Here is a 59,209-nt window from a genome sequence, read left to right as displayed (position 1 = left end):
CTTCTTGTTCTTCACTCGAACAAAGTAAATTGCATTCACTATCAATAAAAAATAGCTCAAGAACTATCGACAAAAAACTGAGAGAATGTAAAAAGTTTTTTAAGAAAGCTGAGTAACAAAATTTGCCACCTTTTTGGGATTAAAAGTTCAGTACTTGATATAGTGAGAGATAAGGTACTACTGAATATGTGTTGAAAACAGCGCATTCAAAACTAAGTGGGATTATTAAGACCTCGAATTGAAAATAATAATAGATATGAGATACACAAAGTACAACTTTCAATTACTTTCTTTATTTGCACTTGAATATTTCGAGATCACGTTTCAGGTTTCATGTTCAAGTGTATGATGAGAGCATGTCCTAATGCCCGGATGCACCTATAAGATTTAACCGCCTTAGAATGACGTCATCGCTTTGTCGATTTCATTGGAAATCTTGGCATTGCTTTAGTTAGATGACTTCGATGCTAGGAGCTTTGAGGCCAACACTTTTTGGGACCAACAACTTCGTAGGTACAATCAGGTCCAACCTGACCAGGTGGTTGGCGTTGATCACATACAATTAGAAATTCAGTTGCGGGCCTATTCACCTATTTATTATTCAATAAATTTGTTTAGATTTTGAATTTAAATGATTATTTCTATAGATGTCTGTAATAAAAATATATTGTTCATCAGTACTCAGAACTATTCTAAAAATGAATCTATGGATGTTTTTCATGCAGAGACATAAGAAGCATGTGAACATGCCGAAAGGACCGACTATTTTTTGCGACTATCACCTAGCAAGTAGAGAGCTCGGACTTGGTGGCAAAATAACTATTTTCCCCAGTTGGTGGCAAAATAAATGGTCCCAAAGTTCCGGTCACCGATGACGTCATGTTGCGGGTTTCAGTTTTAAAGATGTAGCAATTAATGGATGTAGACTGCATGTAACCGGAAGTGGTCAAGATTGTTCTGTTTATTTTTCAAGACAAAATTGTTAGTACCTAATTTCTCAAGTTGATTTGTTATTTAACATCCTTATATGGGCCTAACTGTAAATATCTCCTGGGTGTACCCAACTCAATGAAATTTGTGATTTTGTAGCATAATTAGAATTGAATTGAGATTGTCTTACATGCTTTCAGAAAATTAGACATGTAAAAGTTTTTCATAGAATACAACAAACAATAAATTATATAATAGCTACTCCATACTTATCGAGCTAGAATTGAAGCAATTTAAAGTATTTGGCCCTTGCTGTAGAATTATGTTTTAGGTTAAGTAAAAATATTATTTTTCCCAAAGTATTTATTTTTATTTTTCTCCTTAAGTTCAAAGGTATTGAGAGGCCTTATGAATCCGCAATCTACCTTTTTATCCATATCATTGAATAGATCGTATAACTATCACTAATTAATTCACCTTCCAAGTTAATACCATAAATACGAAGTAATTAATTATGTAATGATCACTCAACAACCACCTTTCAATTTCGACAAGTTTTAACAATGTTTTCCTCAAAACAAGAAGATTACCGGTTTTTAGAAAATGACGTTTTTATTTTAATTCCACTAGGAAGCAGATAACGTGATAGCTGCTTTATCGTTGTTGTTTATATACTCTGTGAGGTGCAGATAAGTTATTGTGAGAGTAAAACAACAGCAGACAGTTGTCCTCTTCAATTGGATTAAATTGCTCAACAACACTCTTATCTTTCAATTCAAGAAACTGGCACCAGTAATCGTTATGAATTGCCAATACACACAGTACACCTTGATTTGGAATTATCAGTGAGGATTGTGTTTCTTTCTTGACTATTTTAATTTAGTGATCTTCTATGAACAATGATGTCTAATATAGAGGTGATGTTTATATTAACTGTGTGCACCACTATTGTAACAAGCACGTCGAACGTAACTCAAGTGAATAATGATTCTCCAGCGGAAACATTTTTTCTTGATTATTTATTCAACAAGTATGGAAATAATGGAAAAATATCGTACGAGGTGAGTAGGTTTTGGATCAATATTATTTTTAGAACGTGAGTTGTGTACATTATCTCGAAAAATCAACCTACATTATCTCGACCTACATATTTATATCTTTCACTTAAATTTAAATAACTCAATATGGGTTAAAATGGAGAAATCCTGCGCTTTCGTTCATTGTGGTTATTTTCTCTATTTTGACATTGAATTTCATTTCTTCAAACACTCATTCGCAATGAAAATACAGTAGAACCTCGATAATAATTATTAATCATCTATAATTCGTTGTAAAAGTTAGGTCCCTGTCCCTTCCCTTGAAAAAATCAAATCAAATTAAGTTTTATTCACAAATTCATTATACAGTAAATATATAAAAGAATATTCAACACTTGTGAATTTTCCCCACATAGGAAAGTCTGTGTGTGGGGAAAGAGTTCTAATGAAACCTTGCTTGGTACAAAAAAGGAAATAATAAATACTTGCAATATAACATATAAATAGCTAAATAAATTCAGTGAATAGAAGATCAGTAAGAATTGAAGTAAGACAATATAAATATTACGATATACAGCTTTTACATGGCACAAGATAAAATTTAAGATTTCAACAATGATGCATTATTAGCAATATCTTAGATGGAGAATACAAAAAATATATTCATATCATTAGAATCGGTAAGCGTACTGGATGAGCTGATCAGCGGCATCCCTGCCAGTTTCAAATAACCATATTATATTTAATTATCGCTTGTTAAGGCTAAGGGGTTCTTTTTGCTTTATGTAGGCGGGTATATTTCTATAAATTAATAATGTGGCATATGTAGTGACTATTAAATTTGTTGCAATTGCTAACTAATCTGGGTTGTGAAATTCCAAATATATTCCTGATGTTAATAATATTGATCCATACAACCCACGTAGCTTACAAATATTCTATCATACCTTATCTTTTCAAAATTGTAATACTTCACAAAGAAAATTTATACTATAGACTCCTTGCTCCCCCCTCACCCTACAATTTAAGATCTCCGTCAATATATGTAGTACCCAGATTCAATAATATATATGGTAAAAGATCCCTACATTATGTAATCCCCTACTTATTTAACAAACTTCCTCCAAATATTCGTGACTACTCTAAGAAGGATGTAATGCTGTACCTCAATAATAACAGCACATTCAATTTATAAAACGGAACTGATAATATTACAAACGTACACATAATTTAAGAAACGTCAAGTTGAAAAAATGACAGCATATGCTTACATTATTAGAATTTTTCAATTTTTGCTGGCTGAAGTTTTAAAATTTAACTTTTATTGTCACTGCCGCCTGCCTCAACGATAAAAATGTACTATTACTTGTGTAAAACAATTTTTCCCTTTTCCTTTTTATTTCATTCCTTTCTAATAAATTTTTGTTTTTCCCTTTTTTTATTAACTCTGTATCAAAATCTTATGTATATTTCTTATTTTATTTTTGCATTTTGTATTTGTTTTCTTTCATTTTTTACTTAAAATCTTTGAAGTGTAATATTTATTTTGTCTAAGTTTATTTATCTTTTGTAACTCGTTTTTTTCTGTAACTGGGCACCCACCGAAAAACCTTTGGGTTTGGCAGGACCCTCAATTGTTTGTATTGAGAATAAAAATTTTAATTGTTTGATTGGATTTCTTTGATAAATTCATGTTTTGTCTTTGATAAGGATGGTTAAGAGGGTTAAATATTGCATTTTTACTACCTCGGATGAAAATTGAGTGATTTTATGTATTGTTGTCACACATCAAGAACCTGAAATTCTTGATAGACCAGTTCTGTCGGGTAGCGACTATCCTGGTTCGAGCAAGTCTTTATGATTGCTCGCTGTGCAATTCCGACAGCTCTTAAAGTGATCGAGGATGCTCCACCCCAGGCCTGAATTCCATAATTGATTAAACATAAGCAAAGTATGTCCTTCCCAATTTATAGATTGAAATAACCTTCCTCAACTGCCGAAAGGTATACATTAATCTACGAATGCGGCATTTGAGGTATTTCATATGAGGAGTCAAACAAAGTCTGCAATCTATAAAAACACCAAGATTTTTGTATTTTTCCACCTGTTCAAGCGTATACATGAGTGAAGCTTAAGGCACTCTTGAACTGGCATACTATTTTTCATAAAATATATTGGCAAATACTTGGTTTTTATAACATTGAGTGTGAATTTATTTTGATCGAGCCACTTCTTTACATGAAAAATGTCTTTTGATGCCAAAACTGAAAGCGTCCTGCCAAGTTCGTCCACAGAAAACCAATGCAGTATCGTCAATAGGAACAGTTTCCATTCAACTGCAATTAACTGATTTTATTTATATAAATTAGGAAGAGTATAGGACCGGGTGTGCTTCCTTGTATAACTCCATAATCAACCTGCATAGTGTCACTACCAATTCCATTTATATAAACTGTTTCCTGCTCTGGAAGTAACTATCAAACCAACAAAAAACTCTCAAATGAACAGTCTCTGATTCCATAGTGTTCCATTTTTCTTAAAAGCTTCAGTCTATCAACAGAGTCAAATGTTTTTGCAAGATCTGGAAACGTGATTAAAACGTGATCGTTTCCGATCTTCCACCCTCAGCACGATTTGATTTGTTATATGAAATCGAGCTTGTGTTGTATTTCATCCATTTTAAAACCATACTGATTATTTGCTATAATGTTATCTGTTTCCAAATAATTTTTAAATTGATTCTTCACTGCTTTTTCAAGGATTTCTGCAAATATGCTTAGCATAGATATAGGTCTGTAATTACTTATAAGATGTTTAGTACCAGATTTATAAATAGGAATGACTTGCGATTTTAAAAGCATTTGGAAATTGGCCTGTTTGGACACTGACATTAATAATGTGAAGAAGCGGCTCAAGTTCAGTTTGTCAAGTTTTAAAATAGACCCTTGCGGAGCACGGGTTTCTGCTAGTTAATAAAATAAAGATAACGAGCGAAGATCGGTGCCCCGATATAATTAGTTATACTAAACATCACCCACATGGAGAATCATGACCCAATTTTCACACACACACACACACACACACACACACACACACACACACACACACACACACACACAGACCAATACCCAAAAACTTTTCTGGACTCAGGGGACATTGAAACGTATAGAAATCTAGAAATTGGAGTACCTTAATTTTTTTCGGAAAGCAATACTTTCCTTACCTATGGTAGTAGGGCAAGGAAAGTAAAAATATCAACACCTTAATTCAAAGACATATTACCTGCTTGCGTATTCATATTTCTGATAATTTGTATCAGGAAAACGAAGTTTCAAAACTATGTTTTTTCTAATAATAATATCTTTCTTGATAATCTCTTTGAAGCAGCTGTTTCACATTCACCATATTCTTATAATTATTTCCATTAATATAATATGAGGAGTTTTAAGTAGGTTTAATCAAAACACAGGGAGAAACAAACCAATTCATTTCATTTCAATACAAAGTCCAATTTATTGAGTGTAAGAAGGTCATAAGAAAACTTGACAATGCAAGTTTATGAATTTAGCAAGGTGATAATAACTTTTTTATAGTAATAAGACAACTTGATAATACACGAATTCACAAAAAGTTACCAAGCTAAAAGAGAATACTTATTTTTAGTGAGAAGATTGCATTTCTTTTCCACTTGAAATGCCCGCCCATTTTTAGGATCAAACTTTGTGGTTCCGAACATTAAATTTTTTTCAAATGTTCATCTGACAAGGAATATATGTATGTTGATTTACCAAACTTCATTTATGAAAATTTCTGCTCACACTTGTAGGTAGATCCAAAAAGAGAAAACATAGCTTGAGCATGGTTTTTATGTTTTTAGAGTCTTTTTCTGGGAGAGACATGTACAGTCCGTGCAGACCATTTGCTAATATCACACAATGGTTGATCGCTGCTTGTTTAGTTACAGCTAATTTTACTCGTATTGAAATGGAGTGGCTAGTAAGAGAAGAGTACTGAACTCACAGTTGTTGTAAAAAATGTGTATAAATATACAAAGTGTCCCACCAAGGTTGTAACAGCCGTTGACCATTCTACTCGACATTTCTGACAAAAAATGTTTAGTAAAATTTTTTCCTATCGACCTTATTTTTCGAGATATATCGATTGTTCGATATTTTCAGAATATGCCTACTTACGGTCATTAAATATTCAATAACTGGAAAACTACTGGTCAAATTTCAATTTCAAGGGTATTGTTGGAAAGAGAAAAACATTTCTAACAAGATTAATGTAATTTTATTTGTTGTTGGAAATTTTGTAGTTTTTTATTAGTGCTTAAACTTGAAAAAATGCTATTCTTCAAATTTCAAAACGTTTTTCATCGATCTTTCTACGGGTACGGTGATTATAGTGGTTTCAATATTTTAAAAACTTCTCCATTTCATAAGCTTTCGAATGAGTATGAATTCGAAAAGGTAAGTCCATGATAAAGTGTTCACAGCTACTAATATTTGGGATGAATACCTTCAAAATGTGGAAATTCACAAACAGCATACATTAAGTGACGATCCTAAAGGGTGAAGTCACCTGATTATTGCATTATTTTCGGTAGCATATAGTCTAAATCCTATAATTATTATAAAATATTAATCATGCACTTTCACAACATCCAACAAAATTGATTCATAGAATAATAATTCAAAGTAGATGAATGAAAGAATTAAAAAACTGATGGCAATCATTCAGATTCAGTTATCAAGTTAAATAGCATGCTCAATGCTGACAGGAATTCAAAATAGCCTTCATTTCTGTTTATGCAACTCCTGCTGCCGTTTATCAAGCTTCGAGTTGCCCGTCACACTTCATCGGGCCGTGTCTTCATCACTTTAAACGTCAATCGAATTCTGAGAATCATTTCCTCTCTGGTCTCTACAGGTTCTCTGTAAACTTCTCTTTTTACAACCCTACAAAAGTAGAAGTCCATTGGAGTAAGATCAGGTGAGCGTGGTGGCCAACTTACTGGTCCACCTCGGCCAATCCACCGCCCAGCATAATACAATTATTGTTCGCTGCCCCAGTTCAACAGTGCTAAAACTCAAAAATTATCATTTTTGAAATTTCTACATCATTTTACTCAGCTTTCCTTCCTCTTTCCAGAGCTACACTCAATTAAGTCTAAGAATATTATACTTCTACATGGGAGAAATCAACATTCCATATGCAATGCACAATTCATAGTAATAAATTGAAACATAAAATTGCCATTTTCTCAAAACTTGGATTTTTGAGTTGTAGTAGAGTTGAACTAGGCCAGCGTGTTATCAAGCCACACACGGATGTCTCTAGCATTATGAGGGAGGCAGCCATCCAACTGGAGCCACATATTCTGCCTCAAATTGAGAGGCACGTCTTCCATCAATTCGTGAAGCTCATTGACCAGAAAACCATAAAAACTTCACCATTTATTCTTGCATGGAAAATGAAAGGTCCATGTATGTGTATTGTGAAAATTTACAGCACCAGTTCTTGTGAATGTACTTTTATCTGTGATCTGTCCATAAAATGTTTGAAATACAATCTTGTGCTAAGATCCAACGGCAAAACTGCATCCTTGAAACAGTATCAGGTTCATTGAACTCTTGAACTGGGGTATCATGAAATGGTCGAAAGTTATTGTTCTTCAATATTCTTTGAACTATCATTCTTAAAATATCCAACGTCCCAGCTGCCCGCCGGATACTGGATCGAGGATTCTGCTCGAAATACTTTAGAATAAGATTCTCAAAAGCTCAGAAATTAAGACGAGCCTCTTGTATCTTGAAACTGATCCTAGACCCTCACCATCTTGACATCTGTCAATCTTAAAGACGTGTTATGAGATGGGTGTTTTTGGTCAGGAAAACGTCTCCTGTATACTCTCTCTGCCTCTCTCGAATTGCATCCACACTCTCCATACACCAATAACATGTTCAAGTACTCAAACAAGGTAAATTTCTTGATAATGAACGCGAACGCTTCTCTACTAGCCAAAGTTAATACATATCATGTCAATTAACTGGAAAGCACACTGAAAACTATACTAAAAATAGGCTGAAGCATACACTTCTTGTTATTTTATTCAGGATTTTTATGGTACAGGGAATAATGCAAGTTATTGAAAAAGTCATATTATTGTAGAATGTTGAAATGTTGATTAAAACTTGAGAATATTGTCAGAGAGAAATCAGGTGATTTCACCCTTAGGATCACCACTTGATGCATGCTGTTAGTGAATTTCCTTATTTTGAAGGTGTTCATTCCAGATATTAGCAGTTTTGAACACTTTATCATGGAACTTACCTTTTCAAATTTATACTCATTCGAAAGCTCATGAAATGGAGAAGTTTTTAAAATATTGAAACCACTATAATCACCGTACCCGTAGAAAGATCGATGAAAAACGTTTTGAAATTTGAAGAATAGCATTTTTTCAAGTTTAAGCACTAATAAAAAACTACAAAATTTCCAACAACAAATAAAATTACATTAATCTTGTTAGAAATGTTTTTCTCTTTCCAACAATACCCTTGAAATTGAAATTTGACCAGTAGTTTTCCAGTTATTGAGTATTTAATGACCGTAAGTAGGCATATTCTGAAAATATCGAAAAATCTATATATCTCGAAAACTAAAGTCGATAGGAAAAAAGTTTACAGAACATTTTTTGTCAAAAATTTCGAGTAGAATCTATGGGTTAACGGCTGTTACAACCTTGGTGGGACACCCTGTATATATTTTTAAAAATCGGTAGCAATAACTCTCGGCGGGCCGGACAAAATCTATCCGCGGGCCGGATGTGGCCCGTGGGCCGTAGGTTGGAGAGCCCTGCTCTATTAAATGGATTTTTATATTATTCATTACTAGATTTGGATTATTCATTATAGATTTTATATTATTCATCCATAATACCGGGTGACCCAGAATATCAGGAACTTTTAAAAATGCCATAAAACAAGAGTTGGAAGGGCAAAAATGATTTTATTTAAACTAATGTAAAGTTCAGGATTTTCCATTTGAGAATTATTAATAACATCTATCACTTTTTGACAATTACTTCATTGAGATCGCTTCCTCCTGCATGCTGAATACACTAAATCTATGTGTTGAGATTCCTGAACGTTTTCTGCAACATTTCAACTGGAATATTATTAATCAACAATATGTTATAATTCAACAACAGTCATTGGTCAAGTTGTGAAAACGTTTGATTTGAGATAGCTCCACGAACAGAAAATCGCAGGTAAATCCATGGGACCAGGTAACGCAACCTAATCATGATATTACACGGTTACCAAACAATACTCACTCGCACAGTTGCCATTGAATGCTGTGCAGTGTGGATTTCACTCACAATTTGATCAATTATTTTTAATTAATCAATTAAAACAAATCCAAAATAAAATCCGCAATATCCCAGATGAGATATTGCAGCGATCAATGAGGAATCGTCAACACAGATTTGAACAATGTATTCGTTCAGGAAAAAGCCATTTAATTGTCAAAAAGTAAAAGATGTTATTAATAATCGACCGAAGCGAAGCTGAGGTCTTAGTTTCGACTTGATCGGCTTTTGTCTGTTTGTTTGTACCGCAGTTACAGTCGCATTTATTGTCCGATTTGGATGGAATTTGGTATGCAAGTTCTTTGAAACAAGGCGCAGCAACGTATGTGTAACGATTTTTAGTAAGACCTCCGGTTTTTATGTAATATTTAAAAAACCGTAGACTAACCTCAAAAGTTACTTTTTCGTATCTTTGAAGATACAGCAATTCATGTTCCTACTTTTTCGCATCTATTGTTACCAGTCCATGGTGTGCGAGTCGGTTAGAGCATTGTTTCTCACACTGTGGAACCAAGGTTCAAATCTCGTCCTGACCTGATTTTTTTGCAGATAATACTAATTATTGTTTTATCCCATTCTAATAATATATCATTATGAATAATATTTATGTAAAATTTTTATCATCATAAAAATTAATCAACTTTTAAATCAACAACTATTTTAGTTGTAGACAATATTTAACATCATAAACATTTCTTTAATCTCCAACTTCTTTTATTCATAACTATCAGTTATTATTTTAGTTATTTTTCAACTGAATTTTTAGTTTATCAGGTACAATAATTATTGTATTGTATGCATTTTTGTGTCGCTCTACAGTGTCAAGTCTTTTGTTCTCCTTTTGGTATGAGATCGGAAACCAATTTGTGAGCATTAACATTCTGCATAGGCATAATAAGCCATAACATTGAATCCACTTTTCATGAAAAACATCATTAGCAACCTCCTGTCATTGTCACCAACAAACCCATCTTATTTAGAATCATTTTCCGTCTCACCATCGTCTAAATTGCCTACTGCATATTCCATTTTTTCGTCAGTTGACCGATTTCTTATAATTAATTATTAGAAAAGCTGTAATATATGTTTATATTGTAAATATGGAGACGATATAAAGGTACCTCCTTGATAAGTCCGGTGTCCCTGGAAACAGTGTCTCTAGCATTTTCAATGGAGAAAATAATAGATGACATGGCTAAATCTTCACAATATACTGTACTTATTACTGTACTGGCCCTTCTCATTGGATTGGAAGTTGTATTCATGAGCGAGGTCTACTGTTCGCATAACTACTAGTTCTGAAATAGCAAGTCTTGAACTTTACATTAGTTTGAATAAAATCATTTTTGCTTTCCCACTTTTGTTTCATGGCATTTTTAAAGTTCCCGTTATTCTGGGTCACCCGGTATAAGTGATTGCTAATAAAATATTTAGCATTCTATAATTAGATTGATTTCTCTATCACCTTCATAATTAACCTCCTCCTTCTCCTCATTGCCCTACATCTCTATAATTCGTACCCTCCATAATTCGTAGTAAATTATTTGCGGGAGCTTGGTCCCGTCAACTACGAAGTAAAGAAGTTCTACTGTAGTTCATTTTTCTATTTTCAATCGGAGAACGAGAAAGAGAAACACGATTTTTTTTTCAATTTTTGGAAAAAATTCAATGCTTTTGAATCAGATTAAAATGAATATATATATTCTATTCATTCATCAGTACCTAAAAGCACTTGATTGGGAAGTCAATAAAAATATAAGTATTGATTTGGAAAAGTCTAATCGTTACAGTCAATGTAGCCAAGAAACTAACTAATGAAACTTTCAAAAGCCTTTCATGATTGCAAAATTTTACACTATTTTTTATCAATTAATTATTACATAATGAGTACAATCACTTGCGGAAAGGATCAACAGGCTCTAGCTCAAAACTGTTCATATTCCAATCTGAACAACTCACAGTCCAAAATTTATTGCAACTTTTCCTTCTATTCTTCAAAAATGTTTTTGGAACATGGACCTATTTCAAGATTTTTTTATATTCATAAATCAAGAAAACTTGCACTTAGGCTGAGCTTTTTAACTTCAATCATTAATCTTCCTTAAACTACGTGATATGAAAATCTGAGCAAAATATGAAAATAGAGATTAATTTCCTGCTTTTAAGATTTAGGAAATTTTATATTATTGTTTGCTCTAGCTTACGGTGAATTCTTCTTTCCTATTCTTTACTGAAAACCAAATTTACATATTAAAAAATATAGGTGCTACACAGAATTACATCCATAATATAATAATTATTTCAAGGTAATGTTTCAACAAACATAAAAAAAATATTCAACTTGAAATGGTCTTCTACCTATTTTGTATGGAGTTTTTTAAACTTGAAAATAATACAGTATAATCCTTTCAGTCAATTTCTATAGCAACTGAATTTCTTATAACGAGTAAAATTAATTTCAAATTTAGGGATTTGAGCACCTACTGGACAGCTTGGGATTGGGTCAGTTAAAATTCAGTCACGAGCTAGACAAGCACAGAATAAATAATGGATCTTTCGAAGAAGTGCACGATAAACTCAATCTTCACACACACAACCACCTGGACAGGAGACGGCGGTCACCACACAATGGTAAATCAGACATGTCATTAATACTTTCAAAATGACGAATCTTCAACTTGAGTTTTAATTTATTTCTAGATAAAATATTCACCTTGTTGCAGGAAGAAGCTTGCTTGATAACAATTGAATTAATATCATTTTCAACAATAATATCATTCATGCAATCTAATTATCTAATTGCATCTAATTTATTCATTTCTAGATTATATAATTCAAATTGATACATTATAAGAGCATATTGCTTAAATCGATAATTTAATTTTACGATAATTTATAAGCAGAACCTATGACTATTAATCGTATAAGCTGTGAATTGGAGATTTTCCACTTTACGCAATAATAGGTGCAGGTAGATTTTCTATTATCGTTACGGTACTTGGATGGGAAATTGGATGAACAATTATTTCAGTGAGTTCGATGTGCAAGTGTCAATTTTATAGGATATATTTTCTTGAATGGTAAAGCAATAACTTACAATATGAAAATCAAAATACTCAAGGAATAGAGCACTTGAGGCTTAAAGTAGCAAGTAGGGGTCAAGTGGTTGGGAAACAATTGATAAGTTGAGAAATTTCTAGAATACCGTATTATATTGTTTTCAATTATACTTGACGAAGCAACAGCCAAGCCGAAATATTCTATTTTAGGAATGCATTTCAGAATCTATATTGTGGTTTATTTGGTTGCTAAAAAATGGGTGATTTGATCAAAATTAATTAAATGCCTTAGCAACTTAAATGCCTTATAATATTCTAATTGAAATTTGCTAAAATATGGAATGAATAGCTTTGAATACAGCTAATATAGGTACTGTTGAGTAATAGGAATTGAGCTTAATACAATATTCATTGATATTCATTTCGATTTCTTAATTGGACAAGTGTGAAGCTTGAACTGGAAGTATTAACAACTCAAGGAAATAATCTATAATTACCGTATGGTAATTATTTAATCGGTTCTTGACAAGCACCTCTGTACTCACAGGGGTTTTAAACTAGGTTAGTAACAGCTGAAATAAACAGCTGGGAAAAATCAATAATAAGGCATGAACATGAAAAAATATAGGATTGGATAGTTGTTTAAATAGGTTAATACTTTGTACACAAAATAAAGTACTAATTTCAATTTTTAAGAATGATATCAAAATTATATGGAAAAATTGCATTTTATTTACTCATAGATAGTCAGGAATTTTAATGTAAGTGTTCAAGCTTAGATTACTTAGGTATTAGACAATTTAGTTCATCTTATATTACACAATGCTACTGTAAAGCTGCGTTTACACCAAAGTTATTAACAGTTTTTAAATAGGCTATTGATGCACCTGGAAGAAATTAATTTCATATGTGATGAACAGCATGGGTTCCAGAAAGGGAAATCTACTAAGACTGCAATAGTATCTCTTGTTGAAAGACTAATAGATATAATAGATTCAGGTGAGAAGGCAGCCGCAATATTTCTTGATTTATCCAAAGCTTTTGATTGTGTGAACCATAGAATATTATTGGAAATACTAAAAACTGTAGGTGTGAATGGTATAGAACTAAAATGGTTTGAATCATATCTCATAGGTAGAAACCAGTGTGTTGAGCTTACCAAGGTGGATGGGAATGAAATAGTAAAAATTAAATCTCAAAAACTGGAGGTCCAGGCTGGAGTACCTCAAGGCTCAATTCTGGGTCCCTTACTGTTTCTGTTGTATGTGAACCAATTACCAAAAGAGTTAAAAGATCACAGAGCTCTGTTGTTTGCTGATGACACATCGCTTATCTTTAACAATTATTTATTAGATAGTCTAGAAATAAATGCTTTTACTGGAGTACAGTCAATTGTCCAATTCTTGAAGCAAAGGCAATTAACAATAAATAGTAAGAAATGTCAATTCCTACAATTCAAAAGTAAATATAATTCAGTAGAGGATAGAGAAATAAATGTGTTTGTAGAGGAAAATGAATTAGACCAAGAAGAGAAAGTAGCATTCTTGGGAATTTTATTGGACAGGAAATTAACATGGCATCCTTACATTGAGAGGATATGTAATAAGATATCATCTGGGGTATTTGTCCTGCGGCAGCTTGCTAGGCTGAATGATAAAAAACTACTGTTAACTGCTTACCATGGACTTATACTATCTCATATTAGGTATGCTATTTTAGTATGGGGTAATTCATCTCAACAAAATATGGACAGGGTGTTTAAGATTCAAAAGAAGGCACTCAGATGTATAGAGGAAGTGAATAGGTTAGACTCTTGTAGGCCTTTATTTAAAAAGCTTGGTCTATTAACTGTGCCATCTTTGTATGTATATGAAGTTGTAATGCATGTGAAAACGAGTGGTGTGATCCAGAATTCAGATGTTCATGAGTATAATACGCGAAACAGAGCAGATTATCATATAATGGGTCACAATAGTAGGTTATTTGAACAAAAACCAGATTATATTGGTAGGAAATTTTATAACAAGCTACCTCAAATCTTGAAAAGTGATGATGATTTGAAGATTTTCAAAAAACAAATTAAAAAATATTTAGTTGATAGAGCTTTTTATAGTGTACAAGAATTCCTTTCAAACCTAAACTAGGTTGAACTACTTAGTGTTAGAATTATTATGTAATAACATGACTTGTCTTATACTCCATGACTGGAGTCTTTAGGACGTAATCTTAAAAAAAAAGAAAAAAAAACAAAATGTTAATAACTTAATCCTTAAAAGCTATTAGATTGAACATAACTTATCATACACATAATAAACATATGTGTTTGTCAAGTTCCGTTCAATCTAATAGAATCTATAAGGATTAACATTTTGTTAATAACTTTGGTGTAAACGCAGCTTTGAAGCGAAAAGAGTAAAGAGTGACAAGGGGTTATGTACATCTTGTATTCACTATAAATTATCAATGCGACCATTCAAAACCGATAAAATGGCGAATTGAAAGTTTTAAAAGTGTGTTCACTAGCACGCCTTCAATCTTTAGAAGTAGAGATCTGAAGTTAACTACTTGAGTTAAAATGTCATGCTGCTATGTTTTTCACTGACGGAAGAAGTGCAAAAAATGAATGCGTATGAGATGTGGCTATATTGCTGTAGGCCTATGAGATGTGGCTGTATTGCTGGTGGCCTATAAGATGTGGCTGTATTGCTGTAGGCTATAGAAAAATTGAATCATAGAATAGGATGTAAAATTGAATCAGAATTTATGTATATATTTTTTTGCTCATATAATATTGTCATTAACGTTCCAGTTGAGAAGTCAAAAGCATACAGCAATGGAGTAGGAAACAATCTGTACAAGAAAGACTTTAATCACTGCTACACACCAGAAGAGATGCTCATGATCTACAAACTTGAACCGAATCATCAGCTTGGTTTATCGCGCAGTAATTTCTTGCACATCTGTCCGGTTCTTGTATTCCAACTTGACAAGAAAAGTTGTGTACCCGGCCGAGTTGAAGAGCATCCTAATTCTGTGCTAACTGATACGTATATAGGTGAGTCAAGCTGTTATTTTCTCACTATTTATTCAATAGGGTATTTTCCTATTTTCCAGCCCTCAATTTATTTGGAAAAATGAAATAGCAAGTTATGAAAAAAGCAGATGATTCCTTCCGTATTCCAAATTTGAAAGAATTCATTTTGATTTAATTTTTTAGATAAGCTATGATCAATTCAACTAGTTCAGCTCCTCCTCCAAAATACAGAGTGGCTCGATATTTATTACCCATGAGGTTGTTAAACCTAATCGTTACAGTATGATAAGAAGTGACTTTTAAACAACTCTATACAGTGTTTTTCACAGATAAATACACATAATTATCTTTTTCAACAAAGTTTCGTCTAATTAGTACCATAATAAAATGTGAAAGAACATTGAGGACTGGATAAATTACTATAGTCCGTGCAAACCTTAGTTTGTAGCATGGGGCTTCATGACCAACGTTATTTCAAAATAACAATAGGAGCACACTGTTTCCGTTTTCTATCAAAATCGTCTACATTCCCTTTTTCGTTTTTCTCTCACGTAATTAACTCACAGGCTAATATATATTATTGGTGCTACCATAGAATAAAACAATCTTAGAATACGTTTTTTCTGGTGCTACGTACACAGTACCTACTGCTTCTAGAAGTGTACGGAGTATATTTTATCAAATTATAAAGACCTAGATAGGCACGTTTGGGCAAAGTGTGACGTTTTTGAAGCCAACCAATGTCACTAGTTTTGACGCGTAGTAGTGTCTCAATATCAAAATATCTAAAGTCTTGATCGTTAGCCACGTGTTCCCGGATAGATCAAAAATAAAAAAAGAGCTTTAAACTTGAGAATCAATGGCGTGGCATCACAGTCCCTCAAAGCTATCCCCAAGGAAATCACTGATACTGTAGTAGCTTCTTTCAATAAGCCACCTTGACAGCCTCTTCTTGAAAACACCAATCCCTCACCGAGCCCGGCAGCAGGTTGAACATTTCAAGAGCCAACACTGGGAAAGAGTCATTCACTCCTGACATCCTACAGCATGGAATCTCCAACGGTAGCCTTCCGCGAGTACCGTTTGAATGCACCTGACACCTACTCATCATGTTAGCCCTGTTTATCTTCACTGCAGTAAGTGAGGCCAGTATGTACAGCCCGAAGACGGTGTGCACTTTCAGGCGTCTGAAGATGGGTCTACAATGGGCAGCGAAGTCACTGTAGGTAAGGACACACAGTGCCTTCTTTTGAAGAAGCAGGATGTCATTGGCATGCGGAGAATGGCCCCAGACAAGAACTCCATACTGCACATGACTGCCAAACACTGCATGATACATCATTAGAAGTCTCTTGAGACTCAGGAGACATCTTTGCTTTCTGAATAGGTAGATTAATCTAAACAGTCTCCTGCATACCTGGTCAATATGCGGCTCCCAACTTAATTTGGCTTCGATTCCAAAGCCAAGCAAAGTGACTGCTTTGTCCCTTGGAGCGTGGGTGCCAAGAGTACAAAGCATCTCCTGTGTTTTGGCCTCGTTCAACTTGAGTTTGTTTGCAGCAAACCACTCTTTAGCCTCGGAAAACAGCTCCTGTGCACAGCGTTTAACTTCCAGGGGTCCACTGCCCTTACCAACTATGGTAGTATCATCAGCAAACAGCAGACTAGAATTCTGAAGGTGGAGATCGTTGAAGAGTATGAGAAATAACAGTGGTCCAAGCACAGATCCTTGAGGAACTCCATGTTTTACTCTCCTTTCCTCTTAAGTGGCACCCATCACCGACACAACCTGCCACCTGTCGCTTAGATAGTCTGCCACCATGCTCCATGCACTGTCCCCGATGCCATACCTATTCAGCTTGTCCAGCAGGATGTTGTGTGACACGCAGTCGAAGGCTTTGGTCAGGTCACACAACTCAAGGTCAACCAATTTGCGCTCCTCGAAAGCCACATGAATTCTTTCAAACAATGAACGCACTGCAGAGGTGGTAGATCTGCCTTTCCTAAAACCATACTGCATATCCTTCATAAGGTTGCTCCTTTCCAGATACACAGTCAGCTGCCTTAACATGGCGTTTCAATGATTTTACCCAACACCGGTACAATTGATATTGGTCTGAAGCTGCCTACATCAGTGGGATCACCCTTCTTGAAGATCAGGACTGTTTTTGCAATCTTGAGGCAGTTGGGAAAAACACCTTCCATGAGGCAGCTGTTGACCAGCGACAGCAGAGGTTCCATCAATACCCATATCAACTTTTTCAACAGGGACACTGATAGGCCATAGACGTCCTGGCTGTGACTTATCCTGAAACCCTGAACAATGTTCATCAGGTCCTCCCCACTAATGGGTTCAAAACAGGTAAACCTATGATGAGACAAGGGACAGACAATGATGGATCTGCCATAGATGCTGGTAGACCTTCAACAATCTCAGAGACAGCATCAATGAAAGCATTCTTGACCTCATCTGGACTCTTTTTGCATCGAACCACTGGCTTGGTTTTATATGAGTCGCTGATAATGCTCCAAGCCGCCTTAACAGGATTGTGAGATTCATCAATCACTCTAGCATTGTAATCTTTTTTAGCTCGATCCACCTCCTGTCTATACATATTTTTGGCTCTGATATAATGCCTGTGTTTCTCAACAGATAGCATACCATTTGACTCAGCCTTGTAAGCATTGTACAACATTTCAACAAGCACTCTCAAGCTTTGCAAGTCAGATGTGTACCAACCACTTGTGGAGCTGTGCTTGTTTGACCTTGGTTTATTTGTTCTATTTTGCGAGTTCGGCTTGAAGGACACTGCCGGGCAAAATGAGTTGAGGGCCGATACCAATACAAGGTGGAAAAAGTCAAATCTGTCCTTTTTTGAAACAATATATCGATACATGCAAAATCTATAAATAGGTTCTATGTCACTGTATAGGTTCACCATGTGGGTAGAGTATGAGTCAGATCACAACAGCAAAACGGTGACTGCTGGGCTTATGAGGGCAATATCCAGCCTTGTCATTATGGGTGAATATTTGTGTAGTGAGCATGCGCACAAAGAACTCGCAACTTCGTGGATATTTAGTTAGAAGGAGAGGGTACTGAGTGCGCATGTGTATTAGCATTATTTAATGATTCTGCTTATACTACAGTTATTATTTGAACACATTGTATAGAGTATAGATACATACACATCTGTGCACATTATTGTAGTTAATTTGAATATATTGCTCAAATCCATGCAAGGGTTTGGAGAGGATTTATGACAACAGGTTTGTATATAGGTCTATTAGAAACAATGAATTTATAGTTGACTTTGATATACAATCAGTTATTAGTTGAATAATAATAGTTGGAAAAAGACAAATCATTTCTCCTGATATGAATTACATGTGCTTTTGCCATTTTGCCATTAATGTGAAATTTAAAAATTCAGACTTGTATAGCCTACAAGCCAACAATCTAGATTTGGAAATTCAACCTTAGTTCTTATACAAATATGTCATATCTTTGTTTCCTCATGATAAATCAAATAAAACACTTTATTCTATTCTTACATTCAGCTATACGCTAAACGCTACTCAGAAAGAATAACTTACGCCTACGTATTTCGGCGATATTGTAACAGACAAGACGATATGAAATAAATGTGTAAAAAAATTAATGAATAAACTTAGCTTTGTTGACTCCTACTAACTAGAAGATGTAAAAGAAAATTCACTTTTATATAAATTCAAGCTTTAAAAATTTGCTTCAATTTTATGACAAATCATTGAATATACTCTTACAACTTGGATGAGTATATAGCTAAACTTGTCAAGTGTTTTACGATTTTTGTTATTTACGTTTTCAGTGTGGACGCTGGCTCTGCTTAGTGTGTTTGTAATAAGCTTGGCAGGACTGATTGGAATATCACTTGTGCCATTCCTTCAAAGATTCTTCTTTGAAGAAATACTTGGTTTTCTTATGGCGCTAGCTGTGGGTACACTCTGTGGCGATGCACTTCTCCATCTTTTGCCTCACGTCAGTTCAACATTCAAATCTATTATTCTAATATTATTTTATTCTTATAATATATTTTCATGATAATTCCATAAATTAACTATTTCACATCCTTAGTTACAAATTCAAAATAGATTGTTTTTGTCTGCTAGATTGTTTCACATGATAAGTACCGTACATGAATTGAGAAAGCTAGAGTCCTAATAAGAATGTACTTTCTTCACAGGCGTTTCAAATGCATGAAGATGAAGATCCCAACAATGTTACCTATCGAGCTGCTATTGTTTTCCTATCCATTCTGATATTTTTCGTAATCGGAAACTTTATGCATAGCCATGGTCACACACATGAGGTGAGTCATAAGTCAAGTTAGAATGGAACATTTCATATTGAGTTACATCATACCCATATTCGCTGTGAGTTTTATGTTACAAGCAATATTGTATTTTGAATTAATTATTCTAATAGATAGGATGATAGAGACTCAAATTTTCTTAATATATTCTGTGAGGGATGAGATAAGCATTAAATACTAAAAATTTCTCAGGCCGCTATATACGACCTACATCTACTATAGAATAATACTCAATATTAGAGTATTTCACTATCTAGCTGATAGATCTTGTATATTTATTTGAATAATACTATAAGATCATTGCCACCATACAACGTTATAGCTTCATTGATTGTTACACAATGAAAGCAATTATTTTTATGTTTATTTTTCAATATAAGACAAATCAGTGAAACATATAAATGATGTTTGTTTTGAGTATCTAAGTTTAAACAGACAGTTTCATATATTAACAGACTCCATTCACAATGCATGATATGTCAATAGATTCTAGTCACTTTTATTGGTTGAATGGGAAACCAAGTCCAAACCAATGAACCTTAGTATTTACCATTTACACCTTCTTACGACTGCAGTGATTTACTTTATAACTATTTATAGTTTAATCCTTTGACCTTTGCCCCCTGTGGGTTGGGGGGGGGGGCTTTGAGTCGAACATCGTACTCAAGAATCTGTTGAAAACCAGAATCTGTTGAAAACCAGAATTCACCCACAGTATCCCTGCTTGTCGTAGAGGGCGATTAAAAGGGACCTCAAGGCAACTCCAGAAGTTGCCTTGCCTTCAAACTCACGGGATCTGCCCTATCAGGGCAGTTTCGGAGGGGCCAGAAGATAAACCAAAGAGACCAGAGATGGGTGAAACTCCAGGCACAAATGTAGGTCAAGAGGCTGAGTCGAGGGTGACCAGGTGCCCTAGAGGCAATTTGGCGACCCCTCCTTCAGTGGAAGGACCTACAAAAAAGGCAGGAGTGGAACTCACTTAGGTCACGAGTTTGTAGATGGTGAGGCAAAACTCACCACTGCTCAAAGAAGGGCGACCATTCAGGCAAAACTTCTTGGGAGAGGTGAGGCTTTTGACCCTCCAGAGTTTCGGAGAGGCAAAAAGAAAAGCCCAAGAGACCAGAGATGAGTGAAACTCCAGGCACAAATGTGGGTCAAGAGGCTGAGTTAAGGGAGGCCAGGCGCCCTAGAGGCAACTTGGCCACTCCTTCCTCAGCGGAAGGACTTTCAAAGAAGGCCAGGAGTGGAACTCACGTAGGTCACGAGGACTAATCAGTCTGAATAGACTGCCAAGCATATCACACTGGATTGCGACAAGCAACCAGGTGATGAACTGGATGTTAGCACAAGGATAAACTCCTGGTTCTTGTAAAGGACACAGATATTGGTTCGCCTGACTAACATACTACTTGGGAACACAATAAGCTTTGGTTGATGTGTGGGGTTCTTTCAACCTTTGGATCCTTGAATCCGTCCCTTCAAAAATAATAATAATCCTTTCCAGATGAGTCAATGATCATTTTAATTTTTTTTTAATTCAATTGAAATTCATATTATAACATAATTAATGCTATAGGGATATCATAACATGATAATCGGATTTTAAATTGGTAATTATTAATCTATTTATTATTGTTTGTCTTGAATATTGATGCCATTAAAGCCTATTTTTATCATGATTTTTCATTATTCCGGGAATTTGTTATGTTTTTGGAAGATTAAATTACAGGAATGAATGATAAAATTGAATCATAGAAAGTCAATGATATTCAATACGCTATAAGATAAAAAAGTAATTGATATTATATTTTCAAGTAGCAATCGATATTAATTTTCAGGAATCCAGCAATAACACTGAACTTGCGCTAAATGCAATGAAGGGTAAGTTTTCTAACAAACTTGATTTAATTTTTATTACTTAAAGAAATCTATTGCGGAATTACTTGCTAGTAACTCAATTCACTCACTCTAAAACCATGCATGAGTTCTTATACTATTTGCGTAGGGTGAGAAACTGTTTCAATAATCGTGTTGTTGTCTATAGGGAAACAAGAATAAATTACACAAATTCCTGTGAAGGACAGATTACTATGAATTTCAAATTATTTTATAATGCAATTTTCACGAGTTTTTCTTGAGTTTCTGGGAAAATTAAAAAAACTCAAGTAGTAAGTCTTAGAAAATGAATAGAATTATTATTATTTCAAAGAAAGAAGCATAGCCCACTCTATCGCTATTTAATAATTCTCTACTGGTAGTTCCTTCAATCCATTATTCTACTCTTATGCGATCATTACAGGCTCTACTCCTCCTTGTCTCATGCACTATATATTGAAAGCATTTAATTTGCAAAGATTTTATTTCACTTCTCTATTTTACCAATCATAAGCATAGAGGAGAGTATGCTACATTATTCAAACAAACATTCCTGTTATCATTATTTCTCTCCACTCTATCCAAAAATTTAAGGTATCAACGACCATTTGTAATCCACAGTCTTTCTAATATCACAATCCATCAAATGGAGGTATCAGCGAGCAATGATCCACAATAATCATTCGTGATCCACAATGTTTCCATCACTCCACAGTGATCATTCGTAATCAACAATTTTTCCATCACTCCACAGTGATTATTTGTAATCCACAATATTTCCATCACTCCACAATGATCATTTGTGATCCACAATGTTTCCATCACTCCACAGTGATCATCCGTAGTCCACAATGTTTCCATCACTCCACAGTGATTATTTGTAATCCACAATATTTCCATCACTCCACAGTGATCATTCGTAATCCACAATGTTTCCATCACTCCACAGTGATCATTTGTGATCCATAATGTTCACAACACTCCACAGTGATCATTCGTAATCCACAATGTTTCCATCACTCCACAGTGATCATCCACAATGATCATTTGTAATCAACAATGTTTCCATCACTCCACAGTGATCATCCACAATGATCATTTGTAATCAACAATGTTTCCATCACTCCACAGTGATCATTTGTGATCCACAATGTTTCCATCAATCCACAGTGATTATTTGCAATCCACAATATTTCCATCACTCCACAGTGATTATTTGTAATCCACAGTTTTCCATCACTCCACAATGATCATTTATAATCCACAATGTTTCTATCAATCCACAGTGATCATTCGTAACCCACAAAGTTTCCATCACTCCACAGTGATCATTCGTAATCCACAATGTTTCCATCACTCCACAGTGATCATTTGTAATCCATAATGTTTACAACACTCCACAGTGATCATTCGTAATCACAATGTTTCCATCACTCCACAGTGATCATTCATAATTTATAATGTTCACATCACTCCACAGTAATCATTTGTAATCCACAATGTTTCCATCATTCCACAGTGATCATTCGTAATCCACAGTGTTTCCATCAGTCCACAGTGATCATTTGTAATCCACAATGTTTTCATCATTCCACAGTGATCATTCGTAATCCACAATGTTTCCATCACTCCACAGTGATCATTCGTAATCCACAATGTTTCCATCACTCCACAGTGATTATTTGATATCCACAATATTTCCATCACTCCATAGTGATCATTCGTAATCCACAATGTTTTCATCACTCCACAGTGATCATTCGTAATCCACAATGTTTTGATCACTCCACAGTGATCATTTGTAATCCACAATGTTTCCATCACTCCACAGTGATCATTCGTAATTTATAATGTTCATATCACTCCACAGTGATCATTCATAGTCCACAATGTTTCCATCATTCCACAGTGATCATTCGTAATCCACAATGTTTCCAACACTCCACAGTGATCATTCGTAATTTATAATGTTCACATCACTCCACAGTGATCATTTGTAATTCACAATGTTTCCATCATTCCACTGTGATCATTCGTAATCCACAATGTTTCCATCACTCCACAATGATCATTCGTAATCCACAACATTTCTATCACTCCACAGTGATTAATTGTAATCCACAATATCTCCATCACTCCATGATGATCATTTGTAATCCACAATGTTTCCATCACTCCACAGTGATCATTTGTAATCCATAATGTTCACAACACTCCACAGTGATCATTCGTAATCCACAATGTTTCCATCACTCCACAGTGATCATTCGTAATCCACAATGTTTCCATCACTCCACATGATCATTTGTAATCAACAATGTTTCCATCACTCCACAGTGATCATTTGTAATCCACAAATTTTATATCACTCCACAGTGATCATTCATAATCCACAATGTTTCCATCACTCCACAGTGATCATTTGTAATCCACAATGTTTCCATCACTCCACAGTGATCATTCGTAATTTATAATATTCACATTACTCCACAGTGATCATTCATAATTTAGAATGTTCACATCACTCCACAGTGATCATTTGTAATCCACAATGTTTCCATCATTCCACAGTGATCATTCGTAATCCACAATGTTTCCATCACTCCACAGTGATCATTTGTAATCCACAATGTTTCCATCACTCCACAGTGATCATTCGTAATTTATAATGTTCACATCACTCCACAGTGATCATTTGTAATCCACAATGTTTCCATCATCCACAGTGATCATTTGTAATCCATAATGTTTCCATCACTCTACAGTGATCATTTGTAATCCAAAATGTTTCCATCACTCCACAGTGATCATTCGTAATTTATAATGTTCATATCACTCCACAGTGATCATTCATAGTCCACAATGTTTCCATCATTCCACAGTGATCATTCGTAATCCACAATGTTTCCAACACTCCACAGTGATCATTCGTAATTCACAATGTTTCCATCACTCACAGTGATCATTTGTAATTCACAATGTTTCCATCATTCCACTGTGATCAATCGTAATCCACAATGTTTCCATCACTCCACAGTGATATTTTGTAATCCACAATGTTTCCATCACTCTACAGTGATCATTTGTAATCCAAAATGTTTCCATCACTCCACAGTGATCATTCGTAATTTATAATGTTCATATCACTCCACAGTGATCATTCATAGTCCACAATGTTTCCATCATTCCACAGTGATCATTCGTAATCCACAATGTTTCCAACACTCCACAGTGATCATTCGTAATTTATAATGTTCACATCACTCCACAGTGATCATTTGTAATTCACAATGTTTCCATCATTCCACAGTGATCATTCGTAATCCACAATGTTTCCATCACTCCACAGTGATATTTTGTAATCCACAATGTTTCCATCATTCCACAGTGATCATTCGTAATCCACAATGTTTCCATCACTCCACAGTGATCATTCGTAATTTATAATGTTCACATCACTCCACAGTGATCATTTGTAATTCACAATTTTTCCATCATTCCACAGTGATCATTCGTAATCCACAATGTTTCCATCACTCCACAGTGATCATTCGTATTTTATAATGTTCACATCACTCCACAGTGATCATTTGTAATTCACAATGTTTCCATCACTCCACAGTGATCATTCGTAATCCACAATGTTTCCATCACTACACAGTGATATTTTGTAATCCACAATGTTTCCATCATTCCACAGTGATCATTCGTAATCCACAATGTTTCCATCACTCCACAGTGATCATTCGTAATTCACAATGTTTCCAATATCACAATACATCAATTCTTTCAATTATTATTTAAAGTTATATTGATCCATTTGTTGATTACTTATTTGAAACCTTTTACTGGAAGCGTTAAGTATTAAACATCTCTGTGTCTTTCATTTATTAATTCATTGGAAATTGTCTTCAGGAGTTGACAAATCAGACTACAGCAACAAGTAGGCTATTATACATCTGTACTTTGACAATTCCCTCAAATCAATGTGACCGATTAATTCTCCTTGATTCTTGGACCAAATGAAATTATGAGATTGATATAGTGCTCTTTTATAGAAGACACAAAATAATTATGTAGGATGCTATTTTTACGAGCTCTATCAGAGCTGTTTAAATAATTTTTTACCTTAATTGAATTGTTGGATAACGTTTAAAAAAGGTAGGGTCCGTCACAATCTCGAGCACCTCTAATTTATTTGTTTAGAAATGTAATTTCAATTAATTTTTTATTTTATGGAATAAAAAATAATAATTAACAAGTGGAGGTTGGATTTAAAATTTCTAGAGTGAGATTGATGTTTTAAAGTCAGCACCTGATTAACTTGGGCTTACTATCCTTGTCTGTCAATAAACTTGAGTGTAAATAAGAAGTCACATTAAGTATTACGGCGAGCCAGAACATCATAGAGAATCTCTCTGCCAAGAAAAGCCATGAGAATAAATAAATAATAATAATTAAATTTTCAGGTGAGGAGTCAGGGCAATTCCTTGAGAGCTCGCACACGCACGCAGGCGCCAGAAGCAACATGAATGTGGCGTACATGGTGATAATGGGAGACGGCCTGCACAACCTGACTGATGGCTTGGCCATTGGTGCCGCCTTCGCAGGGGACGTCGTGTCAGGCATCACCACAGCCATCGCTGTTCTAACACACGAGTTGCCGCACGAACTCGGTAAATTACTATATACTTTTCCGGTTGAGTGCGACACTCAGCCTCATTCAACCCATCACATGATACTTCTATGTGGGAGGAGAAACGATGTGATTGATGGACGTGCACATTTATAGTAAGATTCATTTAGATTTGAAGGGTTATACAGTCAGCATCTGATTGACATTGGTTTGCTATATTCGTCTTTCAATGGACAAAACATATAGCTACTGTTTATCCTTTTCCAACTCTGCACCCCTGCCAATAAGGATCTGCTGTACCAGAAAACTCAATCTCTATCACGAAAATGCATTATAAGATCATGAAAAGATATATTGATTTTTGTGTTTATGAATTGTAAATTGAGTGTGTAATTGAAGAATTTTGAAGTGACACATAACCTCTAGCTACATTTGGACTGTTGTAAAAATTAGAATTGTAGCCGTTTTGGGCGTAAGTTAGCCTGTGGTATTTTTCTGTAAGTTGTATAATTCTGAATGATTGATTGAATGTTTTCTTTGTGAATATAATATATTTTAGATGAAGAGTATCATTATTAACAAGAACCAGCATTTAATATAATATTACTTGCACCGTGTCCCTTTACATCTCGACTATACGATGCCTTGATCCTTGATGCTACACAGAAAATCGATCACCACTTACATTGAAACTGCATTTGTAACTTCTATACTCTAAAACACTTCCCATTAACTTTTTTCGTCCATTTTCTGTCTTTTTCTTGTTTAAGAAAGATCTGAATGTAGTATAATTTTATTTCAAGACATGTGAATGTATAATTTTATTCTGAGATTCACTCTGTTTATTCGCAGGTGACTTTGCTGTTTTACTGAAGACTGGAATGACTGTTAAGCAGGCTGTTTTCTACAACATAGTATCATCGGTCATGAGCCTTATTGGAGTTGTAATTGGGCTCATGTTGACCAATTTGGCATATGCATCTTCATGGATCTATTCCATCACAGCTGGCGTTTTCTTGTACATTGCACTCGTCAATCTGGTTAGTAAAATCTTTTTCAAATTCTATTTTCTTGTAATTATTAAGATTTTCTCTGGGAGGCATAATTTTTTTGGAAAAAATATCATTTTTCAAGAGATATCAGCCACTTTTATGTTAAGCTCTTGAAAGTCAAAATTTTATAATTTTTCTCTCATAGTCTCTTTTCAAATGTGATATTCTTTTCGGGATTGTAGGGAACAAAAGCCATCAGTATCCTTGTTGAATTTTACTCAATTATATTTCGTAGTTGAATGTAAGCATATGATATACCTGAATGAAATCATTTTTCAACAATCTTGTATTCATGTTTCAGGTTCCAGAATTGAAGAAATCTACAGAAAACACTCTAAGCTCTCTTTCCATCAACGTAGCTGGTTTAATTGCAGGAGCTGGAATCATGTTTTTAATAGCAATATATGAACACGATCTCGAGCATCTACTTGGAAACTGAAGGAAAATAAATATTAATATACTATCTACAAGTTTCATATAAAGGTATTGATTGAATATTGCTTCTCATATAATGAAAAAATTGTACTATACTAAAAAAAAGAGTTCAGAGACTTGTAATTTCAAGGAACTATGGAAAACCGGCCTTTTCCTACTGAAATAATCGATCTTTCTATCTTCACAGATAATGTAAAACTTTGTAATTGGATTCCAAGATATTCTTTTAAATTCAAAAACACGTCTCAATTCTGCTTATTTATGACGTACCGGTAATTTTAATATAATATTATAATGGTTTGAAAGTACCTACCATCAATTTTTTTCCTTTAGCATTTTATTGTCAAATGGAAAAATCTATGTGAAGTTAATGCCAAATAATTGTCAAGGCGAATAAGCCAAAGAATTAAATTAAATTAATTGATTAATCATTAGTCAGTAATTTTTTTATGTAAATAGCTAAGTTTGTAATTTTATAGTTTCTCATTTTAGAATAATAAATTAAGTTCTATCTATCTGGGTATTTCTATTATCCAAAAATACCTCTCAAAAATGTTGTGGGTGGATGGTGGGTAAAAGAAAGTAAGAACAGAAGTTATTGCACAAAATCTTCCCAACACCTGAAAGTGCCTTTAAGTAACCAGACTCGTCCATCAATATATTCCTCGGATTGGGAGACTTGTGATTCTTTAACAATAGGACACGAAAATGTTTAAATTTAATAACAATAGGCAACCGCTGAAGGGTCACTAGAACTTCTACCTGGCCATCCATTGTGTTCGCCGGCCCAGTCTCGTTTCCAAAACCCAACATAACTGATGAGAAGACAGCATTTACTGCCTACCACTCCCTACTTGCATCTCATTTCAGATAATTATGGCATCTGGGGATCAACTTCAATGGCAAACCTTGATCGAATATTGCGCAAACTGAAAAGTGCCATCTGAACAATCTAAACACTGCAGGGACAATACAATATTCTGGCGGTTGTATCTTTATATACTGTATAATGGAAACAATAATAGTGGACCTATTTTAATCTTTTCAAGTGGACTTAATAGTGAATCTCTTTTTACTTATTTAGAATTTATGTGAAGCTTGTTTTGTATTTTGTTTTTGGCAAGTAAATAAATTCATTCATTCAAAATAAATCCTAGGTTGAGAGGCGAACTGCATACATACAACACCCGAAATGGAAGAAATATTGATCTACCACAGCCTTATAATCATATTTTCGTCTCACAAAAACTTCAAAATCTCCATCTTACACTGGAGCTTTCTTCTTCAATCTGCAGCCGAGTACAACTACTGAAAAGACATGCTCAAGACTTGACAACTACTTTCCTGCAAGACCCTACTACTAAATATCTGAATATATAGAGGGATATCTGAATATACATTACACCTGGCTAACCAGGAACCCTACCATTATGGCAACTCCTCGGACACAGGACCGTTGGGGAGACAGAAGATATAAAGAAGTAAGTAAATAATCAGGAGCATCATGAAAAGGTGTGATATACATAATACACAGCCACAATACAAGACATGCTACTAGACTGGAGCCTACTGGTAGGGAACTATATAATAGCTTCCCATCACATGCAATAAGCTTTTCAACAGCCTTCTTAGGGAAATAGCCTATGGGGAAAACGGGACTCTAGGTACTATTTCTTGGTGACAAATAAATTCCTGGAGAGGTCACTTTATTCAGTACAAGATTTGTGTGAGGAACCTCTTCTTGGGAGTCAAGCACAACCACAAAACAAATAACCATGCAGGCTATTTTACTGTAATTAGTTAAGGATGCTGAAAAAAATGCGTTCAAACGCACGATAAAGGAGTGACTGGTGAAGTGGCCCATCTATTCGCTGACGGAGCTGGAGGATGAGCCTTTATTCTCCAACGATGTCCATGGTCTCACCAGAATCTGAGGGAATATGCCCTCATCTTCCTTGACACAGTCTGTCTGGTTATCCCAGCTAACGACGAAGGATTCAAGTATCAAGTATAATTGGGAAATTTGGTCACAGCCTATCTGGAATTCCCAGTCCTTCGCAACGACCTCAAGTATCAATTGAGTTCCAACGAAACGTGAAACGAAGACGTGAATCGTAGCTTGAACGACGTCTTTGATAGACATATGTTGTAAAGTTACTTTGTTCTCATCACTTTCACTGTCAATAATTAGTGTGTACCTAGTTTTTTTTTATCCCTCAGTTTTTCTGGTTGGAGTTGTTTTATCTGAGGTGAACTAAAAAATACATTATGAGCGTGAGTCATGTTAAAAGTCCAGGCCTTTGACTAATGAGGCTTATATGACATTTCAAGACTAACTACGTGGATCACAAAGACGAATGTGTGTTAACACGCATGTTACACAATCGTATTCTATTCTCGTGAGAAGTTTGATGTGGTAAACTCAAGGAGGTTAAAAGTAAGGGTAGACTATGCGTATTTTGCAAGCAAAATAGACCCTCAAATCAAATGATTTTGATTTTCATGCAAGGCCACGCATTTTGAAGTCGCACGAAATAAATTCATCGTGACTATGAGTTCAAACACAATTGAAAATAGAATTGGACATGTATGTTTTAGAAGAATATTCTTTACCTGAACTTGAAAAACACTTTTTTAGTTTGATTGGGATATTTAAGAGGAATAATTTATTGTAGAATTAAAATAGTAGACAACCTGTTGTACTTTACAGTTTGGTACTAGAGTGGTTCGGATCTCTAGGGTCAATTCAGCCATTTACAATAATATCAAATGTTTATACTAAAAATTATAAATTTTAATTGAGCTACTTAACATATTAAATTGATATACTTACTTCATTACTTGAGAATTGTTTAATCATCAACCAACATAATAAACAATAAATATCTCAACATAACCTAAAAGTTGAGCATTCATTGAACTTGAAAAATCACATTACTGTTTAAAGTTTAAATTGACCGGGTGTATATTGCAAGAGCACCAACTAAAAGAAGAAAATTTACAAACATATTTTCTTCTTTTAAACTGTAATTCAATTTAAGTAATTATTTGGAAAAAATCTAGTAATTTTTTAAAAGGTACCTAATTCTTCTAAAACATGAAATGATATTCACAAAAGAGATTATTCTATTTTACTATTTTTGACTAAAACTCAAATCATAATGGCTGAGATAATATTTCAACCATGCAGCGGTCTCTTAGAACATAACATAACCTAAAAATATTTTCAATATAATTCGAAATTCGAATTAGCCTATTGATAATTTCAGCCATTCACTAATTCATGTTATTTAAATAATAAATTCTGTTAAACATTCACTAATGTTGATTCCGTTAAACTATTGAAAACTTGATAAGCTATTGAAAAGCATAATAGACATAGTTCAACTTGAGTTGTATTGTATTTCATTTGTCAGGAAAAATGAATGACAGAAAGAGGAAATTATCAAAAGCAATACTTGACATGAAGGTGAGTAGCTTATTATATGATAATATATTTCTGCATTCTCGCTTAATTAGTTATCTTAGAAAAGCTATTCTGTTTTTAATCATTAGATTCTTTTTGTTTTTGAGACCATGCTTAAAATGTACACTCATACACACTTATACACTTTATCTTCACCAAGACCAGCGGAGCCGGATAGGTTAGGTTGTGTCAACATAATAAGAATATAACGTTTCTTGAAGCTAGTCATGAGTATAAACTTGAGTTATCAAGATGGCATGGTCACTTCAAAGAACACATTAAACCCATAGAAAGGGTTTTTCTCAAGCCAACACTTGAGCTTAGCCTTGAATGCCTGGGAACTCAAGGCTGTTAACCATCTAGGCAGCTTGTTAAAGATTTTAAGCGCCACAGTAGGAAATGAGTCTCTTGTCCTACTTAGTCGGGAATAAGCAATAAGGCATGTCATTCATGCAACCATTCCAAGTGTTATGACTATGTAAGTCTCTCCTCAAGTTTTACTTGTCAAAATTTACCTTGACATGTAGGGCACTTAAATATATATATATATATATATATATATATATATAATATATATATATATATATATAATAACTAAATAATATAGTCATTATTTATTTATTTACATACAAAAGCTCACAGAATAAATCCATGAAGAGCCTTATTGACATAAACTAGTTTAAATACAAAATATTTGATGCAAAATAAGAATGAAAAATAAAATAAAATTGTAAACACCATTTTTGAATACTAATAAGATAAGAAGAGGCGGAATGAAAAAATAAAATAAACCAATGATAATAGAAAATGAAGAAGAATGAAATAAAAATAATAAGAAAAATAAAATAAAGAATAAAATAGAGAATAGAGGAAAAATAGGGCTTTAGAAGAGAGGAAAATAATGAGGGAGTTTAGTATAATTATTTATCAATCATGAGTCAGCTATAGAGCGATATGCTAGTTCACAGGATTTCTTAAAGGTTTGGAAACGGTCAGCAAACGGATCAATGCAGTGGCTTATTCTATTGTACAAACGTAAAGTTCTGTATATGTAAGAATTGCAATGATGAGTCGTTCTGATAAATGGCATGTGAAACAGAATATTTGGTCTTGGTCTATTAAACGGGACATGAAGTTGCAACATACTTATAAATTCTGGCATGAATACTTGATTGTTTAGGATATTATATAATAGCAAGAGGGAACTGACAGATATCCTTTCTTCCAATCTTTGAACATTAAATATCAACCTTAGATTGTCTGTTGAAAAAGCTATCGGACAGAATGCGTTGAACTTTTTAAAATAAAGAAACCTTAAAAATTTATTCTGAATTTTTTCTAAATCAAGAATAGCGCTGCTGTGAAATGGAGCCCAAACTAAAGCAGCATATTCAAGTTTTCTCCTCACTGTAGCATAGTACAATTTCAAAACAACGTCACATGCTGTAAAAGGTCTACAATTTCGAAATAAAAACCCTAGCGACCTATTAGCAACATTCATAAAATGTGTTAGGTGTTCCTTAAACTCAAGAGTAGGGTCCATTATGACGCCCAGGTCCTTTATACGGATAACACAATCGAGGATTGCATTATTAATATTGTAATTGTAATGAAAAGGATTTTTCTGACGTGTGAATATCATGTATTTTGTTTTCGATATATTTATTTCCAATCTATTTCTCAAACACCAGTCATGAATCGCATGCAGATCCCGCTGCAAGAGAGAGCAATCCTCCAGACTAGAAACAGGTCTGAAAAGTTTTACATCGTCTGCAAAAAGCAAAATACTAGATTCTTTAATATGGTCAGGCAGATCATTCATGAGTAGGACGAACAACAAGGGACCAAGGTTTGATCCCTGTGCAACCCCAGAAGAATTGGTAAAGTAAAGAGATCTGTGATTATTAAAAACCACATAAGACATCCTATCGGTTAGATAACTCTCAAAAAATGCAATCAAACTATCAGACAGGCAAAACCATTTCAATTTTTTCAACAGAATCCCAAAATCCACCGAATCAAAGGCTTTTTTGTAATCTAAATAGATAACATCCATACGAGATGCATGTCTAGCTGCGAAGAGACAGATTGGGTGAACTGTAACAGATTAGTTATAGTTGAGCGCGATGGCATAAAACCATGTTGGAATGAGGAAATTGCGGGTCTTACATGGTTGAAAACTTTGCTACCAGTATATAAAATATATTCAAAGACCTTACTTGGAGAATTGAGGATAGTAATGGGACGAAAATTCGAGATTATATTCTTTCCACCAGTCTTATGAACAGGTGTCACCCTTGCAGCTTTATTTCAATTTCAATTTCAATTTATTGGAAAAAAAATATACATTGTAGTGAATGTAGTTAATCAGTGTGGATGCGACAGGCACACTGCCCAAAACCGCACTCCACACAAAATAATAAAGAATAATAAGAAAACAAAAACAACTTATACAGAAATTAAACAAACTTCAGAATTACATGCTTAATCTTAAAATACTAATTATTTATATCATTAAATGTTATTCGTATTGTACAATATAAATAATTTTAATTAAAATAAAATAATTTTAATTGAAATAAGAATAGAAAGAATAAGTTCAATATAAATTTAGTTTAAACTAAACAAAATTAAAAAGAAAAAAATAAAATAGAGAAGAAGTAAGGTAAAGACATATATTTATAGATAGATAGCAGAAGAAGAGAGGAGAGAGAGTGCTTGAAGTTGAAAATTGACAAAAGAACTAATATTCAAGTATTATAGAGCATGATTTAATAAAGGCATTCAAAGACGGATTGGAGAGATCGATATCACGAGATACTGTGTTGAAGAGTCTCATGGATCGATTGATGGGTGAGTTATAATCCTGCAACGTTCGAGATCTTGGTATAAAAAACGAAAAATACCTCCCACGAGAAACAGTCGACACATAGGAGCCCAATCTTTCCAGGTGAAAAGGATGATGCGTAAGACCATTAACTACTTTATATAAATGTAAGATGGCTTGGAGATTACGTCTGGACTTTAATGTTGGAATTTTGAACATAATTCTGAGTTGTGATGTGGGATATGCAAAATAGGGATAGTGGCCAAACTTTTTAAAATACAGGTAGCGAAGGAATTTATTTTGAACTTTTTCAAGAGAATCAGAATATTCAGCATGATAAGGATCCCAAATAATTGAGGCATACTCCAATCTACTCCTTACCAACGACTTGTACAGATATATTATAGTATCTAAATTACTGAAGTGTTTGCAAGTTCTAATAACAAAGCCCAACAGTCGATTAGAAACATTTAAAATGTGTTCAATATGAGAGATGAATCTGAAATCATTTTGAAAATAGACTCCTAAATCCTTACACGGTATTTTGATTGGAAGAGCAGAACCATTCATCATGTAAGAGAAATTAAAAGGAAGATTCAGTCTTGAAAATGTCATTATGTGTGATTTATTTACATTAATTTTTAAACCATTCACAGAGCTCCATGTGGTAATCTCATTAATATCCTCTTGTAATGTATCACAATCATTTACACCGGTAATAGTTTTATATATCTTAACATCATCGGCAAATAAAAGACATTTAGAGTTTTTTAATACATCAGGTAGATCGTTGATCATGATGAGGAATAAAAGAGGACCCAATGATGTACCTTGAGGGACACCAGATACGTTTGCTTATAGATCAGAATCACAACCATCATATGACACAAATTGTTTTCTGTCCTTCAGATAAGATGCTATAAATCCTACAGTAGAATTCGAGAAATTATAGGCCAGTAGTTTGTGTAGTAGAACATCATGATTTACAAGGTCAAAAGCCTTTCGGAAATCAATGTATACAACATCAACCCTCCCTGAAGACTCCAGACCATGCAAAACATCACATGAAAATTCAATTAAATTTGTAGTAGTCGACTTACCAGGTAAAAAGCCGTGTTGCTGTTTATTGAAACTGTTTAACATGTGCTTGTAAATAGAATCGAAAATGATACTTTCAAAAATCTTTGAAAAAACATTTGTCAAGCTTATTGGTCTAAAATTAGCAATGTCTTGCATGTTGCCAGACTTTAATATTGGTGAGACCCTAGCGAGCTTCCATTCATTCGGGAAAACACCAAGTTTTAGAGATAAATTAAAAATGAAGCAAAGATTAACGGACAAAAGATCGCAGCATCCCTTCACCAGGAAAGGCGGAATACCATCAGGACCATACGATGCCCTAGGCTTAAGTAACTTGATAGCTTTCTCAACATTTTCGATGGAAACAGTCCTTAAATTTAAATTATTCTGATCATACACAACCGGTGAGTTTATGGCAGAAGGAACCATCGAACCATCGTATACTGAGGCAAAGTGATTGGCGAAACCATTCGCAATATCCACCCCACTCTCGAATACTGATGAATTCAGAAACATACTTTTCTTCTTCCGTGCTGCAGCAATACGCTTGTTATTCACATAAGACCAGAAACTACGTATGTTACCTCTCACTGAGGACTGAACAGTAATTAGGTACCTTTTATTGGCTTCACGTATTTTGGCTTTCAATGAACGCCTAATCAATATAAATCTATGATTATGAAAATCAGAATGTCTCCGCTTCCTTGCCAATCTGTTCTTAAGTTCAATTTCACTAATTATTTCCCCTGTGAACCATAAGGGATAACCTTGCCTTTTTACAGGATTCCTTCCAGGTACGCAACAATCAATGACAGAGAATAAAGTATTATAGAAATGATTTACCGCCTCATCAACATCTGTCATACAATAGAGAGAGGACCAATCGATATCATTCAAAATAATGTACAAGTTTAAATAGTCAGCTCTTTTATAGTTATAAATAAGGTTATTAGAAAAATAATTGGAATTACGGTTTAAATTGAGATACGGTATGATAAATGTTAGTTCAAGAGCAGGATGATGAGCATCCTCAAAAACCAAAGGTGATGCATCCCGCTGGACATTCAAATCAATGTTGCTAAGTACCAGATCCAAAGTACGGTTGTTTACATTAAGAATATTATTTTTGAGCTTTAAGTTAAACAATGTTGAAAAATTATTTAGTCTACGTGCACGTAAGGAACCAGTAAATAAGTTGTAATCAGCCGAGTTAATCTCAGGAAGATTAAAATCTCCAACCATAATAATATTACCATCAATATAACTCATTGAGACTCTCAACATGATTATAGAAATTTTCAAAAATACACATATTCGAAGCAGGCGGAATATAGACAACAATCAAAAATACATTACAATAACCGAAATTTAGTTTGACACACAAAACTGGAAACCCTCACCACGGGAAGAAGCTACCAATTCAGAGCTATAGCAATCTTTCACAGCTACAACAACTCCCCGTCCTCTTCTTCCGTCATTTGGTAAGTCATTACGATATATAGATTACCTATTATCAAATAGCTCTTTTCAAGATTCAAGATTCTTTATTGCCAGAACAACTTTACATTGCACGTCAAAAAACAATAACAATAATACAACACTTATGAAATAAAAGAGAAATTATGATATAAAATTAAGCATCAAGACAATAGAAATCGTACAATATATGAAAATATTACAATAACAATTTGTCTTAGTTAGAAACAAACTACAATTCCTATTAATAATAATTAATAAATTATTCAGCTCTTTCCTGTATAGGGCTACTTGTAATATAAATATAAAGAAAATAATTGAAAATCTCAGTACCCTTTTTTAAAAATATTTTATCACGACATGTTTCGGTCAATTATGCCATTTTCAAGTGAAAATCACTTGAAAATCTCAGTACCCTTTTTTAAAAATATTTTATCACGACATGTTTCGGTCAATTATGCCATTTTCAAGTGATTTACACTTGTTCACAGTCTAATTACTGAGATTTTCAATTATTTTCTTTATATTTAAATTATTCAGTTTTACCAAAAATTAAAAGGTACATGTTGCATGATGAGCATTGATTATAATGAACACTGAAGATACTCATCCACCGAATAGTAGGCACTCTCTGTCAATTTATTTTTTAAAATCTGTTTGAATTTATAGATTGGCTCTCTAATTTCTAAAGAAAGATTGTTATAAATTTTGGCTTGTTGAAAAATATGGCTATCTCTTGTCTTGGAGAGTCTTATTTGATCTTGGTCGGATATATGAGAGTGAAGCCAAGTTTCAGATAAAGCTATGGCATCAAAATTTGAATTCAAAAGATTTTCCGAAAATTCATGCGTTTTAGTTCTTAATCCATTAACATTTTGATAGTAAAAGCTCAATTCAGACATTTTACCAGAAACAAAAGCTACAAATAGGATAATAGTTGATATTTTATTAATTATAGTAGAGAAAATAAATTTAAATACTTATTATTTGTAAATATATACAATAAATTTAATGTTTGTAAGCTCAATTCAATATATAGGCCGACAATATATATATATATAGTTGAGTCTCCACAGTCATTTAATAATAACCAGCTTTAATTAATCAGAGTGGTGAAAGTAGATAACGATAACAAATTGATAATCCAGATAAGAAATGAAGAGTGAAACAGGGAACTATGTTACTCACTAGAAAGAGATAAACAAAAATGACAGCACTGATTATTAGAAAGAGATTTCTAATTATCTAATTAAAAAAGAGACTAATTAAAAAAGAGATTTCACTCTTATTAGAAAGAGATAAACAAAAATGACTGATTGTATTTGGGATTCCATTTTTTAGGATATTTATTCGATCTCAAGGACAAATTGAAGATAAATTGTAAAGGTTGAATAAGAATATCTCTACAACCTTTTATAATGTATGCTGCTTCACCGTCAGGCCCACAAGATCTAGTTGCTTTAAGTTTATTTATAGCTGAATTTACTTCATTTTCAGAAATATAAATGAAACTTGTAATATGTCAAGATGAGGAGATGAGGAAATGCTGTCATATGATTCATTATCATTATTATGTTGGATGTTATTACGGTTGTTGCTGTTATTGTAAACAGATGAGAAATAATCAGCAAAAGCCTGCGGTACTTCCCGATCGGTATACCTGCACCCATTCCACTCAAAACACTTTGAGTCCGATCTAGACTCTTTTTTACTCGCAACATAGTTCCAGAAGTGTTTAACGTTTGAATTTATGTTATTTTGTAGAGATTCTATATAATTGTGTTGTGCTATGTTGATTTCACTTTTTATTGCAGCTCTCAATTCCTTGAATTTGTTCAAATAATATCCCGAAAAAGATTTTTTCCGTACACATTCCTTTTTTAATTTAATCATCTGGATAATGCTTCTAGTAAACCAAACCGGATACTTCGATTTAATAATATTTTTATTTTTGGGCACATGCGAAGCGAAAGCATAATTTCTCTCTCTCTCTCTCTCTCTCTCTCTCTCCAATGGCGCTACAGCCCAAATCGGGCTTTGGCCTCAATTAAACTTTGCCTCCAGCTATCTCTATCCATTGCTGCACCTTTCCATCTCCTCAAACGTAGCATTTCCCTAGCGTCCTTTGCCTCTCAAATACATTCAACAGGTCTGCTGTTCTGGCTGTCATTGTCCATGTCTCACTTCCGTAACACACCACTGTCCTTATAATGCTTTTATATAGTTTTATCTTGCATTCACGGTGTACATTCCTAGCTTTGAATATGCATACAAGGGAGAAAAATGTGCGGTTGGCTGCAGTGATACGTTTTTGAACTTCTTTGACTTCCTCATTAGTATCCGTTATGCAACTCCCTAGGTAAGTGAAATTGTCAACTAAAAGCATAATTTAATAAATCGTAAAAATAGTCTACAGCGAGATCGACATCGTTGAATTCATAAAGTCTATGCCAATCTGAATCTCTAAGTGTGAGATAAAATTCATAGTAGTTTGCTTTTTTAAAATTGTAATACTCGATACTCAAAGGGGGATGCAAGAGGCTTTTTTTAATCAAAAAACTAATATCTAAGCTTGGGTGATGTGGATCTTCAGCAAGCAGAGGGCTTGTTTCGTGCAAAACAATCAGAGGTAGATTACTCAGCACTAGATCAAGAGTTTTGGCATTGGCATTTAAAACATTATTAAAGGATACTAAGTTGAATAAACACATGCAATTCATCAGTCTGGCATATTTACTAGGACCACCAACAGAATTAAAACTTGAATCATTTATTTCATTCAGATTAAAGTCACCCAATATTAATAAATCATGTGAAAAAATATTATTATCAATTTCAATAAAATCAAAGAAGTCACAGTAATCGAGAAGACCAGATTCAGGGGAGAAATAGACAACATTGATAAAGATTACTTTATCTTGTGTAGATAACTTGACAAGTAAAGATTCATAGCGCGCTGTCGCCCGCCCGGACATGAATGAGTCGGGAATGCCAAGTGTTTTTCACTGCACAAAGTACACCCCCTCCCCACCGCTTTCCAGACACCAATCTATCACGGTCACACCTAAATACCCGATAACGAGAATCGAACAATTCACTATCATGAATCTCATTACTCAACCATGTCTCAGACAACACTACAATATCATAAGTTTCACCTAGTACAGATCTGAACAAATCATTGATTTTAGTGCGACAACCTCGAATATTTTGATAATTTAATTTTATTAATTTAGAGTTAACATCAGGAGAATCCATTTTTAATAATGAAATAATAAACTATAGCAGTACATTGAATTAGAAATATAAATAATAGCTTTACAACAAAAAATAAAATAACATGTATCGTAATAGTAGAGTGCATTGGGGTTTATCATAGCAGGGATTTATTTGATAACTGTTTTATTTTAGTTAGTTATTCGACTCGCAGTCAGCTGTTGGCGTCTTATCAACGCCGCTTCCACTGCCTGCAAGTTTTGCGATATCATTATCAGTTTTGATTAGATGAATGGCCGAGTTTTCGTCTCTTCTTATCTTTATGTTACCCGTTTTGTCAACCCATAGAAACTTAAAGTTCATCTGATTTTTCACCCTTTTTGTTTTAGCAAATAAAATTCTTCTAGCTGGACATAGAGACTGGTTTATGTAGATGGGAGTATCCATTGGCATGCCTATATGTCTTAGAAGAGTCCTCTTCACCCGTCGCCTCTCCAACATTTTTTCCTTAATAACTCGGCGAACAAAGCGTACGATTATCCTAGGATGACAGGCATCGATCATATCCTCCGTGATATGACAGGAACTCCGTAAATCTCAAGAGTGTTCGACCTCGAATATTGTTCTGCATCATCCAATCTCACCGACAGTTCCGTGACTTTTTTAGACAATGCTAAATTTTCCAATCTGAGAGACTCAATCAACTGGCTTTGTTTATCAATGATAGCCTGCTGTGTAGCCAGTATACAAGAGTTTTCGTCGAACTTTTCATGGCACAAATCAAGCGATTTACCTAAGTCTTGTTCAAGACGTTTTAGACCACTGTCCATTTTTTCACCTAGTTCGTGAATCAACTTTTTTAAGCCGTCTAAGCTACTTACGTCCTTTGTGTCGACACTACACACAATGCCACTATCGCTGTGGCTACGACTCCTCCTACGCTCACACGCACAGTCAGCACACATCCACGCACGACCAGAGATGAGGAGACCGTTCAGGTCAGCATCACTAAGACCCAAGCACTGTCCGTGGAAATTCTCTTTACATACACTGCACTGGACCTTATTCGTTTTGTCCTTTGAAGACCGCACTATTAATTTCGTACATTTACGGCAATTCATTATGATCAAACACGCTCGTTTTACAAATAGATAAGGGAGCTATCCAAAGTGCGTCCGCTCTCATCAGAGGCTGATACTAAACTGATACTAAATTATTCCAGTAGACTTGAAGAACGGTCTGCAGTGTTCAAGGTAACCACTGGAGGTGATGATGCGGACAGCTCTCTTCTGCATTATTAAAACTTTTTGGCAATCAGATTCAAGATTCATTTATTGACAGAACACTTTAACAAAAATGCAAGACAAAGTCAACAATTCAATAAAAAATTCTAAAATATAACAATAAGCGTTAATAGTCAACACAGTCACATCGTAATATATACAAAAATAGGACAAAGATACGCAAATTCTATATAATATAAGAAACATTTTTAAAACAGGTATATCACAGTTAAGAAAATACAAAGACATCACCACAAATCATCATAACCATATGGACAGCAGTCAATTAGAATCTTTTTAACAGAAACCTTGAAACTATTAATATCACATTCTTTAATATGAGCAAGCAGTTTATTGAATAACCTCTTTCCAAATTCAACAAAACTTTTTAAAGTTAAATAATAATTGCACTGTGATAATCTAAGTGCTTCTGCTTATCTTGTAAAATGATTGTGAACATTACTATTTATAGGTAAGATGGATAGATTTTTTTTTGTATACATCAGACATTCAAACACATACTAAGCATAAACAGTCATAATACTTAGTTTTTTAAACAGAGGTCGACAATGTGCTCTACTATCTACTTTACAAATGATCCTTATGGCCCTTTTTTGTACAACAAAAAGTTTCTTCATATTGGTATCTCTCCCCCATGCCAAAATACCATACAACAGGTGTGACTGAATGTAAGCATAATATACAGCTACCAACACATCAATGCTAACAATATTTCTTAATCTACATAACATAAAAATGTCTCTAGATATTTTCTTACCCAATGAAAAAATATGATTTTCCCAATTCACATTACTCTGCAATGTGATGCCAAGAAATTTGACATAACTAATATCTGTCTTACAACCAAAGTCAAAATCTAACAACTGGGTCTTATCTTTATTGAGACAAAGAAAGTTAGCAGCTGTCCAGTCCTCAATAATCGCATTAATTTGCCCCAATACATTCAAATTGGTAAAAATCTTTTCACACTTAATCTGGACTGCCAGATCATCAGCAAACATAAAAGACTTAATATCTCCATTACTTATAGCAGCTGGCAAGTCATTAGTATAAATAATGAAGAGTATAGGTCCAAGTGTGGAACCCTGGGGTACACCTGTCTGAACCTTCAAAAAATGAGAAAGAGAACCTTATAAAAAGAAGCCTGAAATCTATCACTTAAATAGGAAATCATAAGCTTAATAGACACATCATCAAACCCATAAAACTGGAGTTTTTTTACCAAAATCTCATGAGATATGGTGTCAAAAGCCTTTGACATGTCATAAAAACTACTAGAAACTTTGTTCTTACCATCCAGCCAGTTAATACAGTTTTTCATGAATTCAGATATAGCACCATGAGTACCTCTTTTAGATCTATATCCAAATTGACTATTTGTGAACAGTGAATTACTTTCAAAATAGCTTATGATTTGCTTATAGAGTACCATCTCAAATATCTTTGAAATTATAGGAATAATGGAAACAGGCCTATAATTGTTGTAATCCAGAGATGAACCTTTTTTCAACAAAGGAATAACTTTAATTAATTTCAGACATTTAGGAAATACACCATCCTTAATACAAATATTAAAAAGGTATTACTGAGAGATAATATAGAATTATACACCTGCTCAACAGTAATACATGAAAAAGAGAAAGAATTTAATACAGGATTATCTTGTTTGTGAATGTCAAGATTATAAGAAATATCATTTACAGAGGTAGGTACTCTTTGAACAATATTACCAACACTTTCAATAAAGAAATCATTAAAACCGCCTGCTATCAGGCAATCATTTTGATTACGGCCTTTTAAATCGTTCTTGTTCAGGTTCTCTTTTGCAATAGACCACAATTCTTTGGGTTTATTTTTAGCTGTCAGCACACGATTACAATTGTAGGCCTAATTGAATTTGGCTTCCCTCACAGTCTTCTTGAATATGTTTCTTAATAAATTATACTTATCCTTGTAATGAACCAAACCTGATTGTCTGAATAACTCATACATAAGCAAACAGTCATTCTTTAATTGTCTAATATCATCATTATACCATTTACAGGTAGGAGCAGCTTTTTTCTTGCACATGACATTCTTAACAGGAAAGCATAGCTCAACAGCAGTTAAAAATTTTCTATTGAAAAACATAAATTTATCCTCCAAAGAATCAATAGAATAAATCTCAGTCCAATTAATCATACTAATCAGCGATTCGAATAAAGGAATATTTGAATACGTCAATGGCCTAATAATTTTCCTAGAACTCTGAAACTTTTAATTAGCATCATAAATTACTTTAGAATCAAGATCCAACATAGCATGGAAAATGATGGCAAAATGATCCGAGACTACCATTGGTTCAACTTTTACAGAAATAATTCTATCCCTATGAATAGATGAAGCTATATCATCTATGCATGAACCTAATTCATGTCCAACATAGGCAGGTCTCGTTACTTCATTGACTATCAAATTAAGATTAAAGCTATTTAATAAATTATTCAATATCACAGTATGACTAGATTGAGACAATATGTTTTTGAAGTCACCACAGAGGATGACTGAAGCAATGGATTTATTCCTGCAATTGAGCAAGTCCAGCATTCTACAAAGAATATCAATAAAGTTTTCAAAATTACTAAATTAGTTTACAAAATTACTCTCCTCTGGAACTCTGTAAATTTCAATGCCGATAATATTTAGATTATTGTTCACTTTCAGGAACACCAATCTTGAATGAAGCATAAGAGTCAGGATAATTTGAAACAAGTTTCTCAACTGTTAGATCACTAACTCTTTTATTCTTTAAAAATTCTGACACGTTTTCGCAGGTTGTAGTGGGTGTGAATCTTGAAACAAAAATAATTTTTTTGTGTTCCCTAATTGACAGACCCTCTACACCAATCAAACTACCAGTTTACCTTTTTTCCTAACCACTGAAGTCCAGTCTTTGTCATTTGGAGTGCAAGCAATATTCTCAACAGTAGTATTATTTTCAACCATATTATCAGTAAAAATTAAGAACGGAAAAGATGAGGAATAATTTTTCATAACATTCTCAGAATCACTCACTGATTGTTTCTGTTTTTGTGTGTTATGAATCATAACCTCACAGTCACTTGATGATATCACATTATTCGCAAATCGATTAGCAGTCCGAGAAGTCATTTTTTTGTTTGTGGAGACTAACTGAGTGTTGTCTACAAGATCGATAGTCACTATCGATTTTTTTCGACTTTTCGATCAGTCGATGTCAGAAGAAGCCAAGAAGCATGTTGTTTCAAATTAGAACCAAACGTCATGTTAGGATTTGAATCGCTGTCAACAAGTTTGTCACCTTTTATGTTTAATAATAAAGCCAAGATAGTATCCAACTTTTCATGCAATTTAATACTATCCTGTTCAAATACACTAAGTTTCTCTGAAACTTGACTTAATTTGTAATTAAAGTCTACAAGACTACTCAAATCAATTTTCCACTCACGTAGCTTTCCTAACCTAGAATTGCAGGTCATACAAAACCATCTAGAGTTATGTCCCAGCTCATCAATTTTACGAAGATCACTTGAAGAAATGCTCACACATTTTGAGTCATACCAGTTATCACAAAAAACATCACACATGATAGCACTATCTTCAGATTTAATATATTCACTACAGTGACCACACAAATGCCTTTTACCAGCGTCGGCCATCTTGAAAAATATCAGATGCATGACCCAATAGCCCAGGATGCTGTGGAAGAGGGCAGTAGCCTAATACTGGGATTACTGCGAAGAATTTTTGCGCAATTACCGAGAAATAAGGAAAAATTTTTGCGCAAATCCCCCTTCCCCCTCCCCCTCTAGAGTTTGCGCATGCGCAAACTCCCCCTCTCCTCCCCCTCTCCCTCTCCTTCTCCCTCTCCTTCTCCCTCTCCCTCTCCTTCTCCCTCTCCCTCTCCCTCTCCCTCTCCTCTCCTCTCCCTCTCCCTCTCCCTCTCCTTCTCCTTCTCCCTCTCCTCTCCTCTCCCTCTCCTCTCCTTCTCCCTCTCCTCTCCCTCTCCTCTCCTCTCCCTCTCCCTCTCCTTCTCCTTCTCCCTCTCCCTCACCCTCTCCCTCTCCTTATCTTATCTCCCCTCTCCCAGTGAGGATGAGGGGGAGGAAGAGAGAGAGAGATATATCTCTCTCTCTCTCAGTGAGGGAAAAAATAATTTCCCTTTCTCTCTCTTTGAGGGAAAAAGGGAAAAAATAATTTCCCTGTTGGAAAAATTAATTTCCCTTTCTACTGTCAGATTAAAGTGAATCCGGTTTGCTTTCCACCCGACAGTTTAGAAGAAGAAGAATTTCCAAATTCTAAAATTCCTCTTCTTCTATGTGTGCTGTACAAACCTGCGGGCGTTGCTTTTTTTTTTTTTTTTGGTCAAGTGTGCTCTCCGAGAATATCTATTAGTAAATTTAGTACGAACAAGCATTCCAAAAATATTTATAGATATTCTCAGACCTATATCACTTGGTGTGCTCAAATCAACATCATCAATATTTGCATTCACTGTGCAGTTCTCTTAGGAAAATTCGATTTCCACTGACATTAAGTTCCCACAAGCGTGAAAGAAAACTTTTAAGTTTATGCTTGTTTAAGACTAGAGAATACTCATTGGGCAAGTTGATAACCTCTTTAAAGTCTCCTTCACTATCAATATCAATTATGTGTATGCAAATTTCACCACTATCAGGAAATGTGACATTGGTTACAGTAAACCAATCGTAAGCCAAATGGTCAAAACCCCAATTTGCTTGCGGGTCTGCATCAATTGAAAATTCATTAAAGCTTGCGCAATCGAAATAAGCACTCATTTTATCGTCTTATCAGTTCGAACGTTTCAAAGCAAATGACACCTTCTGTTGCTGCAATTCGACGCGTGCTATACTTTCCTTATCTAATGTGATGTTACGTAGTGAAATCCGTCGCTCGTGCCAAGGTTATAGAGAGAGAGAAATGGTGATGCGCTCCTATGTGTTTCTCTCTCACACAAGTAGCAGACTGGTATGCACCCAATTCGGGCCTCCTCGCGCGTTGCTGCTTTTCCTCTGCTGCAAAAGCCATGTGTGTTGAGTTTGCTCTCCTTTACTTCGTCATCCGTATACGAGCATATGCCTCTTTCCGCGTAGCGGAGCACAGCATTTTACGAATGAGGAGTAAAGAGAGAATAGAGAATTCATTCCGTTCTCCACTATGATCGACCGTTCGCTACTACTAGCAGTTGAATTGGATGCTACGAAGTCTGCTTTCCCTCGCCAGCTCTGCTTTCCCTCGCCAGCTATGCTTACAATTAAATTGTTACCGCTCGTTATAGATTTTCTTTTGGGGCTAATACAAACCCAGCATATTGACCAAGACCCATTTTCGATGTAATCAAATCTCCCACCTGTTCCTCAGTCAAATTATGTTGTTTAGCCTCTATCCAATTCATATTAAAACTAACTTTTGCGTAATTCCTTACAATATCGTAGGCCATTTTGTGAATGAATAATTTTAAATAATCTATAAAAGCGGGTGAACATTGCAGTCTCATCACAGTATCTTTTTCAGAATTTGTAATCAAGGTTGTTAGTTCATCATTAACCTTTTTAACAGCAAGATCCAATTCATCTTTCTTAATAAAATCTTTTAAATCAGTTTTTTGTGCATATTGCTCATTAATTTGTTTAATCAGAGCATTAACAGCATCCTTTGTAACGAATTGTTTAATCCCATCAAAAATAGTAGCTTTTATTGCGTCTGCCATTCCAGATAATCTTTTTTCAAATTCTTCCTTAGTTATATTTTTACTAGTCAATTTCTCCAAAACAGTATCTAAATATTTATTATCAATTACTGACGGTTGTGTTTCATTTACTTTAGTAAAAATTTCTGTACTAAGCTGTTTCAGTTTAGTGTTAAGATAGTTTCTGTCCAAGATCTCTAAATTTTTAATTTTATCAGAAATGGCTTTCAATTTTTCGTCCAAATAAGATTTATCAACCTTATTTTTGTCAATACTAACCAACTGGGTTGAAAAGGTATCTGATAAATTTTTCACTTCTCCTAATGCACTCTGTAGAGTTTGTGTTCTCTCTATGATAACTTTATCAATATTTGCACTAAAATTCTGTAATGAACTTTTAACAGCTTCACTGATTCCCTGCTGATTTATTGAATCAATTATAGTCTGTGTTATGACATCAATATTACAGGAAACCTCAGCAGTTGAAGCGGTAGCAGTAGGTGTTTCAATCCGTCCGAATCGATGCAAGGTCATCGTGACACTAAATAATTAGTTTTGCTTCTCTGAGCTCTTCTAGTATAGATGAAATCTCAACATCATGAGCAGAATTCCCAGAAGCTTTTGAGGAATAGAGTAAATTTAATCTTTCCACTAGTTCATCAAAACTATCAAAGTATTGGTAATTTCTTTCATGAGAAATATTTTTCGCAAAATTCAACAAACCTTGTCCCTTCTTTTTAACAAGTTTTTTACTGGGAAATAATTTCTGAATCAATTGCGATTTAATTCCATGATTACGTTTAACATAGCCTCTTCGATCTAAATGTACGCCAGTAAGTAATAAGATACGTTTGTACTTGTCAAGGTCATCATTATTATAAAGATTTCTGTTTGGTCTCGCTTTGAATAATAATTCGAGTAATCCGCGAGTTAATTGAATTCTTTCTTTATCAACATCTATATATCCATTATCAAATATTACCTGTATATCACCGATATAATACTTTTCACTTTGATGTTTGTATGAAACTCCATAAGTAATTGAATTATTCAACTTTTCGTTATGAAACACTGTTAGGTATTTGCTCAACAAATCATTGATTCTGCTAGCACCAAGTGAACTCCCATCATCATCATCATCATCATCATCATCATCATCACCATCCTCCTCTCCCTCTTCCTCATCTTCATACTCATCATCATCATCATCTTCATTATCAATTTCCATACTCTCTTGTTCCTCTTTTACTTCTTCCTTTTTAGGTGTAAAATCATGATTAGAATGCAATGTAGATTTGGTTTTTCCCAATTCAATTATAGGTTCAATTAATGGCGAAAGAGATTTCCTATTGAATTCATCCGTTCGTTTTTCAAAATTAATAAGGCTTTTATGCTTGTCACTAATCACCTTTCGTAATGTCTTAATCGTTTCTATTAAATTCTCCTTCCTGTTATTTACTAAGCTATTTCCTCTCCTCTTCCTCCCCCTCCTCCTCCTCCTACTCTTATGTGTTTTAGACAACATGACTGCACAAAGAATTATACTCTACTGAGGGGAAAGTATCGTGTCCAGTGAATCCCGATATTTTCCTTCCTTTATAGTACATTCTTTTAAAATTGTAAGAAAGTTATGCGGTTTACGATTCCAAACTGTATGACAAAGTTTACTGAAATCTTTATAAGACATATCTCCTCCAACATGATCTCTGTGAATTAATTTGAGACTCAATAAATCCATCTTAAAAATTATTATCATATTTGCGTTATCTCTAGTGAAATGTTTCTGTGTGGCACCATAACTCTGAATTAAATATGCAGTATCAATATTACGATGACGACCCATTGTAAAATATTCTCTTATCTGTGGCACATTACTCAGTTGCAAGTCATCAAAAATTACCAAGCTATATTCAGGGATACGGTTTGGATGGGGAATTTGGCTCACATCATCTTTCATGTGAAATCCGATATTTTTTCGACATTCTGTCGATGCCGACACTCCACTGAAATTAAGTTTCCGCCATTGGGAAATTTGTGAATTACCAAATTTGCAAAATTCACTTGTTCATTCTTGGTCAGTATGCACGACATCAAATTTTGATACTCCAAAATATATTATAATTGCATTTCAAACTGATCGAAAGAATAAAATTAAAAAATCAATATCTAATTTTGACAGCTGTAATATTTACAATGTTAAAGTATATTTGAATAGTGAGTATTATCCATACGAAAATCTGCTAGGTAAGAAGGAAGTTTTATACCGGATGTTCCTGGATTTCGCACCCTCGTATTATAATCATACAATCAATAGCGAACTCGGAACAGAAATCGATTTTAAAACGTTTTGTGAATCAACACCGCTGATTGTTGTAGATTGTTCACACCAACCAAGTCATTTGAAATCATCGACAGATGTTCGTATTGAAATGGAATTTAATAGTGCAGTACCTGCAAATACTTCCGCGTATTGCGTTTTAATTAGCGATCGTGTGATGGAGTACACGCCTCTCACGAGCATGGTGAAAGAAGTTCAGTAATTTGTTGATAGAGTGCATCACTGCAGGTTATATAAGGTGTGTACTGCGCCAAATGTAAGCCATTATCAGTTTTACCTTTGAACAGGAATCATGTCCTATTCTTTGTGTTCTGATATTTTGGACAAGCCACAAACTCGCTCTATTGGTATCCAGTGTGATCTTGATTCTGATATTTTGGACAAAGCTCAAACTCAGTCGTCGCTACTTTACGATATTGAATCAACAAATTTCTATTATGAACCAAGGAGGAGTAGTACACCAATCCAGAAGTCGGGAGAGGAGGAGGAGGAGGAGGAGGGGGCGCCAGAGGTGGAGGAACAGAAACGAGAAGAGGAACAGAAAGGAGTGCAAAAGCAGACACCTACGAAAATTGCTACGGTTGATCTTCACTGGTTTAAGCAAACTTGTAATCAAATTATTGTAAAGGAACTTGCTATTGTCGATGAGAGCAATAATTATGTTGTATTTCATTTCAAATCACCATTTCCAAAGATGGAATTGAGCGCAAAATTGTTTAACGACGTAACATGGCTGGAACGTAACTATCATAAAATAAAATGGAGCGATGGAGATTTGGAATGGAATGAGACAATTATCCGTGAATACCTCGCAGGTTATGAAAAAATTTTTACAAAAGGAACTGAAAAAGCAAAGTTTTTGAGAAGATTGCATTCTAACGTACAATGCATACCGGAGGACTTTCTCAAGCCCGATTTCAGCTTTTTCACCACTTCGTGGTGTTATGATGCGTGTAAGATACATAAGTATAGACCCGATGGAAGGTGTGCTTTGTACAGTGCACAACATTATAATTCTTTGCTGTTTAAAAATATGTATCAAACAAATAATTTCTTGTGCGAGAATACTCGTATGAAAAGTATGAAATTGGCGCCTATGTATACAAATGCTCAGAAAAGAAACTTTGCACGATATGGATTCTTCTACAACGGAAAGGAATTACAGTGTGTTTATTGCTTGCATGCACTGAGATTGCATAAAGCTCGCACGTGTTGTCTGTCTACAATTATTAATGAAGAAAGACCGTTTAATTATTCTATAATAGTGCCAGCCTACACATAGTTTTCTCCATTCGCTCGACAACGATGGATCCGGCAAAGTGGTTAGCTGCTGACCACCAGTTGGAAGTGAGGTTAAAAAACTGCATAGACTGGTATGACGAATGCGAAATTGCAATTCAGAAATCATCTAGTGAAAATTATAGTTTGGCGAAACAATTAAAGGCTATTTTTCTAAGCACAGTTAATTTGAACGATATAAGAGACTATTTGTGTTATTACCGTCCATACAATTTGTCTATAGATAAATTGATTAAAATTGAAGATGAAGTTATGATGTATTGTTGTAGTGAAATGTTGTAAACAAATATATAGATATTTCCTCGAACATTTTGGTTTAGTATCAGTGTAGACTTGATTGAGTGAGGACGCGAGATACGCCCCCCTCAGACACAACTGTTACAGCTAAGTGCACATTCCTACCTTATCAAGAGATACGCCCCCTCAGACACAACTGTTACAGCTAAGTGCACATTCCTACCTTATCAATTATAGTTCATAGCAATCAAGGTCATGCAGTGTTTTAGCTTTGCAAAATTCAAAAAATTAACTCGCCTCTTGATGTCAATTTCATTCAATGAATTTGATTCTATTGCAAAAAATATTAAATTTTCAACAGGATTCCAAGGCGATGATGTTGATCTAGCGTTAACAAAAACAGAAAATGTACATTTTCCAATTTTATCTGAGATTTTCGAATTATTGGACATACTAGATACAGGTCATCTACATTATTGTAGTGCAAATGATTTCTCAACTATTGTTACAATTCCGATGAACTTTGGAAATGCTTGTATGACATTGCAGATAAAAAATGTAAAAGATCAACTTAGATCATTGACCTCTCTCTGTTAAGACATCAATAGAGCTGATACCCCAAGTGATATAGGTCTGAGGATATCTATAGCCATTTTTGGAATGCTTGTTCATACTAAATTTACTATAGATATTCTCGGAGAAACACTTAAAAAATAACGCCTGCGGTTTGTACAGCACATAGAAAATTTCAATATAAATTTGTGAAATTTTTCTTAACTGTCGGGTGGAAAGCAAACCAATTGTATTAATTTGCAATCACTTTATAATTTTACAGTATAAAGATGTAACAGATTCACTCAGTATAAAGATGTAACAGATTCACTTTAATTTGACAGTATAGCATTAGATGTAGAAATATGGATTCACTTTAATTTGACAGTAGAGAATTTTTTCCCTCATTTAGCATTCACTTTAATCTGTCAGTATAGCATTAGATGGATTCACTTTAATCTGTCACTATAGAGAGAGGGAATTTTTCCTCCAAAAAGGGAAATTTTTTTTCCCTCACTGAGAGAGAGAGAGATATATCTCTCTCTCTCTTCCTCCCCCTCATCCTCACTGGGAGAGGGGAGATAAGATAAGGAGAGGGAGAGGGTGAGGGAGAAGGAGAAGGAGAGGGAGAGGGAGAAGGAGAGGGAGAGGGGGAGGAGAGGGGGAGTTTGCGCATGCGCAAACTCTAGAGGGGGAGGGGGAAGGGGGAGGGGGAGGGGGATTTGCGCAAAAATTTTTCCTTATTTCTCGGTAATTGCGCAAAAATTCTTCGCAGTAATCCCAGTATTAGGCTACTGAGGGCATAGTAGACAACAATCAGGTAGGGTCTGCTCACCAGCTGTGTCAGCTTCCGTAGTAGATAGGTCACTCTTGCCAGCCTCTTACACAGTCCCTCAATGTGAAAATTCCATTTGAGCTTAGGATCGATGATAAATTCAAGGAGGGGCACACTGTGATGATCAGGGCTATGTTGTGCCAATGAACAGAGCAGCCTCTGAGTCTTGCCAAGATTCAATTGGAGCTTATTTGTTTCCAGCCATATCCTAGCTTCTCCACACACAACTTCTGCCACCTGTAGAGCCTGAGTTAGATTCCGACCAGAAGAGATTATAGTGGTATCATCTGCAAATTTTAGAGCCCTCCCTTCTAGTTTCAAGTCATTTATGGCAATCAAAAACAGCAAGGGACCCAAAACAGAGCCCTGTGGAACACCATGTCTGATGGGCAATGCCTGGGACTTACCTCCTCCCAGAGAAACAACCTGCCATCTGTTTTCAAGATAAGATTTTGCAGTCTGGAGAACAGCACCTCTAACACCATAGTGCTCCATCTTACCAAGAACAATCTCATGCGACACACAGTCAAAGGCCTTACTCAGGTCACACATGATCAGAGACACAGCATTTCTTTCCTCAAAGCCCCTCTGAACCTGCTCAACTAATTCGGTCAAAGCAGTCAATTTAGATTTGTTTCTTCTAAAACCATGCTGCAGATTGGAGAACAGCCTGTTGGACTTGAAGAATACTACAATTTGTTCCTTCATCACAGTCTCAAAGACCTTGGCAAATACTGGCAGAAATAGGCCTGAAGCTATCAATGAGTGTGGGATCACCTTTCTTGTAGACAGGAACTGTGCAAGCCATCTTCAACAACTGAGGAAAAACTCCGGCATGAAGACATTCATTGATAGCACAAGATAACGGGGCTGCAATGACATCAATGATGAACTTTAAACACTATGATTGTCATGCCATAAATATCCTGGCTATGAGAATTTCGGAAACCATTGAATATTTTAACAATATGACTAGGGGAAACGTCATACCACTGCAATAATCTGGCCTCACTTCTGTCCAAGTTCTCCATTGGATTCATATTAGTGGTTGTTATAGATGCAACAATATGGTCAATGTTTTGCAAGAGCACACTATTAAACTCGACAGGACTAGCAGAGCAAGTGACTTCAGCTGACCTTCTATTCCTATTTACAAGATTCCAGGCTGCTTTGCATGGATTAGGTGCATTCTCAATTTCTTGCATATTGGCAAATTTCTTGGCTTTGTCAATCATGCATTTATAATCTGACTCTGCTCTGGAATAGGGTCGATAAATCTTATCCTTCACTCGAGGGCAGTTTGATAATGCATAGTTGTCTTTAAGAGTCAGTATCAATTCTTTGAGTCTAGATAGTTCAGGGGTAAACCATATTTTTGACTTTGGCCTGTTGCAAGATCTTCTCTTCTGCTTGGTATATCCCTTCAAAGTCTTTAGAGGAATGAAAATGTTGAAGATGTAATCTATCTTTTTGAATTCAGGACCTTCATCTTGGAGCTCACTGGACCTTTATCCACTTCAGATACTGCCTCTCTGAAGCCAGGGAGGGAGCTTTCAATTATTTTCCTTCCCCCTCTGGTATAGTGACAGAACCAATAAGGAAATTTTGTAGTCATTCACTATTTCAATGTCAGCTTTGATGATCACTGCACTATGGTCAGCAACAAGAGGCTCAGTAACCTGAACTTGAACCTTTTGCATATCCAGGCTAGTTCTCACGGTGTCTAGACATTGGTTTCCTCTGGTTGGCATCTGCGAAACAATGCGTAGTCCATGAGCAGCCAGCAGATTTTTAAACGTTCTTGTAGATGGTTCATCAAAGTTAACAGCTATGTTGAAGTCACCTCACTCTGGAAAAACGACAGATAGGCATCCAGACCATGGAAAAAACCTTCAATAATTCCATTTGGAGATCGGTAGATGCTCAGTTACTGTTGACACCTCAATCAGTTCGACTCCTGCTACTTCCAGATCGAGTTCTACACAAAACTGACTCAAGTCAATTTGCTTCACCCCGATTTCATTCCTCACGAAGACTGCCACTCCACCACCACGATTAATAGCTCTACAGTAGGAAGCTGATAGCCCCAATCCATCAATGTTGGAATAAAGCAGACTCTCATCGCAGGTCAACCAGTGCCCACTTATGCACAATACATCTGGCTGAAGGTCTACACAGAAGTTTTGTAATAAATTGAATTTCGTTCTCAAACATTGAACGTTCAAAAAGCACACACTCAGCAAGTTTGAATTGTCAATCTGACAACAGCCACCAGAGTCTTGATTGTGTGTGCAACTAGCTTTTGTGGACTATCTTGGTGTACGAAAGAGGGGCGGGGCTACTTCATGACACCTCCCTGAGCTCTACTGAATAAAAAACGTCTTAGAGTGACGTATCTAGGCCATTTAGTACTGACCAGTATTGAGTCCTTCTTGTCAAATTCCACTCTAAGCTTAAAACTACAATACATGTTACTTTTACTTTCCAGCTTTTCGACAGTAAAACTTTGACCAGGAAACGTCCTGGACAAAAATGTTTCTAAATCTTCTTTTTCTGTTCCATCTCAATTTTTCCAAGGTGGAACCACGCCCGTTTTTCGCCCAGAAGAGGAGACGCTAATTCACTATCTGTATTGTTTGTGCATGTTCCTATAGGAATTTTCTTTTCAGCCTTAACGCTACTGCTAATGTTTTTCTTAGTAGCACCTGCATAACTCAATCCAGATGAAGTTGTATTTCTAACGGAATTATCTTTGTTGGGTGTCATATTATCTCCTTGTTGAATGTCCTGTGGTATACGTTTATTGGTTTTAGATTTTCTGCTTTTTTGTTGCTTCCACTCAGAATTGTCAATTTGTTGGAACATGTATTATCTGAAAGTAAGTTTATGTAAATTAGCATTACAACTACTGTTACCTTCAAGTAATGTTCCTTGGTCATTACGTTTAAGATTATTCAAAACTTCATCATTATTTACAACAGCTACATCATGTCGATTTAGAACCATTGTCGATACTCCATTAACTTGTTCGATGCAAAGTTCGATGAATGTATTAATGCTAAAAATTACATTGTGATATTTTCTGCTTCTGTTTCTACCAAAACTCAGTGAACTCTACTTATATTATTAACCTATATAATACATTAACGTATACTATAGAATGTATACGTTAATGTAGTATAGGATCCACTGCTAAAACCTTATGTTTGGTCATAAGTTTTAGAGGTGTTGTCATAATAGATAATAGGCTGCCCGCTATTAAAAGCAACACGGATTCATGGACTCGAACATGGGAATAGTTTGCATACAGTATTTTCATATTTTATAACGTGAGATTGTAAATGTAGGCCTAGAATAAGTTACCACTTCCACTCATGTTATAGCATATTCATAAAGTTAAAGACCGTTAAAGTTAAAGCGGGTCATTCACTATCCTATAATTTGGTCCAAACTGTTTGGCCACCCCGTTGAATCTTTTACTACTCACGCTCTGGCTGATTAGTAAAAAATTCCTACTCACGTTCGAGAGTTTGCTAGCTTTTTTCGACAGCCGATATGCCTCCTTCGGAAATTCTCTACATTGGCCGTAAGCATGCAAAGTGAGTGGGGAAGAGGTGAATAGAGACATTCCCACATCTACTTTACCAGCCATTCCTTCGCTGTTTGAGGGGTTGAGGTTTATGTTAAATCTCGTGGCCTCTACCTCATAAATATTTATTCTTCATGTGGCCTCGTTGTTATTGTAAGGATAATGAATGTTGAATGAGGTAAAGTCTTCAGTCTCCACCACGTGCTAAAATTCTCTCATGTATGAAAGGAAGGAGAGCGGCAAATCCGTGGGTCCCGAGTCGCTTCAACAGGGGCTAGAATATTGTTAGATTTTTTAACAGCCATTTAATATTTATCAATTGATTGAATGACACTGTCAAGTGTTATTTCTTGAAAAAGTGTTTACTTACTATAACTATTCTTAGTGGTTACTTACTTAATTTCATAAGTAGTTACTTACTATATTCTGTCGTACGTTGATTTACTAGTGAAAATAGAAACTATTCAAAATGCCAAATCGTATCAGACTACCTCTTTAAATATGGTACGAACCGTTAATACCTTCTGCTTCATCTATCACCCACAATTGTAGGATCCGACGGCGTCTTCAAACCAAAACACGTAAATTAGCACACAACTATATATATATATATATTCAGATGGCAGCGATCCAGTGACCGCTTTTAGAAAAAAATCAACTTATCACTCGTAAATTTCTTTACACTGTAATATGCCCTGTCTCACACGTCACTTCATTTAATAATGCTTTGTACCAATAACGAATGGTTTTTTATGGTATTCAAAATTAAATTTACACATTGAAAGTCGTATTTCTTATAGAATAATGAATGGAAGATCAAAATTAGAATCACAACGGAGCAAATTGTGTGCCGGAAACGGTGAGAGCGTAATTTTAACCAATTAACCATCTCGTAAAAATTTTCCTGTTCAATTTGCAGTCGTTTTACGCAAATGGCGTTTTTATTTTATTGCGGATGATGCCCACATGAGCTTTCTGCTTGTGCGTTGGTAATGGGAAGTGTAAAGTAAATTTAAAGAGATAATAAAACGCCCATGACTATTCGATTGGATTTTAACTCGCAACCAGGTAGCACTAGCAAACTGAAGGGTGCTCCTCCTTAGTCGTCTTGAGTACTCCAATAATTTAGTTGTTCGTTCTTAATTTATTGTTACATATTTACAAATTATACGATGAAGGTCACGAGAAGGGATAGAATTCGTTATGAGGTGATTAGATGTACATTTTGGGTCGGACCATTGGGTAGGAAGATGCAGGAGGTCAGGTTAGGTGATTTGAACATGTGCAGAGACATGAGGAGGATTATGTAGGACGGAGGGTGCAAGAATTGAATCTGGGTGGGACGAGAGGGCGAGGAAGGCCAAGGATGAGATGGAGAGACTGAGTGGAGGCTGATTTGCGGGTTGCGGGAGAGGGTTTTGAGATGCGGAGAGGAGATGGACAGGAGATTGTGGAGGAGACGGCTGAAGGAGGGAATTAACGTTCCCATATGAGTGGGAAGAGGCTTAGCCACAGAAGGAGAAGGAGATCTACAAATCTATTCAATAAAAATATTCAAGCTAATACTTATCACAGCCCGTTCATTACAATCAAAATCTAATTCTATAGAAATAATGTACCAATAATTTATAATTTAATTAGTCAAACCATGCATCTTCAAGGTTCTGTAACTAATCTTAAATTTATTATCAAAATATCAGCGCAGTTTTTTCTTTTTTCAGTTTATGAAGAAAACTAAAGACAAAGTGGAAAAAGAACTCGAGAAAAAAGAAACAGAAGACTTGTTTTCATCCCAAATAACGGACGAAATGAAATTTGGGTGAGTTTATTATTGATTCGTTATAATAATTTGTTCATTATCATTTTGTCAACGGATACTTCCTTTTACTCGTTAATCAGGTTTCGTTTATGCTCTGCGGTTGCAATTTCATCTTATGAGCATGTTTATGAACTGCGGTCACCAGCTGTCAATGTTGCTAACATGTATAATTGCTGTAATGTAATTTCTGATTGCTAATAGACTCTAAAGCACTGGCATTCATCTCCACTTATTTATAAGAATAATGCGAGCAACAAATCGCAATGACACGCTCCACACTCCAATCATTATTTGACATCATGGTTGTCTCTTGTAACTCATAAAACTATTGATGTTCAATAGAGGCCTATTGTGATGATGTTCAATAGAGGCCTATTGTGACGATGTTGTGCTCTTTTGATTCATTTGATTCAATTAAAAATATTGATATCGATGTCATATTGTCATCAAGAATATTTGTATGTGAAGGTTTCTTTCGAAAGTCAAAGTTACTCAGCAGAGCAGCAGCAATCTATTTCCTTCTTTTCTTTGTTAGACGTTTTCCCAGATTATCTCTAACTTTCGAGACCTCCTGTTACAGGACGAGTGAATGAACATTCAGTACTCGTCCGTCTTAGGTATTCATTTTATTCTACAGTAACGTGAATTCAAATAGGTTACAACATGATTCATTCACAATTTCCGTTTTTTTACAGAAAGAATTTCATAATTGAACCTAGCATAGCTCGATGCAAAGAGCTGATCAATGGTAGGTTGTCATTCAACGGAATGAATCCAGAAATTGAACGCGAGATGTTCGCAGACAAAGAAGGAGCGACCACTAGCAGTGCGCCTCAAACAAAGTCTGCCGATGTATCCGATATGGAAATGGCCAAGTACCAAATGAGTATCACAAATACGGTCGCTAAGAAGTTTCAAAAGAAAAATGAAAGACATAGTAAGGTAAATGTCAGACCTAATAAAAAAGTAAAATTCTTAAAGCCAAATGACGATGATTAGACTAATATTTTAGATGTATGGATAAGTTTTTCATAAAATAAATCATTTATGAATTGTCTTTTTTTAATTTAAACATTTCCTTATTTCAACCAATTATTATTGAATAATTTCGGTCATGATTAGTATTGGTCAAGAATGATTTATATTCTTAATAATCCCGTTTATACAGGGTTGGTGATACATTAACATGATTCTATGGATCATGGAATGATGGAAAAGGTACAGTATTTATTTTACAGGGATAATTTGACAGTAGGTTTCGAACCGGGATCCTATTCGAATTAAAAAAATACTTTTCTGTTGCTTAAAAATTATTTTGCTCATTCATTTTATCTTCATTTCTTTCAAATTTGAAGGTGATCAAGTGATACGTTTCTAAACAGAATTCCAAGGAAAAATGAATGGATAAATTCTCACATCGATATCTCAACCGCTTTTGAAGATAACAATAAATCATACAAAAATGAAATTAATGAATAAATTAAAAATCTGACAGATTAAACTGTAATGTTCAAAGTGTTGAAAATGTGAGTAGATGTAGTGTTCACTAGCACTTAAATAAAACTATTTGATTTAAACCATTTAAATGTGAATGTCTTTGAAATTGTTTGAGAAATTAGCGAGTTGCTCATAGTAGCAGGCTCCATGTATAT

At 34.8% G+C, this 59,209-nt stretch overlaps 2 protein-coding genes across 6 annotated transcripts; both read left to right on the top strand.

Annotated features, from left to right (window-relative positions):
• Positions 1 to 1,544: 1,544 nt before the first annotated feature.
• Positions 1,545 to 28,306, top strand: LOC111056680 (zinc transporter ZIP6). Its single transcript, XM_039423898.1, has 9 exons — positions 1,545 to 1,991; positions 11,814 to 11,976; positions 15,214 to 15,459; positions 19,290 to 19,459; positions 19,665 to 19,790; positions 21,632 to 21,674; positions 26,138 to 26,344; positions 27,157 to 27,344; positions 27,658 to 28,306. Exons 1-9 carry the CDS (start codon positions 1,830 to 1,832, stop codon positions 27,793 to 27,795), a joined length of 1,443 nt encoding a protein of 480 aa, XP_039279832.1. The 5' UTR covers positions 1,545 to 1,829; the 3' UTR covers positions 27,796 to 28,306.
• A 668-nt stretch (positions 28,307 to 28,974) lies between these two features.
• Positions 28,975 to 58,623, top strand: LOC111062586 (M-phase phosphoprotein 6). 5 transcript variants are annotated; one of them, XM_039423899.1, is made up of 3 exons: positions 28,975 to 29,272; positions 57,460 to 57,557; positions 58,253 to 58,623. In XM_039423899.1, exons 1-3 carry the CDS (start codon positions 29,222 to 29,224, stop codon positions 58,554 to 58,556), a joined length of 453 nt encoding a protein of 150 aa, XP_039279833.1. In that variant the 5' UTR covers positions 28,975 to 29,221; the 3' UTR covers positions 58,557 to 58,623. The 5 variants fall into 5 exon arrangements, with proteins under 5 accessions (XP_039279833.1, XP_039279835.1, XP_039279837.1 ...); XM_039423901.1 differs by lacking the exon at positions 28,975 to 29,272 and adding an exon at positions 30,810 to 31,260; XM_039423903.1 differs by lacking the exon at positions 28,975 to 29,272 and adding an exon at positions 36,041 to 36,645.
• The last annotated feature ends 586 nt before the right edge of the window (positions 58,624 to 59,209 follow it).

Source organism: Nilaparvata lugens, chromosome 3 (assembly GCF_014356525.2).
Source record: "Nilaparvata lugens isolate BPH chromosome 3, ASM1435652v1, whole genome shotgun sequence".
NCBI classification, from domain to species: domain Eukaryota; kingdom Metazoa; phylum Arthropoda; class Insecta; order Hemiptera; family Delphacidae; genus Nilaparvata; species Nilaparvata lugens.
This window is presented reverse-complemented; position numbering and strand designations above follow the sequence as displayed.

Excerpts from the sequence above, each read along its gene's own strand:
- LOC111056680 (XM_039423898.1), top strand. The coding sequence starts at position 1,830 with ATGATGTCTAATATAGAGGTGATGTTTATATTAACTGTGTGCACCACT. Across the intron at positions 26,345-27,156 it reads CGAGTTGCCGCACGAACTCG|GTGACTTTGCTGTTTTACTG; the intron begins GTAAATTACTAT and ends GTTTATTCGCAG. Across the intron at positions 27,345-27,657 it reads ACATTGCACTCGTCAATCTG|GTTCCAGAATTGAAGAAATC; the intron begins GTTAGTAAAATC and ends TTCATGTTTCAG.
- LOC111062586 (XM_039423899.1), top strand. The coding sequence starts at position 29,222 with ATGGCAACTCCTCGGACACAGGACCGTTGGGGAGACAGAAGATATAAA. Across the intron at positions 29,273-57,459 it reads GAGACAGAAGATATAAAGAA|TTTATGAAGAAAACTAAAGA; the intron begins GTAAGTAAATAA and ends TTCTTTTTTCAG. Across the intron at positions 57,558-58,252 it reads ACGGACGAAATGAAATTTGG|AAAGAATTTCATAATTGAAC; the intron begins GTGAGTTTATTA and ends GTTTTTTTACAG.